This window comes from Tamandua tetradactyla, chromosome 13, assembly GCF_023851605.1.
Source record: "Tamandua tetradactyla isolate mTamTet1 chromosome 13, mTamTet1.pri, whole genome shotgun sequence".
Taxonomy (NCBI): domain Eukaryota; kingdom Metazoa; phylum Chordata; class Mammalia; order Pilosa; family Myrmecophagidae; genus Tamandua; species Tamandua tetradactyla.
The window spans coordinates 12,533,466-12,605,554 of record NC_135339.1 but is presented as its reverse complement, the minus strand read 5'-3'; the positions used below and the strand labels follow the sequence as shown (position 1 = coordinate 12,605,554).

The window sequence follows — 72,089 nt, the reverse complement described above, 5'->3', positions numbered from 1 at the left end:
TTATGGTCTGCCTTGCTGCTCCAAGAGTTCTTAGAGTAGAAATTAGTGATGGGAATGGAAGGCTTACTGAAATCCACTGTGGGGTTGGCAAAGATGCTTTTCTGTACCTTGTGGGTTGGGGAAGGGGTTTTACTATTGGCTAGATCAGCTGAGGCTAAAGTTTCAGGAAGGTGATGGAGCCTTTCAGTTCAGATCTCTTATAGCCCAGGAGCAGACAGGTGCCCATCTCCTTTTTGTACCAGAGCCCATCAATGAATACTGGATGTGTGTAACCCATGAACACCATTGACGCAGACCTTGTGGTGAGCAAGTGTTCCATGTAAGCCTTCAGTTTATCATCTTCATGACCCAAGTTCATCCGTTGATTGCCCTCCCACTCTGTTTCAGTGGATAAGACCCTGTAGTCAAGCAATTCTCCTTATCAAGGAGACCAGATGCAGTGCCTGCTCATCTCTTAAGCAGCAGGTCTCAGGTCCCTGCCAGCCTTCCAAATTATTCAAAAAAGTTAATCACATCCTTCTTTTGGAACCAGCAGGCACCTCATCTTCTTGCTTTCCACAGGCCCCAATTGTTCACTTTGATCCCAAGTGTAAGCACTATGCAGTACTGTATTGTGTGTTGTGTCCTCTTCCCTTGGCTATCAGTGTATATGACTAATACACTGCTGCCAATCTCATCTGTCCAAGGTCAAGTGCCATGTGTTTGGTCATACCCATACCTCCAGAGTGAGTATCCATCCATCACCAACGGGGTGAGACAAAGGCAATTAGAACAACTGTAATCACATATAAGATGGCCCAACCATGACTGAGGCTACTGGCCAGCTGTAAGTAACTGTTCTTGCCTAACTAACTGGTTCCATGATATGGCAAAAGCCCCTAGGCAGAGAACTTTCAATTAGGTGGGTTTGAACTTTGGTCTATCTTTTCTGGATATTGCTATCTCTTTCCACCCTAACACACTCTTAACCCTCAAATGGGAATTGTTTCTAGTCAACTATATCCCCCCATGACTTACCATCGAGTTTGGCCTATGGTTGGCAGGTGTTGTCTAAGGCTCTGCTAATATGGGTAGAGCTAACTCTCTATTTTAACCAGTTCATGCTTGAATTTTGCTTACCAAAGGGTCAGTCAAGAGTGTTCTGGTTACTGTGTCTAGCCTGGTGTCGCTGACTGCTTGAGGTAACAAGACACACATTTGTGACTGTGTACCCCTGGAATGAGCCCAGGATGGTCCTTTGTGAGATTTGTGGATAGGGCAGATACCACCTGGCTGCCTAATAAAAGTCATTGTCAGGCAAGGGTAGTGGCCTTGCCAGTCTCCTGTGCTGCTCCTCTTTTTTTATTTTTTTTAAATATTTTTATTGACACATCTTCACACACATACATTCCATACAGGGTATACAATCAATGGCTCACAATACCATCACATACTTGTGTATTCATCACCATGATCATTTTTTAGAACATTTTTATCACTCCAGAAAAGGAACTAATAAGAAAAACTCATACATACCATATCCCTAACCCCTCCCTCTCATTGACCACTAATATTTCAATCTACCTAATTTATTTTACCCCTATTATTTATTTATTTTTTATCCATATTTTTAACTCATCTGCCTATATCCTGGGTATAAGGAGCATTAGACACAAGGTTTTCACAATCACACAATGACATTGTAAAAGCTGTATCGTTATACAATCATCTTCAAGAATTAAGGCTACTGGAACACAACTCAACAGTTTCAAGTATTTCCCTACAGACACTCCAATACACCAAAAACTAAAAAAGAATATCTATATAATGCATAAGAATAACCTCCAGGATAACCTCTCAACTCTGTTTGAAATCTCTCAGCCACTGAAATTTTATTTTCTCTCATTTCTCACTTCCCCATTTTAGTCAAGAAGGCTTTCTCAATCCCTTGATGCTAACTCCAGGCTCATCCCAGAGGTTCTGTCCCATGTTTGTGCTACTCTTCTTGATGCTGCCAAACATACTGCCCTGATTCTCAAGGGTAAGGCAATGCACAGCCACAGCAGCTGGTGGCCCAGGCAGTCAATAAGAAAAAAAAAAAAAAAGGAAGGAATATTTGGTATCAGCCCTTCCCAAAACACAGCAGGAGACAATTCAACTGGTCTTCCAATTGGAAATCCCTTGCTGTGTGCCTGGTCTTTACTTGGCACCACTGTTTAGCGGCACACCAAAGGACTAATATTGCAGTCATGGTTCTTGATGGTCCCAACCAGACCATGGGCAAAATGATCTTTGCTGGATGTGGACCCTGGGAGGATTGTCTGGCATTCCTGGAGGCAGCTGCTGCTTACAAGCCTTGCCATCAGACATGTGGACTTTTACCTTTAACCTCCCAAAAGGTCTTCACCATGGATGATCAGAGAGAGACAAAAATGGAGAGCTGCCATTTTATTGGGCTAGAAATCCAAAATATTCTGAGGGAATTTGTACAAAGATAATAAAAAGGCAGAGGCATCGCGGAGGGAGTTTTGACCCACTAACCTCTGGGTTGTGGGCCCATTACTCTGCTATCTATTACTATATTACAACAAAGGTCCTGATCATTTGGCTTGTAGAGAAAAGCACCTATGGCCTCTCTGTGGCATAGCAAAAGGGTTAATTCAAACCCAAGTACAGGGTGTTATAAACCTTTCCTTAACGATTTCCATGGAGGAAGTCCTTAATCCTGAAGATACTGATTTAAGAGTCTCTGGAGGAAGAAGTTTATAAACATGGACAGGATAGAGAGGGCCATGTACCTCCTAAAGTATATCTAGTGAGCAACAAAAAATAAAGAAAGAAGAAAAGTAAGCAAGCAAGAGAATGAATGAACCCTAGATAAAGAAAGAGACAACAACAACAAAATAATCTGAAACAAAGGTTCACAAAATTTGACCTAGTTGGAAATCCAAAATTTACTAAAACAACTCACACAGCCTAAAAAAGTTACTGATTAGCTTGAACCTCTACAGCAGATGCACTGAATTAACTTCAACATCTGCTGAAATGCCACCAGTCTGTGTACCTGCACTGACTTATTCAATGCTATGGCTCAAATTAGTTATATTTGAGGATCCAACTACATTTAAACCCAGTACTCCCTATAATCTTAAGGGAATTATTGAATATAAAGCAGAGGACAAATAGGTATGCTTCACCTTAACCATCAGGATTACTATCTTGCTTAAATTCCCCCTGTTCATAGCACTCATTGCCCTAAAATATCCCATAATGAGCATGGATGTTCAGACAAAATGATTAACAAATTACAATTAAAATTATATCAAGTCTCTGGCACTTACAAATTGGCTTGACAAAATGGGAACCCACTGAAACCCCAGTTTAAAGGAATTAATATGGTCCAGTGTTAATTAGTACATTCCCTCCGAGGATTGAAACTTATAACAAGACCTAATGACTGAAGGGAATAGTATCTCAACTGCTTCTCTACTTAACAGTTGCATCTGGCCTGTCCTTCAAACTGGAAAGAATGAATGGTGTCTCCTGGTGGATTACTGTAATCTAATACTGTGCTCTCATCCATTAAGGTCTGATGCCCCGTAACTTTGCTATCACTGACGATTCAATCAACCAATACGTGTTTTGTATTATAGATTTACTAATATATTCTGTTCAGTGCCTATTTCAACAAGTTCTCAGCCCCAGTGTGTGCTCATTTCTGAAGGGACGTATTACACCCAGGGGTGTCTGGCAGCCTTGCCACCACACACAATCTCTGCAGCAAGATCTTAACTGCATGCCTTTCTCCAGGAGCACAAGTATAGCATTACAATGATGATATCCTTTTATTTGACACATTCACTAAGGACAAAAAAACACTCACAATGGAGTGCACTAAGAATTCAGCAGTGAGACCATATGAATCTGGGTTTTTCTTTGTAGGTAATTTCTTTTTAATTTTTAATTACTAATTCAATCTCTTAATTTGTTATGGGTTCATTTAGATTGTCTGTTTCTTCTGACTCAGTTCTAGTATTTTGTGTCTTTCTAGGAATTTGAGTTGTGCCTCAGTTATCTAATTTGTTGTGTTCATTGCATCCTATATATATTTAATTCTGTAAGGCTGGTAGTAATGACTATTTCTTTATTTTTAATCCTAGTAATTCAAGTCTTCTCTCTTTTTCTTTTGATCATCTAACTAAAGATTTGAAAACTGTATTGATCTACTTAAAGAACAGGTATTTGTTTTCATTGGTTTTCTCTGTTTTTTTTTTTTTTTCTATTCCCTGAAATAAGGATGGGGATAACAGCTAGCTTATATCTGAGTGACATCTCTACTCTAGGAGCTGAACACTTAGTGAAGGAGTGGAGATACAGTGTGAGGTCCTCTCAGCCTGCTTCCCTGGACATGGATCCATGGCCTCGTGGACTAGGACAAAGGTGACCAAAGCTCCAATGTCTCATTATGCCTCACCCGAGGTACAACCTCTGTTTCCTAAGTGGGATCAGAGTGGAAGAAAGGAGTTCCACTTCTCAACTGCACTGACTCAGGGCTTAGTCTCAGCAATAGGTAGCTAGGGATGGGATTAGAAACACTGACATCCTTTTCCTTCTGGGAAGAACACTGGGCCTGGGGAGAGAGAGTCTGAAAGTTCTTGGCTCTAAGCAGTCAAGAGCAGAGTCTCTGCCTTCATGAGCTGGGAGGTAGGAGGGTCGTGCCAGAGGCCTTAGATCAAATACCACACTCTTACCTTCTTTATCAAATTTTCATAGAATTTCTTGATTATATGTGTCTTCATTTGCTATTTTTCCTCAGGCCCATTTCCAGAGAGTTTGAAGAATGGTTATTTGTTTTTGTTTTGTTTTAATAGTTTTCATCTCTTACACTTGGGAGCAGGTCAGCAGAACATATGTTGTCATGCCTGAATGTCCCACAAGCATATATATTTTTTTTTTGCGGGGGTGCATGGTCCAGGAATCGAACCCTGGTCTCCCGCACAGAAGGTAAGCATTCTACCACCGAACCACCTGTGCACCCCCACCAGCATATTTTTAACACAATATCTTATGATCTATGGTTTCTCATGTACACTAAAGATGCACAGATATATTTTTCCTCACGGGGAGAAAAGATCCCTACTATTGTCTTTAAAGTGTTAATCTCTTGTCAACCCTATTAGAGCAATCAGGCTGTGTATTATTCAAGTCTGAAACCAGAGAGATGGTCATTGGCCTTCACTTCCTTAAAATATCGTGCAGTGCTTCTCCCCACCTCCATGGACTCTCAACAACTTCAGAATCTACCTCCATTGCATCTACAATGGTGCCAGCCTCCTAATTGCTTTGCCTTCCTCCATTTTCTTTAAACTTTGACAATGATATTATTTCAAAATCCCAAATGACTTCACATCACTGATTTATAAAATCCTTCATTAGTTCCCTTTACTAACAGAATAAATTGCAAACTCCTTGGTTCATCATTCAAGGATCTTTTTTTTTTTTTTTTTTTTAAAGAGGGAGGAAGGGAAGGAAAGACAGAGAGAAGGAAGGAAGGAAGGAAGAAAGGGAAACATCTTTTAAACATTTTCTTGCTTTATTGTATTTTGTTTGTTTGTTTGTTTTTTACATGGGCTGGGGCCGGGAATCGAACCGAGGTCCTCCGGCATGGCAGGCAAGCACTTTGCCCGCTGAGCCACCGTGGCCCGCCCTCAAGGATCTTTTTATTGCAAACTCCTTGGTTTGTCATTCAAGGATTTTTTTAATAAACCACATTCCAGCTGTATTGTCTCTCAGCCTACTTTCACACCCTATATTCAAGCCATGATAAACTACACACAATCTCTAAAGTATTGAAAATTTTTCATTCTTCAGGACTTTGTGTATGCTATTCTTTTTTTTCCCATAGAATGTCCCACTCATGCCTTCTGCCTTTCTTGCATCTATTCATTTGTCATTACCTAACACATCTACTCGTGATTTCTGACCAGCTATACATCAAGACCCTACTAGGTCTCAGATACTATGCTTGGCATTGGGTATACTGTGGTGAATCAAACAATTTGTAGCCCCTTTATTATTGCAGACTTTTAAGAAATAATAACATAAATAATACTAGAAAGTGAATGGAGGGGATTGAATTTGAGTGGATTGAAGAAGTTTTCCCTGAGGTAGCAAATATCATATGGATAGATGACAGATGCATACATCTATAGGTACATAGATATAAAGATGATATAGATATACTTAAATTAAGGTATGCATAGATATAGATGATATATAGATATGGATATGGATATAGATATAGATATATATATGGAAATGTTAGCTGAAGAATGAAAGACAGGAAACAAGCTTTGAAGACATTGGCAACAGATAATACCAAAAAAACACAATACCACAATGAATTGTGAGGTGAATGAAGGAAAAGTAATATAGTTAGAGTAAAGAGAGCAAAGTGAGAAAAGTGAAGTAAGATGGCCAGATCCTGGAGGACTACATAAACCAATTTGTCTTAAGGGCATTAAAAGGTTTAAAGGAACTGAATGCATGATTAGGATACAAATTTTTAAAAGAACACACTGGCAGGCTTCCTCAAACAGAGGGGAATATTAGCTCTTTTGTGATCCCCCAAGCCTCTTGCATCTCTCTACTGCAGCTTCATTATGGCGTGTTGACTTGTTTCCATCTGAGTCTACTCAACTAACTTGTGAGCTCCTGGGAAGAAAGACCCATTTTATTTTTCTTTCTACATTTCCACACTTAGGAAAGAAACTAGTATCAAAAGAGTTTTAAAATATGTCTGGTTTTAAAGTAAATGAATAAGCAAATGGAAATAATTACAAAAAATAAAGCCTCATGATCTTCTTCCCTTGACAGTGAGAGCTGAAAAGAGCTGCTTATAATAAATAAATAAATCTCCAATATAATGAATTTTCTTGGACAATTCATAACTTGAACAAAGAAGTAATGCCTCTCTTCTGAATTGACAAGAAAGGAGAAAAGGAAACCTTGCAGCTCACCCTTTCTATGTCATTTATTTGGTTCTTAATTGAATTCACAAAGAAACGAGCTAATAAAATAAATTAATTAGCAATTTATTTAACAATTTCTTATTGCCATTATTTTTGGAGGCAGGGTTCAGAGGTGAGGAACACACATACAAGATAATTAATGAAGAAATACAAAACACAAGATAATTACATACTTCATTATTTTGCAATGGTTATTTAGTGCCAGAAAGGAGATAGATAGTCATAAGGACTCTAGAAAGACATCTCTAAGCAGAACAGGTTGGTAGAAACTGAGCATGACCTGTAGGTAAAACAGCCAGCCTCAGGGTTCTGTAAGAGTAGAAACTACCTTTTAGTATAGCAAACTATTTCTGCAATATTCTAATATAAATCTATGTTTGAGTAGGAAAAAAATGACTGAGAAATATATAAATGTTGTTTGTAATAATCATTTATATATTGAGATTACAGGTAATTTTTTCATTTTTGTATTTTTCAAATTGCATTCAACACATATGTATCTTATATTCAGAAAAATAGTAACTGTTATTAAAAATAAAATTCCTAAAAATCATGGTTATCATTTGCAAGTATGCACTGCAGAACTTATTGCATTATATATGATTTTCTGTGTTCCCACAGCTTGACATCACGTCTTTCAGAGCAAGTCCCTAAAAGACCATATCTCTACATCCATGGGCCTAATAGATGTTGGTTAGTAATGATTTTAATCTTGTCATATGCTTATGTCAAGTGGCTCCTATAAGTGCGTGATTCTCCTTAAGTTGGCTCCTTCCTACTTTCCAAACTCTCAGATTCTGAGCATGGGACTTGGAAATCAGTCGTGGTTAAGAAAAAAATGTAAATTTTTACTTAAGTAGACCTGTGTTTCAGTCCTGGCTTCAAAATTTAAGATTATGTGACCTTGGGCAAACAGTTTATCTGTACTTTGATATCCTCATCTGCAAAATTAATCTAATGATGCTAGATGTCAAGTGACTCTCTGTTTTGGCTTGCTAATACTATTGGAATGCAATTTACCAAAAATGGATTGGCTTTTACAAGGATATTTATTAAGTTACAAATTTATAGTTCTAAGGCCATGAAAATGTCCAAATTAAGGGATGAGCAAGAGAATACTTTTATTCAAGAAAGGATGATTGCATCTGGTGTTTCTCTGTCATATGGGAAGGCACATGGTGATGTCTGCTCCTGAGGGTCCTTCTGCCTTCTTCTGGGGCATTTAATTCTCTATGGGTCCTTGCTTAGCTTCTCCAGGACAAAACTCTGGATTTCATCTCTTAACTTAGCATCTTTCCGCTCACTGTGTCAGCTCTGAGAACTCTGTTTTCTTTCATTCTCTTCATAGAGGACACCAGTAAGTGGATTAAGACCCACCTTGAATGGGTGGGGTCTCTTCATTAAAACAATTTAATCAGAAGGTCCCACCCAAACAAAAGATCTTCCCCCACAAGATTTGAGTTAAATAACATGGCTTACCTAGGGTACACAACAACTTCAAACCAACATATTCCACTGTCTCAACTGCCAAAAAGTCATGTTCTTTCCATATACAAAATATACTTCTTCCATCACACTATCACAAAAGTGTTAATCCATTTTAGTGACAATACAAACCCAATACCAAGTTACAAACAGTAGAAAGTCTCATAAAAATCAGCTGCAGGCACGATCTGTTCTAAGGCAAAGTTTCCCTCTGGCTTTGGACCTGTAAAACTCAGAACAAGTTATCTGCTTTCCATATGCAAAAGAGGTACAGTCATAGGATAAATATTCCCATTGCCATAAGGAGAAATTGGAAAGAATAAAACTATCACTGGACTCAAATAATTCCAAACCATTCCCTACTTTCTGCAAACACTAGGGTGAGAGTAGCAACATTGAGGAGGATTGGGGTGACCACCTTATTCTCAGCCCACCCTTCTTAAGCTCCTGACTGACACCTGGACTCTCTGCCATCTCCAGAGCACACACTCAATCCCTTCAAAGCAGTGGTGCGGTGGCCAGGCTCTGCCCTATCCCTGGGAAATGGGCTCCACTCTCTCTTCTACCTGGGACATCTTCCTGAACATTGAGGTGGATGGCCCACCCTCTGCCCCTGGGAGAAACTCACCCTCTCCAAATTCATGAGCAGATCCACTCCTTTAGTCTGCGATTTCTTGGCTCCAGACCTTAGTTTCTATGGTTCTGCCTTTGGAGTCATTTTTCCTTCAATCTGTTCCTTTTCTGTCCCTTTTAGTTCAGACAGAAATGGTTCTGTTTATAGAGATCTTGCAAAAATAAAGTGTTTGGCATCCTGGCTTGTGCTGAAATGGCTGAATGGTTCCATGTTTGGTTAAATCCTCTCATGGGGCACTATTCTCTAGGATCTTACTTTTTGGAAGCAAACAATTTTCCAAACCATCAATTTCTGGTTTCTTTTTACCCAAGAGTTCAGTTCTCAGTTATGCCTTTCCTGTCACATTTTGCTATAAACTACAAGGAGAAACCATGCTTCATTTTCCACATTTAGTTTGGAAGTCTTCAGTTGAGTATCCCAGCTCCTCACTTTCAAATTCCACCTTCCATCCAACACCAGGACTCAATTTTATCAAATTCTCTGCCACTTTAAAATAAGGGTCACTGTTCTTCTAGTTTTTAATGACACATTCATCATTTCTGTCTAGGGCTTCATTGGAAGTTTCTGTAGAGTCCATATTTCTACCAACCATCTCTTCAAAGCAGACTAGGACTTTCCGATTGAACTCCTCACAATTCTTTCAGAATCTTTCCCCATCCATTTAAAAATATTTTCCAGCATTTTGGGTTTTTGCAATCACAGCACCCCATTACTTTGCTACCAAAATCTGTTTTGGCTTGCTAATCTGCTGGAAAGCAATATGCCAGAAATGGATTGGCTTTTACAAAGGGGATTTATTAGGTATGAATTTACAGTTCTAAGTCCATGAAAACTTCCAAATTAAGGCATCAACAAGAGGATGCTGTTCTAGTTTGCTAGCTCCCAGAATGCGATATATCAAAACTGGAATATATAATTTTCCTTATTCTTCTCCAAAGGTCTCTGGCTGCATAGGCTCTGTGGTTCTCATGGCTCTCTCCCCAAATTTCCCCTCTTTTAGAGTACTCCAGTAAACTAATAAAAACCTATCCAGAATGGGTGGAGTCACATCTCCCTCTAATCTAAGTTTAATACCCACAATTGGTGAGTCACATCTCCATGGAGAAAATCTAGTCAAAATATTTCAACCTAAATTACTGAAAAAGGATTAAAAGTAAAGGTTGCTCCCACAAGATTGGATCAGAATTAAAACATGGATTTTCTATGGCACATAATCTTTTCAAACTAGCACAGATGACTTCACTCAAGAAGGGCTAATTGCATCTGGGGTTTCTCTGTCACATGGGAAGGCAGATGGCACTGTCTGCTGGCCCTTTGCTCCTGGGTTTGTTTCCAAAATGACTCTCTCAGTTCCTGTGGGTCCTTCTGCCTTCTTGTGGGCAGTGCCTTCTCTAAGCATCTGAGGGTTCTCTCTTAGCTTCTCCAGAACAAAACTCTGGATTTCGTCTCTTAGTTTAGCATCTCCCAGGGCATTTCTGTCTCCAAACATCTCTGCTATTTGTATGAGCACTGAGGTATGTCCATTTTCTGTCTTTTATTTTCTTCATAGAGATCTCCAATAAATTGAATAAAACTCACATTGGATGATCATGGTAACACACCTATGGAAACAATCTAATCAAAAGGTCCCATCCAACAGTAGGTCTGTCCCTACAAGATTGGATCAGAAGAACATGTCTTTTCTAGAGTATGTAATAGTTTCAAACCAGAACACTCTCCTTCCCCACTTCTATGTGTAAACTGGCTTCTTGCAACTTTAAGCCACAAACCAACAACCTCAGCATTACCTGTGTGCTTGTTAGCAAGGCAGGATCTTGAACCTACCCCAAACTAATTAATTAAATTTGCATTTTAACAAGAACCTCAGGTTAGGCCTTGCATATTTTAGTTTTTGAAAATTGTATACTAGAGCATGTTTATATAAAACAACATAAATGACTTGTTTAAGAAGTTGAACACTCACATATATCTTCATTCTCTGTGTGAATGAAGAATTTCTTTTTGTTATACATTTTTTTAACTTTTTAATTGTATAACATAACATATGCATGAAGTAAAGAAAGAAAAAACTGTAATTTCAAAAGCACTCTTCAACAAGTAAGTACAGGAGAGATCCCAGAGTTTGTCAAAGGCTGCCTTTCCATTATCTTAGATTTTTCCTTCTAGCAGTTCCAGAACAATGGAGGCTAGATGGAATAAATGTTGTTTTACCATCACAATAGACTTTTTTTTTCTTTTTTCAGAAAAAACATATATACAGAAAAAGCAATAAATTTCAAAGCACATTGCAACAATTAGTTGTAGAACAGATTTCAGAGTTTGGATGGGTTACAATTCTACAGTTTTAAGTTTTTACCTAAAGATGTTGGAGACTAAATGAAATATTAATATAATGATTCAGCAATCATACTCATTTTTTAAACCCTACCTTCTCTGTATAACACCACTATCACCTTTTCTCCCTCTCCAAGTCTTTAAGGGTATTTGGGTTATGCCCATTCTTTTTTTTTTTTATATTAATTAAAAAAAATTAACTAACACAACATTTAGAAATCATTCCATTCTACATATGCAATCAGTAATTCTTAATATCATCACATAGATGTATGATCATCATTTCTTAGTACATTTGCATCGATTTAGGAAAAGAACTAGCAAAACAACAGAAAAAGATATAGAATGATAATAAAGAGAAAAAAATAAAAATAATGATAAAAATAAAAAATAGAAAAAATATATAAAAAGGAAAAAGAAAAAACAAAAAACACAAACAAACAAAAACTATAGCTCAGATGCAGCTTCATTCAGTGTTTTAACATAACTACATTACAATTAGGTATTATTGTGCTGTCCATTTTTGAGTTTTTGTATCTAGTCCTGTTGCACAGTCTGTATCCCTTCAGCTCCAATTACCCATTATCTTACCCTGTTTCTAACTCCTGCTGGACTCTGTTACCAATGACATATTCCAAGTTTATTCTCGAATGTCGATTCACATCATTGGGACCATACATTATTTGTCTTTTAGTTTTTGGCTAGACTCACTCAGCATAATGTTCTCTAGGTCCATCCATGTTATTACATGCTTCATAAGTTTATCCTGCCTTAAAGCTGCATAATATTTCAACGTATGTATATACCACAGTTTGTTTAGCCACTCGTCTGTTGATGGACATTTTGGCTGTTTCCATCTCTTTGCAATTGTAAATAATGCTGCTATAAACATTGGTGTGCAAATGTCCGTTAGTGTCTTTTCCCTTAAGTCCTTTGAGTAGATACCTAGCAATGGTATTGCTGGGTCATATGGCAATTTTATATTCAGTTTTTTGAGGAACCGCCAAACTGCCTTCCACAGTGGTTGCACCATTTGACATTCCCACCAACAGTGGATAAGTGTGCCTCTTTCTCCGCATCCTCTCCAGCACTTGTCATTTTCTGTTTTGTTGATAATGGCCATTCTGGTGGGTGTGAGATGATATCTCATTGTGGTTTTGATTTGCATTTCTCTAATGGCCAGGGACATTGAGCATCTCTTCATGTGCCTCTTGGCCATCCGTATTTCTTCTTCTGGTAGGTGTCTGTTTAAGTCTTTTTCCCATTTTGTAATTGGATTGGCTGTCTTTTTGTTGTTGAGTTGAACAATCTCTTTATAAATTCTGGATACTAGACGTTTATCTAATATGTCGTTTCCAAATATTGTCTCCCATTGTGTAGGCTGTCTTTCTACTTTCTTGATGAAGCTCTTTGATGCACAAAAGTGTTTAATTTTGAGGAGCTCCCATTTATTTATTTCCTTCTTCAGTGTTCTTGCTTTAGGTTTAAGGTCCAGTAAGTAAGTTTCATAAGATATCTCCCTACATTTTCCTCTAACTGTTTTATGGTCTTAGACCTAATGTTTAGATCTTTGATCCATTTTGAGTTAACTTTTGTATAGGGTGTGAGATACGGGTCCTCTTTCATTCTTTTGCATATGGATATCCAGTTCTCTAGGCACCATTTATTGAAGAGACTGTTCTGTCCCAGGTGAGTTGGCTTGACTGCCTTATCAAAGATCAAATGTCCATAGATGAGAGGGTCTATCTGAGCACTCTATTCGATTCCATTGGTCGATATATCTATCTTTATGCCAATACCATGCTGTTTTGAGCACTGTGGCTTCATAATATGCCTTAAAGTCTGGCAGCGTGAGACCTCCAGCTTTGTTTTTTTTCCTCAAGATACTTTTAGCAATTCGGGGCACCCTGCCCTTCCAGATAAATTTGCTTATTGGTTTTTCTATTTCTGAAAAATAAGTTGTTGGAATTTTGATTGGTATTGCATTGAATCTGTAAATCAATTTAGGTAGGATTGACATCTTAACTATATTTAGTCTTCCAATCCATGAACATGGTATGCCCTTCCATCTATTTAGGTTTTCTGTGATTTCTTTTAGCAGTTTTTTGTAGTTTTCTTTGTATAGGTTTTTTGTCTCTTTAGTTAAATTTGTTCCTAGGTATTTTATTCTTTTAGTTGCAATTGTAAATGGAATTCGTTTCTTGATTTCCCCCTCAGCTTGTTCATTGCTAATGTATAGAAATGTTACAGATTTTTGAATGTTGATCTTGTAACCTGCTACATTGCTGTACTCATTTATTAGCTCTAGTAGTTTTGTTGTGGATTTTTCCGGGTTTTCGACGTATAGTATCATATCATCTGCAAACAGTGATAGTTTTACTTCTTCCTTTCCAATTTTGATGCCTTGTATTTCATTTTCTTGTCTAATTGCTCTGGCTAGAACCTCCAACACGATGTTGAATAATAGTGGTGATAATGGACATCCTTGTCTTGTTCCTGATCTTAGGGGGAAAGTTTTCAATTTTTCCCCATTGAGGATGATATTAGCTGTGGGTTTTTCATATATTCCCTCTATCATTTTAAGGAAGTTCCCTTGTATTCCTATCTTTTGAAGTGTTTTCAACAGGAAAGGATGTTGAATCTTGTCAAATGCCTTCTCTGCATCAATTGAGATGATCATGTGATTTTTCTGCTTTGATTTGTTGATATGGTGTATTACATTAATTGATTTTCTTATGTTGAACCATCCTGGGATGAATCCTACTTGGTCACAATGTATAATTCTTTTAATGTGTTGTTGGATTCGATTTGCTAGAATTTTGTTGAGGATTTTTGCATCTATATTCATTAGAGAGATTGGCCTGTAGTTTTCTTTTTTGTAATATCTTTGCCTGGTTTTGGTATGAGGGTGATGTTGGCTTCATAGAATGAATTAGGTAGCTTTCCCTCCACTTCAATTTTTTTGAACATTTTGAGGAGAGTTGGTACTAATTCTTTCTGGAATGTTTGGTAGAATTCACATGTGAAGCCATCTGGTCCTGGACTTTTCTTTTTGGAAAGCTTTTGAATGACTGATTCAATTTCTTTACTTGTGATTGGTTTGTTGAGGTCATCTATTTCTTCTTGAGTTAAAGTTGGTTGTTCATGCCTTTCCAGGAACCCGTCCATTTCATCTAAATTGTTGTATTTATTTGCGTAAAGTTGTTCATAGTGTCCTGTTATTACCTCCTTTATTTCTGTGAGGTCAGTGGTTATGTATCCTCTTCCATTTCTGATCTTATTTATTTGCATCCTCTCTCTTCTTCTTTTTGTCAATCTTGCTAAGGGCCCATCAATCTTATTGATTTTCTCATAGAACCAACTTCTGGTCTTATTGATTTTCTCTATTGTTTTCATGTTTTCCATTTCATTTATTTCTGCTCTGATCTTTGTTATTTCTTTCCTTTTGCTTGCTTTGGGGTTAGTTTGCTGTTCTTTCTCCAGTTCTTCCAAGTGGACAGTTAATTCCTGCATTTTTGCCTTTTCTTCTTTTCTGATATAGGCATTTAGGGCAATAAATTTCCCTCTTAGCACTGCCTTTGCTGCGTCCAATAGGTTTTGATATGTTGTGTTTTCGTTTTCATTCGCCTCGAGATATTTACTAATTTCTCTTGCAATTTCTTCCTTGACCCACTCGCTGTTTAAGAGTGTGTTGTTGGGCTTCCACGTATTTGTGAATTTTCTGGCACTCTGCCTATTATTGATTTCCAACTTCATTCCTTTATGATCCGAGAAAGTGTTGTGTATGATTTCAATCATTTTGAATTTGTTAAGACTTGCTTTGTGACCCAGCATATGATCTATCTTTGAGAATGATCCATGAGCACTTGAGAAAAAGGTGTATCCTGCTGTTGTGGGATGTAATGTTCTATAATTGTCTGTTAAGTCTAGCTCATTTATTGTAATATTCAAATTCTCTATATCTTTATTGATCCTCTGTGTAGATGTTCTGTCCATTGAAGAGAGTGGGGAATTGAAGTCTCCAACTATTATGGTATATGTGTCTATTTCCCTTTTCAGTGATTACAGTGTATTCCTCATGTATTTTGGGGCATTCTGGTTTGGTGCATAAATATTTATGATTGTTATGTTTTCTTGCTTAATTGTTCCTTTCATTAGTAGATAATGTCCTTCTTTGTCTCTTTTAACTGTTTTACATTTGAAGTCTAATTTGTTGGATATTAGTGTAGCTACTCCTGCTCTTTTCTGGTTGTTATTTGCATGAAATATCTTTTCCCAACCTTTCACTTTCAACCTATATTTATCTTTGTGTCTAAGATGTGTTTCCTGTAGACAGCATATAGAAGGATTCTGTTTTTTAATCCATTCTGCCAGTCTGTGTCTTTTGATTGGGGAATTCAGTCCATTGACATTTAGTGTTATTACTGTTTGGATAATATTTTCCTCTACCATTTTGCCTTTTGTATTATATATATATCATATCTGATTTTCCTTCTTTCTACACTCTTCTCCATACCTCTCTCTTCTGTCTTTTTGTATCTGACTCTAGTGCTCCCTTTAGTATTTCTTGCAGAGCTGGTCTCTTGGTCACAAATTCTCTCAGTGACTTTTTGTCTGAAAATGTTTTAATTTCTCCCTCATTTGTCAAGGACAATTTTGCTGGATATAGAAGTCTTGGTTGGCAGTTTTTCTCTTTTAGTAATTTACATATATCATTCCACTGTCTTCTAGCTTCCATGGTTTCTGCTGAGAAATCTACACATAGTCTTATTAGGTTTCGCTTGTATGTGATGGATTGTTTTTCTCTTGCTGCTAGCAAGATCCTCACTTTCTCTTTGACCTCTGACATTCTAACTAGTAAGTGTCTTGGAGAATGCCTATTTGGGTGTATTTTCTTTGGGGTGCACTGCACTTCTTGAATCTGTGGTTTTAGGTCTTTCATAAGAGTTGGGAAATTTTCAGTGATAATTTCTTCCATTAGTTTTTCTCCTCCTTTTCCCTTCTTTTCTCCTTCAGGGACACCCACAACACGTATATTTGTGCGCTTCATATTATCATTCAGTTCCCTGATCCCCTGCTCACATTTTCCCATTATATAGTACTTTTCCCTATAGTTTCTGTTTCTTTTTGGAATTCAGATGTTCCATCCTCCAGTTCACTAATTCTAGCCTCTGTCTCTTTAAATCTACCATTGTAGGTATCCATTGTTTTTTCCATCTTTTCTACTTTGTCCTTCAATCCCATAATTTCTGTGATTTGTTTTTTCAGACTTTCTATTTCTTCTTTTTGTTCAGCCCATGTCTTCTTCATGTCCTCCCTCAATTTATTGATTTGGTTTTTGAAGAGCTTTTCCATTTCTGTTCGTATATTCAGAATTAGTTGTCTTAGCTCCTGTATCTCATTTGAACTATTGGTTTGTTCCTTTGACTGAGCCATATCTTCAATTTTCCTGGCGTGATCTGTTATTTTTTCCTGGCATCTGCACATTTAATCAGATTTCCCTGGGTGTGGGACCCAGCAGGTTGAAAGATTTTCCTGTGAAATCTCTGGGCTCTGTTTTTCTTATCCTGCCCAGTATGTGGTGCTCGTCTGTCTGTGGGTCCCACCAGTAAAAGGTGCTGTGGCTCCTTTAACTTTGGAAGACTCTTGCTCTGGGGGAGGGTCGCCAGCCGAAGCGGCTTGGGGTAGTGCCACTCCAAATCTCCCAGCCGGTCCGGGAATCCACGCGTGGGGGGGTGCCAGCCACCGCGGCTTGAGGGGAGTGCCGCTCCAAATCTCCCAGCCGGCCCAGGAATCCACGCATCGGGGTGGGCGCCGGCCACCGCGGCTTGAGGGGACCACCTGTCCAAATCTCCCAGCTGGCCCAGGAAGGAGGGAGGGAAGGGCTCTGGCCACCAGCTGCCATGGCCCGGGGAAGTGCGCGCCCCTCAGGGATCTCACCGCAGTGGATTCTCCCAGCCGGTTCCGCTGTTCCAGAATGGGGTACGCTGTCTTTTTGGTCTCTGTCATGGCTCTGGGAGCTGTTCTGTACTCTTTCTGTTTCTTTAGTAGCTGTTCTGGAGGAGGAACTAAGACCCACATTCTTACTAAGCCGCCATCTTCTCCGGAAGTCCTCGGGGTTATGCCCATTCTAATTTTTTCATGTTGGAAGGGGCTGTTGATAATATGGGGTAGGGAGATGGAAGTAGCTGGTGTCCTGGAGAGGCTGTGCTCTCTAGATTTCAGGACTTATCTGATCCAGTGAACTAGCTGGAGATTGTAGGATTCTGGAAAGTGATCTAATGCATGGAAACTTTGTTGAATCTTATATACTGCCCTAGGTGTTCTTTAGGATTGGCTGGAATGGTTTTGCCTGGAGTGGTTTTCACAAGTTATATTATGTAGCAATATCTAACTGAAGCTTACATTAAAATGATCTCCAGAGTCACTCATTTGACTCTATCTGAACTCTCCCAGTCACTGACACTTCATTCGTTACACTTCTTTTCCCTCTTTTGGTCAGGATGGTATTGTTGAATGCACAGTGCCAGGGCCAGACTCATCCCTGGGAGTCATCTCCCACATTGCCAGGGAGACTTATACCCTGGTTATCATGTCCCATGTAGGACAAAAGGCAATGATTTCACTTGCAGAATTGGATTTAAAGAGAGACCACATCTGAGCAACATAGGAGGTCTTCCAGAAGTAACTTTTAGGCATATCTATAGGTAGTCTGTGCTTCTCCACTACACACATAAGCTTCACAAGAGCAAGCCTCAAGATCAAGGTCATGATCTATTGATTCGGGTGTCCCTAATGTTTGACACAGTATCAGGGATTCCCCTGGTGGTAAGGTTTAATAGTTCCATGTTCTTTCTCTCATCCCTCACAGGACTTTGCCAATCCCTCACAGGACTTTGCCAATACTTTTTGATCATCTGCTTAATATATTCTGGGATGTACCCAGGCATTACATTAAGCTATATAAGATTAAAGACCCACATTCTTCTTCTGGGCTCCCTGTCTTTGGATTGTTTAAGTGATCTATCCAGACAGGTTGAGTTAGATTATGTGCTACAGAAAATTGAATCTCTGAACAAAATAAACTTCCTCTTCCTTTGGTCTCAAAAAGTATGTGTGGTTCTAAAATATAGATAATGTTTTCCTTATCCCTGTGTTCTGAATTACCTTAATCTTGACCGGATTGGCTTCATTCCTATCTCTAAATATTCAGGATATACATATATATAAAACAGCCTCTTAAAATCCAGAAATAATAACTACCACTCCAGACTAAATGCAACTACTATAAGAGCTTACAATCTAGGCCCATTTTCTTATAAGCATTTTCTAAAGGAGACCATACAATAATTGTTCTTTTGTTTCTGGCTTATTTTGCCAAGCCAAATGTCCCTCAAGTTCATTCACAATGTTTCATGCCTCATAACTTCATTCCTTTTTGTAGCAGCACAATATTTGATCAAATGTATACATCATCGTTTGCCAATCTACTTCTCAGTCAGGGTCCTTCAGCACCTCCATTCATTAGGCATCACACCTACTGATCAAAGTTAACAATCTATCCACACTCTCAATCTTAGATAATTTCATTGTTCCCAAGAGAATGAACCAATAAACACTACCTCACCAAATAGGAAATCTGAATATCCTCTTAACTCTTGTCCCTCTTCCCATTATTTACCCCTTGTGTTGCCATGGTACTGTTGATGTTTTCCTGTCAAAACTAGCCCATGGAACACAACAGAAGTTTTCCCCCTTTACCCCAAACTTATACACTCTTTGTACAAGAATCATACCTTTGAAGTAGTTCATGCAAGAACTTATTTATATTTATAGTGTTAATAAGTGGGACACATGATCTATGCAACCCCTTTCAATAATGTCCACCATCAATATGGTAATATTACTTATAGACCCACTAGTGAACTGTCTTCACTTCTATCTATTCCCTTACATTTGGATTCAACCTCAGCTAACCATTCACCCATCTCCAGCTTCTATGTATCTCTAAGTCCCCTATATGCTGTATTAAAAGCCTCTAATTTTACTTTTACCATGGTCATAAAAGTAGAGTCATAAAGTATCTACTCTTTTGTGTCAGCCTTATTTCACTCAGCATTATGTCCTCTACGCTCATCCATTTTGTCATGTGCTTCAGGACCTCATTTTGTCTGCTGCATAAATATATATATATATATACCACATTTTGTTAATCCACTCATCTGTTGATGGAAGTTTGGATTGTTTCTATCTTTTGGCAATTGTGAATAATGCTGCTAACATAATAATGTTTTCATGACATCAGTGTGCAAATGTCTGCTTGTATCACTGCTTTAAGCTCTTCTGGGTATATAACAAGTAGTGCTATTGCCAGGTCATAGGGCAACTCAATACTTAGTTTCTTAAGGATCCACCAAACTGTCTTCCATAGTGGCTTTATTATTATACATTCCCACCATAAGCGTCCAACTTCTCCACATCTTCTCCAACGTTTGTATTTTCCTGTTTAATAGCAACCACTCTTATCAGTGTGAGGTGGTATCTCATTATAGTCTTGATCTTCATTTCCCTTATAGCTAATCAAAATGAGCATCTCTTCATGTGCTTTTGAGCCAACCGTATTTGTTCTTCAGAAAAATGTCTATTCATATATTTGGTTCATTTTATAATTGAGTTGTTTGTTCTTTTGTTAAGCTGTATGATTTCTTTATGTATACAGGATATCAAATCTTTGTCTGATATGTGATTTCCAAATATTTTCCCCCACTGAATCAGCTGCCTCTTCAACTTTTTGACAAAGTCTTTTGAGGCACAAAAGCAGTTTATTTTGAGGAGTTCCTGTTTATCTTATTTTCATTTGTTCCTTATGCCTTGGGTATAAAGTTTAGGAAACTATCTCCTGTCACTAGGTCTTGAAGATGTTTCCCTTCATTTTCTTCTAGGAGCTTTATGGTACTAAGTTCTTATATTTTAGGTGCTTGATCCACTTTGAGTTAATCTTTGAATAGTGTGTAAGGTAACAGTCCTCTTTCATTCTTTTGGCTACTGATATGCAGTCCCTCCCCATGCCCATTTATTGAAAAGCCTATTTTGTTCCAGTTCAAAGGACTTGTAGGCTTTGTCAAAAATCAGGGGACCATAGATTTGGTGGTCTATTTCTGCACTCTCAATTGGATTCCTTTGGACAGCATTTCTATCTTTGTGCCAGTACCATGCTGTGTTGACCACCATGGCTTTATAATAAGTTTTAAAGTCAGGAAGTATTAATCCTCCCACTTCATTCTTCTTTTCTAGGATGGTTTTAGCTATTTGGGGCCTCCTTCCCTTCCAAATGAATGTGGTAACTAACTTTTCCAGGTCCTCAAAGTAGGTCATTAGAATTTTGATTGGTACTACATTGAATTTCTAGATCAGTTTGTGTAGAAGTGGCATCTTAATTATGTTAAACCTTTCTATCTAAAGCAGGGAATTTCTTTCCACTTATTTAGGTCTTTGATTTCTTTTAACAGTGTTATGTAGTTTTCTGTGTACAAGTCCTTTACATCCATAGTTCAGTTCATTCCTAGGTACCTGATTCTTTAACTTGCTATTTTGAATGGAATTTTTTCCTTAACTGACTCCTCAGTTAGGTCATTGCTTGTGGACAGAAATTTTACTGATTTTTGCACATTAATTTTATATCCCTCCACCTTGCTAAATTCATTTATTAGCTCAAGTAACTTTGTTGTAGATTTCTCAGGATTTTCCAAGCATAGTATCATGTCATCTGAAATAATGAAAGTCTTACTTCTTCCTTTACAAATTGGATGCCTTTTATTTCCTTTTCCTGTCTGATTAGTAGACCTGGAACTTATAGTACAATGTTGAATAACAGTGGTGACAGAAAGCATCCTTGTCTCATTCCTGGTCCTAAAAGAAAGCTTTCAGTCTCTCTCCATTGAGTGTGATCTGCCTATCAGTTTTTCATATATGCCCTTTATCATATTGAAGAAGTTACCTTTGATTCCTATCTTTTGAAGTGTTTTTATCAGAAAAGGATGTTGAAGTTTGTTGAATGCTTTTTCAGCATCAATCAAGATGACCTTGCAATTTTTCCCTTTCGACTTATTAATGTACTGTATTACATTAATTGATTTTTTTGTGTGTTGAAACAATCTTGCATTCCTGGTATAAACCCATTTGGTTGTGGTGTATAATTATTTTAAATGTGTTGTTGGATTTGATTTGTTAGTATTTTGTTGAGAATTTTCACGTCTATGTTCATTAGGGAGATTGGCCTGTTGTTTTCCTTTCTTGTAGCATCTTTACCCAGTTTTGTTATTAACTCACAAAATGAGTTCAGCAGTGTTATTTTCTCCTCAATTTTTTGGAAAAGTTTCAGCAGGATTGGCGTTAGTTCTTTTTGGAACTTTTTGGAATGTTTGATAACATTTCCCTGTGAAGCCATCTGGCCCTGGGCTTTTCTTTGTAAAAAGGTTTTTGATGAATGACTGAATCTCTTTTACTTGTAATTGGTTTGTTGAGAACTTCTATTTCTTCCTGAGTCAATGTAGCTTGCTCATGTGTTCCAGGAATTTGATCATTTCATCTAAGTTGACTTGTGTGTTAGCTTATAGTTGTTCATGGTATCTTCTTATGATGTCTTTTATTTCTTCAGGGCCTGTAGTGATGAGCACCCTCTCATTTCTGATTTTGTTTATTTTCATCCTCTCTCTTTTTTTCTTTGTCAGCCTTGAGAATGGTGCATTGATTTTACTGATTTTCTTAAAGAACCAACTATTGATTTTATCGATTCTTTCTATTGTTCTTTTGTTCTCCCACTCACTTAACTCTGCTTTAATCTTTGTTATTTCTCTTCTATTCACTTTGGGATTAGTTTGCTGTTCTTTCTCGAGTTCCTCCAGATGTGCTGTTAAATCCTCAATTTTTGCTCCTTCTTGTTTTTTAATATAGGCATTTAGGGCAATAAATTTCACTCTAAGTATAACCTTTGCTACATCCCATAAGTTCTGATATGTTGTTTTCTCATTCATCATCAGATAGCTACCAATTTCTCTAGCAATTTCTTCTTTGACCCTCTGGTTTGTTTAAGTGTGTGTTATTTATTTATTCTCCATATATTTGTGAAAGCTTTCATTCTTTGGTGGTTATTGATATCCAACTTCCTTTCATTGTGATCAGACAAAGTGCTTTGAATAATTTTAATGTTTTTAAATTTATAAAGACCAGTTTTGTGCCCCAGCATATGATCTATCCTGTAGAATGTTCCATGAGCACTAAAGAAGAATGTAGAACCTGGTGTTTGTGGATGTAATGACATATATATATCTGTTAGATCTAATTCATTTATCAAGTTGTTTAACTTCTCTATTTTCTTGCTGATTCTCTCCCTGGTGGGTTTATTTGTAGAGTATTGTGGTGTATTGAAGTCTCCTACTAGTATTGTTGAAATATCTATTGATCCCTTCAGTTTTGCCCATGTTTGTCTCATATATTTGCAGCTCCTTTACTGGGAACATAAACATTTATGATTGCTATTTCTTTTTGGTGCACTGTCTTTTTTATTAATATAAAGTGTCCTTCTTTGTCTTTTATGATGTGTTTGCATTTAAAGTGATTTTGTCTGATATCAGTATAGCTACTCCTGCTTTCTTTTGGTTACAGCTTGTGTGGAACATCTTTATCCATCTTTCTTTTCCAATTTATATGTACCCTTGTTTCTAAAATGAATCTCTTGTAACCAGCATAAGGCTAGATTATAATTCTTAATCCATTCTGCCAATCTGCATCTTTGAATTGGTAAATTTAGTCTATTAACAATCAAAGTTATTACTGAAAAGATATTTCTTGAATCCGCCATCTTATCCTTTGGATTTTATTTGTAAGATCTCTATATTATTTTCTTTCTTTCTTTTTCTATCCTTTAAATTTTAGATATTGGTATTTTTCAATTTGGTGCCCTCCTCCAGACATCCCTCTTCATCTTTTTTTTTTTTTTTTCTTGAAGCTGGCAGAACTCCCTTTAGTATTTCTTATAGGGCCATTCTCTTGCTGACAAAATCTTTTGGGATTTGTTTGTCTGTGAAAATTTTAATCTTCTCCCTCAATTTTGAAGGATAATTTGGCTGGATACAGACTTCTTGGCAGGAAGTCTTTCTCTTTCATGATCTTAAATATATCATACCACTGCCTTCTCACCTCCATAGATGCCAGTTGAGTTATCTGAACTCACTCTTATAGTATCTAGTAGTACGTAGCAGATTGTTTTTCTCTTGTTGCTTTTAGGATTCTCTGCTTCTCTCCAACATTTGACAGACTGATTAGTATGTGTCTTGGGGAAGGCCTATTTAGATTTATTCTATTTGGAGTTTATTTGGCTTCTTTGATTTGCATATTTATGTCCTTTATAAGGGTTGGGGCATTTTCCCTCATTATATCCCCAGCTAATCTTCCTAGTCCATTAATGTTCTCTTCTTCTTCTGGGACACCAGTGGTTCTTATATTTGTCTATTTTGTTTTGTCCATCATTCCCCTGAGACCTAATTACAATTTTTCCATTCCTTTTGCCATTTGCTGCTTTGGGTGTTCAAAATCAGTCGTACTGTCCTCCAGTTCATTTATTCTTTCTTCCATCTCTTTAGATCTGTTGTTGCATGTCTCTAGTATATTTTTTATTTGGTCTACAGCATCTTTAATTTCTGTGATATCTGCTATTTTTCTATTTTTTCTTTCAAACTCCTCTTTATGTTCTTCTAGTATATTCTTGATCTCCTTTATGTCATTAACCATCCCATTGTTTTTATTTAGTAGAGTTATATGAACATCTTTGATTAGTTCTTCCGAAGTCTGCATCTCCTCTGGTGTTTTAATTTGGTCATTATGCTGGGTTATATTTGTCTGCATCTTGTTATGCTTAGTGATATTCTTTTGTCTTTGAAGCATGTAAATGTCTTGATAGGTTTACTTTGGAAGTTGATTTCCTTCAGTAGACTAAGCTTTGTATTTATGGGGTGGGTGTGGAGCAGGATGTGCAGAGCGGGGTGGGTCACAACAGTGCCATGCTGGGTTGCAGCACAGGTGTAGGTACAGTTTGGGGATGCTATGCTGGTGCCTGTGAGCATGGGGTGTGGGGTGCAGGGTTGTGGAGGTGTAGTGTGGGGGCCTGGGGGCGGGGTGCAGCTCAGGTAGGCTGTGAAGTACAGGAGCAGGGTATGGCATGGAGGACACAGACTTAGGGTGCAGTGGGAGGCAGATGAGGGGGCTGTGTGGATGCATGGGGGGTGGTGTGCAGGTAGGATATGGGTATCAGGGTGTAGGGTGGGTGGCACAGAGGTCAGGACAGGGGGCGTGGGTAGGGCATGATGTGTTCTTGTGCTGTGGGAGTGGTCCAGGGGACCCCAGATGTAGATGAGGGAGTGTGTAAGGGCAGACACAGGTCACGGGGGTTGTGGGCTGTGGTGGGGGGAGGTGTTGCCGGGTAAGTGGGGCTCTGGCATGGGTGCATATGTGCAGTGGGGGCTGGAGCAAGTGTGCATGTGTTCAGAGTGGGGGCTATGTAGCAGAGATGCGCATATGAGCACCTGCCAGGTGTGGGATCAGCGCTCCTGTGCCAGGGATTGGGACAAGGGACAGCGTGCGCGGCAGGGGGTTGGGGTGCAGGGGTCAAGAAGTCAGTGCAGGAATGTGTGGGCACATGGCGGGAGGATGTGGCTGTGCAGGTGTGCAAGTCTGGGGAGGGGGCTCTGGTATGCACTGGTCAGGGGGCAGGGCCCTGGTGTGCCTGTGCCCAGAGCTCAGGAGCAGCAGCTGGGGTGGTACCTGCATGAGCTGGGTCAGGTATGGCCGAGATGTGCTGGTCAGCATTTTTCCAGAGCTGCAGGTTGTGACAAGAGCCATGTGTATGCATGGATCTGGGAGAGCCATAAACTGATGTACACGTGAGCAGAGCACAGGGGAGCAGGGTGGGGTTGTGTGACTGTATGGGCTGGGGGTGGGTGTATTTTGTGTATAAAAGTGAGCACCTGCAGCCTTTATGTACTAACAACCACCAGCAGGGGGCAGGGAGGGGGAGGTGGGTGTTGAGGGGCTGGGCGAGGGTGGGTGGGTCTCGGGAGGGGTGGGGGTAGACTGTGTGATTGTGCAAGGGACGTGGGTTGGCCTGGGCCAGGCATGCCTGTGCTTATGTGGAGGTGTGTGGGGTGGGTAGTACAAGGTGGGGTCAGGGCAGGGTGCACTTGGAGCGGGGGCTGGGTAGAGGGGTGGTGGTGACAGTGTTCAGGTGCATAGAGTTTGCCCTGAGTCGTGGGTCACAGGGCTGCATATGTGAGGGTAGCATGTTCAAGGAAGGTGGCTTGGCTTATTTCCTGTTACCCAGCTCCTTATTCGTGGACTCCTGAGGGCTTCCGTATGGAAACGGGTGTGTTAGGCTGTTTGCACTAGCTGGATAGTCACCGGTTCTCTGCTTCTCAGTTCCTCAGCTTTTGCAACCAGAGCCACCCAATGTGGTATAGAAGATCCTCCCAGGTTACTTACACCCTGGAACTGCCATCTCAGTCACCTTCCCATCCCTTCTCTAGCTGTTCCTTGGAAAAAGTTGAACTCTCTTTGGCATAATTTTGACTTCCACTTTTCACTGTCCTCACTGCATGTGATGATTCTGATGTAAAAGTGCTGATGAATGGAGCAAGAGGCCAGACCAAATCAGTGTTGAACTTGGCCCTCAATAGTCTAAGCCATAGAAGCCATATTTCAAGAGATCCTTATGAGTCTTCTGTCTCCCAAGTAAGAACCTGTTCTAGTTTGCTAGCTGCCAGAATGCAACACACCTGAGATGGCTTGGCTTCTAATGAAAGGGGATTTATTTCATTAGTTCTTCAGAAAAAAGGCAGCTAACTTTCAACTGAGGTTCTTTTTTACATGGGAAGGCACAGGGTGATCTCTGCTGGCCTTCTCTCCAGGCCTCTGGGTTCCAACAACTTTCCCACGGGTGATTCCTTTCTGCATCTCCAAAGGCCTGGGCTGCTGCGAGTGCTGAGATGAGGAATGCTGAGCTGCTTGGGTTGTGCCACGTTGTGCTGTCTGATTTAAGCACCAGCCAATTAAATCAAACATCATTCATTGCAGCAGGCACACTTAGCTGACTGCAAATGTAATGAGCAACAGATGAGGTTAACATGCCATTGGCTTATGTCCACAGCAATAGAATGAAGCACCTTCACGTAGTCAACTTGACACCTGAATCTAACTACCACAGAACCTAAGGCATCTCTTTCTGAATAAATTGCTTTTCCTTCCTTGATGAAAAAAATCCCTGAATTTTCTGAGGTTTAATATCATACTTAATGTATTTTCATGCCGCATGACTTCAAGTAATGTAGAAAAAGACTCTAGAAATTTTAATGATTATTTTGAAGTGGTGAATTTGTAACATGTTTCTGAAAGTACTGAATTTCCTTCCAATTAATAATGTTCAATATTTTTAAAAGAACTTTGAGAGGGTCATCAAAATTCACCACTGGTGGTAATATAAACTGGAACAAATGCTTTTATGGTGGCGATTTTATAGTACCTGCCATTGTTTTTATCATTATAAAAATATTTTCTTTATTAGAAATAGTGCTCCTATGATCAACTGTGCACATACATCTTTATGTCCACATAAGCATTTCTGCAGAATAGATTTGTACAAATGGAACTGCAAGCTAAAAGCATATCCATGTTTTAATTTGGTAGATACCTTCATCCCCTAGATATAGGTCATTGATCCAAAGATGGATATCTAAACCAAGTGGAAATCATCTGAGACGCTGAAATGAATTTTTGAAGTGGATATGAGAAAGAGGGCCTGTTGCTCTCCAGAGTCCCGCCTGGGAATTGTTGGTAAACATACTTCCATTCTTTTGAAATAATTTTCCCTGCAATGGAGAGATAATCAAACTGACAGTCCACAAGGAGCTGAGATACTAGAAGGAATTTCCAGCCCTTGGTTCCAGCAAACACTGAAGCCCAACCCCAATGCTTCTCTTCTTATAGTTCAATCATTCTATTCTCCCTTGGAATGCATAAGCCAATAATTTCCCCTTTTCACTGAAAAGATCAAATTGAGTTTTTGTTTTGATGGCATATTATTCTGTAAAAAGACAAGTTTCATAATAATTTGAATAGTTTGATAAAATTTTTATAAAATTGAAACTTACATGTACATTCATGTAAAAGTGTCATAGAGGCCACGCATCAAAGATAAACACCTTTGGAGTAGTGGTTCCGGTGAGAAGGATAAATCTTTTTTGTTTATACTTTATACTTCTATGATGCCTAAAATTTCAATAATGAAATATATTAATTTGTAATCAAAAAATAATTTTAAAGCCCATAAATGCTAAAAAAAAAAATGGCTATGAAAAAAAATGTATAAAGGAAAGAAAACTAGTGCTTTGTAACCACTCACAAGCATTCAGACACCAAATGCACCTGCACTGACTGGTTGGTTCCACAATGAAGCCAGGAGAGAGTTGTGGCTATTGCTTCTGACCCAGTGTCAGAGTCATGGAGCTACTTTCTAACTCACAAATGCCTCCTTTACCAACACCTGGTGTATAAAGATAAAGGCCATTGCCCCAAGCTAACTTGCCAGGAGACAGCAGAGCTGAGCAGAAAATACTTGCACGTCGCAGTGAGACTGCTTGACGTTGAATTCAGCTTTGCTATTTACAAGCTGTGGAACTGTAGGCAAGTTACTTTACCTTCCTGTGCCACAATTCCTCATCGATAATATGGGCTAACAATAGATTTAACTCATAAGATTGCCATGAAGTTTAATAGAAATAATACATGAAAAAGCTTGGTCCAGACAATGCACTAAATAAGCAAGTGTGAGCTACCAGAGTTATCAGAAAGCAGTTGGTCCTCTAAATGTTCAAAATTTCACTATTTCATATTTTTCCTGAAAGGGCAAGCTTGGTATCTGTTACCCAGTCCAGACAGCAAATCCCTTGGGTGAATGAGTCTCCTGTCATGGTGACGAATTCTAAAATATTAGAATTAGATTTCTCATAATTAATTCTCATTCACATATCTGCACATAGCTTGACTAAAGCAAAGCTACCCTTAAATTTACGAAGCCAGACTTCCGGAGAAGATGGCGGCTTAGTAAGACGCGCGAGTCTTAGTTCCTCCTCCAGAAAAGCAACTAAAGAAACAGAAACAATACGAAACAGCTCCCGGAGTCACGACAGAGACCAAAAAGACAGCGTACCCCATTCTGGAACAGCTGAACGGGCAGGGAGAATCTGCTGCGGTGAGCTACCCGAGGGGCGCGCGTTTTCCCGGCCGGGGCGGCTGGCGACTGGGGTCCCCTCCACGCACGTGGCTCCCCGGTCTGACTGGGAACGTTGGATAGCGGGGCCCTCCCGTCACGCTTGGCGTTTCAGGCCAGCTGGGCAATTAGGACCGGCACTCTCCCAAGCTGTGGCGGCCAACGACCCCCGCCTTCACGCGCGGTTTCCCAGGCGGACTGCTGTACAGACAGACAAGCGCCACAAGCGCCACCTACTGGGCAGGAAAAGAAAAACAGAGCCCAGAGATTTCACAGAAAAAGCTTTCAACCAGCTGGGTCCCACACCCAGGGAAATCTGATCAAATGCCCAGACACCAGCAGAAAATAATGGATGACGCTCGGAAAATTGAAGATATGGCCCAGTCAAAGGAACAAACCAATAGTTCAAATGAGATATAGGAGCTGAGACAACTAATGCTGAATATACGAACAGAAATGGAAGAAGTCTTCAAAAACCAAATCAATAAATTGAGGGAGGACATGAAGAAGACATGGGCTGAACAAAAAGAAGGAATAGAAAATCTGAAAAAACAAATCACAGAACTTATGGGAGTGAAGGACAAAGAAGAAAAAATGGAAAAAACAATGGATACCTACAATGGTAGATCTAAAGAGACAGAAGCTACAATTAGTGAACTGGAGGATGGAACATCTGAATTCCAAAAAGAAACAGAAACTATAGGGAAAAGAATGGAAAAACTTGAGCAGGGGATCAGGGAACTGAATGACAATATGAAGCGCACAAATATACGTGTTGTGGGTGTCCCAGAAGGAGAAGAGAAGGGAAAAGGAGGAGAAAAACTAATGGAAGAAATTATCACTGAAAATTTCCCAACTCTTATGAAAGACCTAAATTTACAGATCCAAGAAGTGCAGCGCACCCCAAAGAGAATAGACCCAAATAGGCGTTCTCCAAGACACTTACTAGTTAGAATGTCAGAGGTCAAAGAGAAAGAGAGGATCTTGAAAGCAGCAAGAGAAAAACAATCTGTCACATACAAGGGAAACCCAATAAGACTATGTGTAGATTTCTCAGCAGAAACCATGGAAGCTAGAAGACAGTGGGATGATATATTTAAATTACTAAAAGAGAAAAACTGCCAACCAAGACTCCTATATCCAGCAAAATTGTCCTTCAAAAATGAAGGAGAAATTAAAACATTTATAGACAAAAAGTCACTGAGAGAATTTGTGACCAAGAGACCAGCTCTGCAAGAAATACTCAAGTGAGCACTAGAGTCAGATACGAAAAGACAGAAGAGAGAGGTATGGAGTAAAGTGTAGAAAGAAGGAAAATCAGATATGATATATATAATACAAAAGCCAAAATGGTAGAGGAAAATATTATCCAAACAGTAATAATACTAAAAGTTAATGGACTGAATTTCCCAATCAAAAGACATAGAATGGCAGAATGGATTACGACCCAGCAATACCACTGCTAGGTATCTACTCAAAGGACTTAAGGGCAAAGACACAGACGGACATTTGCACACCAGTGTTTATAGCAGCATTATCTACAATTGCAAAGAGATGGAAACAGCCAAAATGTTCATCAATAGACGAGTGGCTAAACAAACTGTGGCGTATACCTACGATGGAATATTATGCAGCTTTAAGACAGACTAAACTTATGAAGCATGTAATAACATGGATGGACCTAGAGAACATTATGCTGAGTGAGTCTAGCCCAAAAACTAAAGGACAAATACTGTAAGGTCCCACTGATGTGAACCGACATTCGAGAATCAGCTTGGAATATATCATTGGTAACAGAGACCAGCAGGAGTTAGAAACAGGGTAAGATAATGGGTAATTGGAGCTGAAGGGATACAGACTGTGCAACAGGACTAGATACAAAAACTCAAAAATGGACAGCACAATAATACCTAAGTGTAATGTAACTAGGTTGGAACACTGAATGAAGCTGCACCTGAAATATGGTTTTTTGTTTGTTTGTTTGTGTGTTTGTATCTTTTGTTTTTGTTTTTTTCTTTTTCCTTTTTATATATATATATATTAGTAGTAGTAGTAGTATTTTAATTCTCTTCCCTATATTAACATTCTATATCTTTTTCTGCTGTTTTGCTAGTTCTTTTCCTAAATCGATGCAAATGTACTAAGAAATGATGATCATGCATCTATGTGATGATACTAAGAATTACTGAGTGCATTTGTAGAATGGAATGATTTCTAAATGTTGTGTTAATTTCTTTTCTTTTTTTTGATTAATAAAAAAATTAAAAAAAAAAATTTACGAAGCCATCATGATTAAAGCAGTGAGCTTGTTGTATTTCATCTATTCTGGTTCAAAACTTCTAAGACGCATACTTTTTTCACACTGTACCAATTTCATAAATCTGATGTCAGAGTCAGTGAAGTACCTCAATAGGCAACAGCCAGCTGAGGTCAGGAGGCTCTTATGCCGTTATTGTAGGTTATTGTTGCCTCATATATGCAAGTTTACACATAGCCGCTGATGGTATTGTCACTTTGATTGTGTTATGTGCATTATTGGCATTAGATGTATTGAGTTTAATTGCCAACTAAAATATTCTCAAAAAGAATGCACTATGACTGATCATGTTCACTGAAATGAAAAGATACTGTGCATTCTGAAAGTTACAGAAGCAGAGCAGTGAGACATATATTTAAAATCTTTATCTAAATCCATCTAAAATAACATTTCTAAGTAGGAAAGCATTGTCAGGATATGAATGCTTTTTCTTCCTATGTAGTACATAAAATAATGGCATGTAATGGTAACTTAGACGTAAATATAATAATCTGCAGCAAGAATGTGGTTTCTTTGCCTTGGGAGTTTCCCACTTCAGTCCACTAATGACCCTCCTGTGTACTCCACTATCTTAAACCAACCAGAAAAAGTCATTCAGCATCTTCTAACCACATACCATATGCCAAACAAGCACTGTTTTTCTACCGTTAGAGATCAAAGTCTTTCTGACTTCACTTTATTCAAAGCAAAGACTCCTCTCCCATCATCATTTGCAGTGACCCATTTCATTTGAGGTCCTTGAACATGTTTTTTTATAAGCATTAGGGCAAAGTGACTAAACTGGAGTCTGTCTGGGATGCAGAGGGCCTTTACAAGTGGACCCTGCCACTGATGTACAAGAGTTGATTCTGGGATAGGATACATTTTCTCATAGAAAGGATGTGAAATATTATGAGTTATAAAACACATCAGAGTCCACGTATTTCTATCACACTTATAATGAAGGTGCTGTGCTAATATCAAATCTCTAGTATTGAAATAATATCCATGTGGGCATATATGGTAAAAGACAGCCCAGGGGAAGCAAAGGGACAGCCCTGGCATTTATCACAGAGCAGGTAGAATATGGAAGGACCACCCAGCAAGCTACCATAGAATTCTCATTGCACCAAGAATTCAGAGATAGGTGTGAGGAAATTTGGGTTATTCAGGAGGTGTACTTAGGAGGTATCTGTATATGACAAGGAGATACCTGTAAATATTATGAGATTTTATAAAACTGTCTCATGCAACTGTGGAGATGAACAAGTCCAATCCCATAGGGTAGGTTGCAATCTGGGAACGTCGAAGAAGATTTTCGATGAATTCCCCAGGAGAGCCAGCTGAAGTCAAGGTGAAAATTGTCTCTTCTGGCTTCTGAAGTCATCACTTCTCCTTTTAAAACCTTCCTCTCGTTGGATTAAATGTCTCTCCTTGATGAACACACTCTCCTTAGTTGACTGTAGATGTCATCAGCCATAAATACAATCAATTTACTGATGATTTAAATCCACGAAATGTCCTTACAGTAACAGTTAGGCCAGTGATTGCTTGGCCAGCAACTGGGCACCATCAGCTGGCCAAATTGACACATGTGCCTAATCACCACAGGAAGGAAGTGAGGATTCTCAGGAAGAAGCAGAGACGTGTTCTCATTGGAGAGTCCATTATAACTTGAGAGGAAGTCAACAGTATCCAAAGAATAAGCCTTCAGGACAAGGACAGGCCATAGGGGATGCAGCAATGACCCTCAATTCCACACACTAGAGAAGTGCCCTCACCCCTCATCCCAAAAAGCCCTCCCCCCACCCCATGGTTTTAACTCAAGAATGACCTTCAACAGTGAGAAACACAAACTGAGACCCAGTGAAGGCATCACAGGCCCATGTCCCGATCTATTGGTCACTCTTGGGCATACCCTCCTCGGGTGATACATCAGATAGGATCAATCTTTGCTATTTAAAATATTTCTCTTTCCTTCTGTCCCATTCTTGAACTTTTCTACTAGCACTGTTTAACTGAATTTCTAAATTTCAATGCAACTCTGATGTAATCCAGTAAAGGATATTTAAAACATGACTTGCACCTTTCCCTGAAAAAGAAATGCCTAACTAAATCAATCTTTCCCTCTCTCTTATGCTCATCTCTCTTTCTCTTAATTCCTGGATATGATGCTTGATTCCTCCTTTAACTCTTCAACCAGACTCATTACCACACTGAGTCTTCATCAGCTTCTCCCTAAATGCTGTGGATGTCTTCTAGGTCCTCCTACATCCTTTTATTACATTTGTAATTCTATTTACAAAACACCCTTTGTTAAAAATAAACTTGCTTCTCTGCCATTAGAGCACTGTCTTCCTTTGTCATTCATTTGACTGCTTTCTGTCATTCAACAGTTTCACTCCCCTGGTGAGATGCCCAGCTCCCCATGGTCCTGTCTCCAGCGGCAGACACTGCCAGGGGATAGCTGCTTGAGAGGCAGTGTCCAACACGCTCTGACTCCCCTTTAGGCTTCAGGGGCAGAGACCAGTAGGTGGAAATAGACACATTTCAAGTATCTGTTTTGACATGCACCGTTGTAAATAGCATATATATTATTTGATATAAAATCACAACAACCCAAAACTTTTGATACTGCTATTGTCACTATTACTTTACCAATGATGAAATTAAGCCTCTAGAGATGTCTCACAAAAAGGATAAGATTCCACACTTGGAAAAGCAGGACTAGACCCCAAGTCTCTTTGATTTCTATTTTCTTCCTACTATACCTGTTCCTTTCCAAGACAAACCTTCACCTAAAAAACACAGACACCACTATCTACTTCCAGAACTTTGGAAGCCCAATAGCTTTAAGCTGCCTCTCCTCATAGTGTTGATGGTAACACAATAGATTGTGAAGGTACTTAAAGCCACTGAATTGTTCACTTTAAAATGGTTGTTATAGTAAATGTTATGTCACGTGTATTTTACCATAATAAAACACACACACACATGTACAAGTTAAACAGTCTTCCACTCCTTACAATCCTCCTTTTCCTTAAAGATTATATCAATTATTATAGAGAACAGGATGAAATGCCCATGCTGGTTTTATTAACAAACTACTGTACACTGTTTTCCTCTTGTTATCTCCTTTATGACTTTACTTGGTTCAATATAGATTTTAAGGCACAGGGACAGAGATAGAATTACCACTTATCAAAAACTACACCTCACAGGGGACTACAATGAGTTTTAAAACCCTAATGTTTCCCACTCTAGAAATGCCATTCCTCAGAGAGAAATGCAATGGTTGCACAAGGAATTTACTGATATTTTATTTGGTCTGTTGGATATAAAATGAATTGTGGGGCCTTCACTTGAATTTCCACTTGACAGGCCCTTGACATAAATGCTGATGACTTCCAAATCTCTTTTCCAGCTCAGACTTCCCTCCTGAGCACCAGACCATATATCCTACTGCCTATTGGACATCACCTTGCTATCCCTCAGACACCTGAAACTTAGCTTGTCCAGAGCTGTACTCATTTTTATTTTTTTGTATTCCCAAACTCACCACTACTGTAAACTTCACTGAAAGATGTAACTATCCACTCAGCTGTTCAAACAAGAAATCTAGACATTATTTCCAAGTCTTCTGTCAGCCATCCACATCTTATCAATCACCATATTCTTTAGAGTCTATCATGCTATCCCCCAAGGCCTAGTACAAGGGATCAGCCTCCATGCACTCACACATGCATGTGTAAACAAACCTTCCATTTTGATTGCCGCGTATGACACATTCAGCAATCCATTTCCTCAGGTAAAGTGATTTCTGTAATAATGAAAGTGGCCTTGAATCCCTGTCTTAAGAAAACCTAGGAAGATAAAGCAACAGAAGATAAAGAAGAATGCATTCTTTGCCTAGGGCCTTTACATAAATTTTAATACTCAGATGCTTTTTGCTCTTGTGATGTCCTTCAACGTTTAAGTGGCAGCAGGCAATCTGAATCTTTCTCCACATGAGCTCAGGCCTAGGTATATAACTTTCCCATACCTTCTGTTTTAGTTTGTAGGCTTCCAGAACATGCTATACTTGAAATGGAATGGCTTTTTAAAAGGGGGAATTCATTGAATGGATGAAGGCACATCTCCATAGAAACCATCTAATCAAAAGTTAAAACCCACAACTGGGTGGGCCACATCTCCATGGATAATGGAAAAGCCCCCACCCAGCAATATTTAATGAGGATAAAAAACTTGGGTTTTCTGGGGTACACAACAGATACAAACCAGCGTGCCTTCCTTGCTCATTGAAGAAACAATTGTAAAACATGACCATGGCTATTTAAAGGTTTAAAGATATGTGTTTACCTGATATCACACTTGCCTTTGGTCATAGTCCAGAAGGGCATTCTTCACATTCTCTTAGGTAGGATACTCAGAAAATCACAATATCATATTGCAAAACCTGTGGTTTAGGGCTATGAAAAGCATAAGCAAAATAAAAGGCAAATGAAACACACTTACTACTAAAAAAAAAAAAAAAAAAAAAAACAGAACAAAAAAGTCATAAACAAGTATTTCACCATGAATTTTAAAATTCAATGAAACAATAAATAAAAGGAGAGGATATAAGCAAAGATGCATGAACTAAGGGCAAGACTTTAAGATTAGAATAAGATGAGGTGTAACTAGAAAGAGCCTTGGAAACAAAAGGAAAGACAAGAGAAATCACAGAAATGAAAGCAAAATTTTTATGATAATAGTGTGCCGTTATCATAATAGCACCTTGTTAAACACATTGTAAGAGTTATAAAGGACAAAGATAAGAAAGGCAAGGAAAAATATGAGTGAAATGTACAAATTTAAATATATAAATTGAAAAATATAAATAAAAAATGAATATAAATAATTGCTTTTATGAGGGTTATGAGAAAATAATACACAGGCAAAACAGGTGAAAAAATGCAGAAATTTGGTAACTAAAACAAACAAAAAAATAGAAAAGAATCTATCTTCAAAGATATTGTGCAAGAAAACTTTCCAGAAACAAATGATGCCTTAGTATACAGACTGAAAGATATTCTTTGTCCTAGGAAAACATGACATTAAATGGTCAGCACAAATAACATCTTGCATTCAATTTACTGGCCATCGTTTGAATGAAAGTCACTTTTGGACAGCCAGATAAAGATCATGTCACTTAAAAAACAACATTGACCTCAGACTTCTCCACAGCCATATTCAGGGGATAGTTGAACAATTACAAAGTCTCAAGGAAGAAAAATCTGACTCAAGAATTTTATGTATAGTCATTCCAACGTAAGGGCAACAGATAAACATTTTTTAAATGCACAAAACAGAAAATTGTTACATTAAGCCCTCATTTAATAATTCACCAGAAGATGCATTTCTGCTGAGGAAAAGAATAATGGGGGAAAATGGCAAAAATGTAATTGGTGAGCATTAAATATATTTCACTATAGAATTAATAGTTTTTAAATGTGGAGATAATGTTTACAGAACAGAATGGAATGTTATAAATAAAGACAACATAATATAATAAAACTAACATTAGTTTGTAAATATCCAAGCCATTATTTCATCACATCCCTCTCCTCTTTCTTTCATAAGTTCCTATTATACATATATTAGGCCACTTGAAGTTATTCCATAACTAACTGATTTTCTATTAATTTTTGATGCAATTTTATTGAGATACATTCACACACCAAATAATCCATCCAAACTATACAATCACTGGTTCACAGTATCGTCATGTAGTTGTGCCTTCATCACCACAATCAATTTTAGAACATTTTCATTACTCCAAGAATAAAAATAGAAATAAAAGAGAAAGCAAAATATTCCATGCTCTTTATCCCCCTATTATTTATTTATTTACTTGCTTTTTGTCTTTATTTTATTATCATCTGCCAAAATTTACATTTTGGACAAAATAGACATCTCTTCTTTTGGTCTCACATAGAAGTTGCAGCTTTAAAATACAAATAATATCATCCTTTACCCTGTATTGTGATTTACCTTAATCCTAGCGAGATCCACTTCATTCATATCTCTAATTGAAGTCTAATCTCTTTTTCGACTAGATAAAGGCAGTGTCAGTTACAAGGTTTTCACAATCACATGGTCACACCATAAAAGCTGTATAGTTTATACAATCATCATTAAGAATCTAGTGTTCTGGACTACAATTCAACAGTTTCAGGTATTTCCTTCTAGCCTTTCAAATACACTAGAAACTAAAAAGGGATATCTGTATAATACATAAAAATAATCTCCAGAATAAACTTTCAATTCTGTTTGGGATCTCCCCACCACTGAAACATTGTTTTGTTTCATTTATCTTCCCCCTTATGGTCAAGATGTCATTCTTATTCACACGATGCCAGAGCCAGGCTCATCCATGGAATTTATGTCCCACATCTCCAGGGAGACATACACCCTTGGGAGTCATGTCCCAGATAGGGGAAGGGAAGTGAGTTTATTTGCAGAGTTGGCTGAGGGAGACCACCTCTGAGCAACAAAGGAGGTTCACTGAGGGTGACTCTCAGGTATAGTTATAAGTAGGCTTGGCTTCTCCTTTGCAGAAATAAATTTTCATAAGGGCAAACCTCAAGATCAAGTCCCTGACTTATTAAATAGAGAGTCCCTAGTGCTTATGAGAATATCAGAAATTCCTAAGGTGGGGAAGTTTAATATTTCCACATTTTCCTCTGTCCCTCAAGGGGGGCTTTTTGTAATTTTTATTTTCTACCCAAAATACTCTGGGATGTATTACAGTATTAAATTAACCTATACAGAATAACAGAATCTCATTCCCTAGTCTAGGTTCAACATAATTATATTGTTAAAATAAACTGATCATGTAGGTTAAATTAGATAGTGTACTACAGAAAATTTACATTTTGGACAAAATAGACATCTCTTCTTTTGGTCTCACATAGAAGTTGCAGCTTTAAAATACAAATAATATCATCCTTTACCCTGTATTGTGATTTACCTTAATCCTAGCGAGATCCACTTCATTCATATCTCTAATTGAAGTCTAATCTCTTTTTCGACTTCTTTCACAGTGGCTATATGTGGTAATGCTGACTTTCAGAGCAGCAGAACTCTGAGTCCCAGATGCCATACAGATACCCAAAGTTCCAAGGAACCACCAGGCTATACACAAAGAGCTCATCACCTCAGAATTTAGAAATAACAGTTAAAAACCATGTGACTGTTGTAAAAGTTTACAATCTAGGAACCTTTACAAGAAGCCTCATTGAGCATACTATATTCCTTAATCATCCATTGCCCATTCTCTGCCACTTTCTATCCCCCTGAAAACCTATGCCCTTGAATTCTCAGCATTTGCTCATTATAGTCAGTTTATGATAATGGGACCTTACAATATTTGTCCTTTTGTTTCTGGCTTATTTTTCTCGACATAACGTCCTCAAGGATCATTCACCTTGTTGTGTGCCTCACAATTTCGTTCCTTCTTGCAGCCACTCAGTATTTCACTGCATGTATTCACCACAGCTACCCCTTTCCTTCATCTGTCAAGGTACCCTTAGGCCACCTCCATCCATTGCAAATCATGAATAATATCACCATAAACACCAGTGTCCAGATGTGCATTCTCGTCCCTGCTTTCAGTTTTGCCATGTATATGCCAAATAACAGGGTTGCGGGATTCCATTCATTTTAAAAATTCATTTTTTCATCTTGTGTCTCATTTTTGCTTCTATTGTCACTTATTCTATTGCTGTTGCTTCTGTTTTTAATCCCATCTATTGTACTTTTCATCTCAGACATTGTAGTTCTCATCTCTAGAACTTCTATTTGAGTCTATATATCTTTATTTAATTCCTTGAACATATGTATACAGTTTTAATAACTGTTTGAATATGTTTGACTTGAAACATTTTGGTCAGTACTGGATTGGATTTAATTAATTGATCTTTATGCTCATTAGGAAACATATTTTCCTGATCCTTTTCATATCAGGTAATGTTTACTTATCTATTTAAGTTAAATTTATTTATATCTTCAAGTCATACAAGTGCATAAAAGTAATCAATATGATTTGTGGAAAATAGTATTTGAGAAAAGCCATGAAGAATATCAGATTTATGACAATGCCAGAAAGTTATGTTTACTTGCTTTAGAACAGCATAAATATTCCAACATCAAACCTGAAGACAAGCTGATAATTGATGAATAATCTTTATAAAATTAAAAGTAATATAGTCCTAAATCAATTAAGCATATTGCTGATACCTAAGCCATATTCTTAGGATGCACACAATTTAACTTTTGGCCTTTGTCATAATTTAATCTCAAAATAACTCTTCGGTTTTTGGAATAGACATTGAGCTCATGAATTACAGAATCCTAAAGTGACAAGGTAATACTTAGTGTTTTTATATTGCTGAATTTCATGTTACCTTACATGGATCTCTAGTTCACAAATGAACAAAATCAGAAAAATATTAGAAGGGAACTGCACTTGTGAAAAGGGAATGGCAAAGGATAAGATTTTATTACTTTTTGTGTCATTTAGCCTAAGGGGTAGGCACTATCAATGCTATGATGAGTGATTAAAATTATGATAAAAAAAAGTGTAGTCTTACTGACTTGAACAAACAAGATTTGAAGTAAACACTGATGTAGGAAATGAAGAGTAATTCTCAGAAAACAAAGAGTAAGAGTTGAGCCCTACATTCTGCTCTGAAATATCTGGTTGTTTCCCAAAAATATACATGAGCAGGACACACCTCAATCTGCCCAGATAAAATAAAAAGAAATGAATTAATAATTTTACCTGCTATCCGTCTTCAGTTTAATTTCAGGTAGTTAAATATCTACTAAAAAAACAAACATTGAAACAAAACTATTTGAGGGAGCATGACAGAATCCAGGGTCTTCTAATTATTCACAATTACCAAGAAACAACCCCAAAAATACTCCCCACAAAAATCCAGGAAAAAAATGGTCTCTTCTTAATGAACAAAATGATAATTAACAGAGACAAACTTTATGAATATCCAGGTATTGTAATTATCTAATAAGTAGGCAACCATTATAACTCTTTTCAAGGCTGGAAAAGAGAGTATTCACATTATAAATGATTAGGTAAGAAATATCAACAGCAAAATAGATATGATATAGAAAAATCAAATCAAAATTCAGAACAGAAAAAATCTAATATTTAAAATAAAACATAAAAGAAAACTGCATTGGGTTAATATCAGAATGGTAATGAAAGAAGAAGTGGTCAGAGAATTTCATGAATGATTAATAGAAATTATACACCTTGAAGAACAAAAAGAAACAGATGAAGTATTGAATACAAATAATATATCTTATTGAACCGTGAGACAATATAAAAATGTCAACATTCTTGCAATTGGAGTCTTGGCAAAAGAAGAAAGAAAATGGGGCAGAAAAATATCAGAAAATCTATAAAAGCGGAAATTACATAAATTTACAAACTTAAAAATTTCAGTGAACACAACGCAGAAATAATAAAAAGAAAACTATATCTATGTACATTAGATTCAAACTGATTTCAAAACTATATACAGAGAAAATTTTGGAGGGAGAGAAATGACATGTGGCATGTAGAGGAGGCCAGGGATGAGTGCAACAGCATCTTTAAAGTGAATAAAGAAAAAAACACAAATTCTCAATCCAGAATTTTATATCCAGTGAAAATATCCTTCAACAATACAAGTAGGGAAAAAGGGGTAGGGGATGTTTTAGTGTTCATTCATTTTTATTTTTATTGTTTTGAAGTAATGAAAATGTTCTAAAATTGATTGTGGTGATGAATGCATAACTATATGATACTGCTAGCTATTGACTGTATATTCTGGGTGAGCTATATGGTATATGAGCATTAAAAGAGAGGGTGGTGCAACGGTAGCTCAGTGGCAGAATTGTTGCCTGCCATGCCGGGGACCCAGGTTCAATTCCTGGAGACTGCCCATGCCAAAAAATAAAAATAAAAATGCATTAAAAAAAAAAAAATAAAGGTAAGGTAAATAAATCTTCAGATAAAGAAAATCGGTCATCAACAAGGTTATACCACAAGAAATCCTAAAGGAAGTTCTTGTGGCTGAAAAGAAGCAACATCTAACTTCAGGAAAGAAGAATTGGATAAATATAAAATGTTAGTATTCCTCTAAATTTCTTTAAAATGTATGACTATTAAAATAATAATATTTCAATGTGAGTATTTTGCTTATTTAAATATAATATATATGACAAATCCAGCACAAAAAATTGGGAGAGGGATAAATGGCCAAGCATGCTTACATGATTTCTCTAGTTAATTTGAAGTGATTCAACATTAAATTCAAATAAAGTTTGAAAAGTTGACATATATTGATGCTTATACCAACTACTAAAAAACTAATGCAAATATATATAGCTAAAAAACCAACAGTTTAAAATTAAATTCTGAAGACAAGATTCAATTAATACAAAAGAAACTAGGCAAGGATAAAAACTGAAAGAAAAATCTGAGGGACAAAGAGAAGAAAAAGATAAAATGGTACAATTAAACCCAATCATATCTGCAGAAATTTTACATGTTACTGGACTAAACACACAATATAAAATGAGATTGGCAAATTGATCATGTTTTATATGTATCTTATATGTTACATATCTTACATATAAAAGCAAATTTAGGCTGAAAATAATGATGAAAAGATGAGAGAACTGAAAGTGAGTTTAATAAATAGAAAATTGTAGTGTAAATTTGAGTGGACTCAGCATTATATAGCTGGTTCTCTCTAAATTTCTCTACATGTTGAATGTGTTCCAAATACTTAGTATGTTCCAAAGTATAGTACGTATATACATTAAAATGCAATATTATATGCAAACTTATATACAAGATAATACTATACACACAAACATACATATATTTGAATCATATTTACTCTTTGGAACTAGAAAAAAACAATTTTAAAGTCCACATGGAAAAGTCAAAATTCAAGAATAAAGCTGAAAATTCTGAAAATTAAATCAGTAGGAATAAACTCAACCAGATACTGAAACTTATTCTAAAGCTTAATAACAAAACAATGTATCATTGACACATGGACAGATGAGTAGAAATACACTAGAGTATTTAGCATACATAGAAGTTGTATTTAAAATCAGTGAGGAAAATAGATTCAATAAATCATGTTGGTAAAACTACATAGCTACCTGGAAAAGACAGATTGAATTCATATCTCATAGTGTGCAAGAAAATAAATAAATTTCAGTTAGATGAAATATTTAAAAGGAAAAAAGACTCATAAAAGGAGTGGGTGAAAAAAATGGGGACTTTAAGAAAATATCGTCAAGTTGAAAAGTCTTTGAAAGGATAATACAAAATATAGAAGCTATAATACGTCAATAATCTAAAAACAAGAAGATTAAAAATATCTGTAGGAGATAAAGCACAGTATACAAAATCAAAAGATGAATGAAAAAAACTGTGCAATGTATTTGCAGTAGAGGTCACAAACTTCTATAAAATTAGCAAAGGATATGAGTAAGGAATCAAATGTTTAATGGCTCTCAGCCTATAAAATAGTGTTCAGTCTCACTAATAATAAGAGAAATCCAAATTAAAAAGACTACCTAAAATACCACATTTCAATTGTCAGATTATCAGAGACTGAAGCACCTGAAAGCCAACTCTGTGAAGTTTATTGGAAATGAGCATGCCCGCAAATAAAGAGGTACAAATATTACATCCTTTTTGCAATAGTTTGCTAATATCAAATTAGCAGCAATGTAAATATATATCACTACGTTCCTTGCTAAATGTCTCATTGTGAAACACTATACAGCTCTAAAGCCAAAACATGATACACTGGTATAAGATGTTCCTTCAAGATATATTTACATTAATAAAAAAATAGTGAAGAACTACATGTGTCTACAACATGGAGGAAAAAAGGGCGCATGTGTCATGTAAAAGATCTGCTTTTACACACATAACAGATGAGAGGGACGCTTTACTGGAAACTGATGTTTTCATTTGTCTCTGAGATTCCGCCCTCTCATATCACACATTCAAACGGAAAGCATACATTGCTCAGTTTGGGCATACACTTCGGCTGTCATTCTGGTTGCTGTTAGAGCTGTTAGAGGTGGATTCCCAGTACTCAAACAGCTATCATACTGCCTTTAGATTCTCCAGAAGCATTGTAGCTTAAAGGCATTTCATCATTGTTCACCTCCCTTCTGACCCACACTCTATGGACCAACCATCCTTTAACAACCCAGGGCATCATCAGCCATCATGGCACGGGTTTCAGCAGTAGGTATGGAAGGAATACTCCCTGACCATGATTAAGTTGAGTCTGGAGGGAGCCAATTTCTGATTCAAGTAAGCAAGAATTATGGAGAAGAAGCCACACCCCTTGCTCAGAATCATGAGTGAGCAGTCAAGGGTTATCTTGGTGAAAGCCTTCCAGTGCCATGGGAAGTGAAATACTGACCCAAATAAGCACATTCCTGGAGATACCAGGGTCGGGGACAGTGAATCTGTACACCTCCTCATCAGATTCTCAGTTCCCTTTTGTGGCTGTGGTCTGGTGGCTAGGCATAGCTGATGGACAGCCAAAGCACAATAAGAGTGGTTCTTGACAATTCCTGAGACTCTTCTGAGGCCATTGCATTCAGGAGCTCATTTCTGTTTAATGCTGTAGGGTATCTATTAGTTGAACATAGAACATCTTTTCCCCCCTTTCAGTAACAAATATTTATTTTTGTTCTATTGTGTTTGGCAAATACACAAAGAGAAGAAGTTAAGCTACATAACATGGAAATGAGACAATGGTCTCATACAAAGAACTAGATTGAAATTATCACAGACAGTGAAGCCTGGACAGTAACAAGGCTCTGAACAAGGACACACATAGGACTATTATTCCATGACTCCTTCTCTTCTCCATAGTAAAGATTTATTTATGCCCTTATCATTTTCTGCCTGGAATATTGCTAACATCCTTCAGTTCTCCCTACCAATTGTCTCACCTCTCTCCGTTCTATCCTTAATACTGCATCTTTTTGAAAAACAAGTCTGATCATGCCACTTCTCTGCTTAATAACTGTTGTAGTTTGTAGCTGCTGGAATGCAATATACTAGAAACAGAATGCCTTTTAAAAAGGAGAATTTAATAAGCTGCTAGTTTACAGTTCTAAGGCTGAGAAAATGTCCCAATTAAAGCAAGTTTATAGAAATTTCCAATCTAAGGCATCCAGAGAAAGATACCTTGGTTCAAGGAGGTCGATGAAGTTCAGGGTTTCTTTCTCAAGTGAGAAGGTGCATAGCAAACACAGTCAGGGTTCCTCTCTCATCTGGAAAGGCACATGGCAAACATGGTGTCATCTGCTAGCTTCTTCTCTTGGTTTCCTGTTTCATGAAGCTCCCCAGGAGGCATTTTTCCTTCTTTAGCTCCCAAAGTCATTGGCTGGTGGACTCTGCTTCTCGTGGCTATTTCATTCTGCACTGCTCTCTCTGAATCTCCCATCTTCCAAAATGTTTCCTCTTTTATAGGACTTTAAAAACGAATCAAGACCCACCCAGATGGGTGGAGACACAATTCTATCTAATCCAGTTTAACAACCACTCTTGATTAAATCGCATCTCCAGGGAGATGATCTAATTACAGTTTCAAACATATGGCTGCCTTTACAAAACAGGGTTAGGATTAAAACATGGCTTTTCTAGGGGACACACATCCTTTCAAACAGCACAATGACCATCCATATCTCTCCTGAAACAACCTGTTGATTTAGCATGATACAAAAGGCCTTGCATGAACAGACCTGACATAAAGTCATCCACAGTGTTGGTATTTAATGCACTGTTGTTACGGGTCAAGCAGGACCTTGCCAATGGTGTCCCTTAGCTGGTGGCCGAGCCAAGTGGGGACCAGGGTTTACTGAACACAATTTTTAGCAGCTGGGCAAAAACAGATATCAGAAAACACCTGGCATTTATTTATAACCTAAGCAGCATTTCTATATACTTCTACATCCCAGCATTTAACCCGTTTGGTGCAAATGCCAAAGTTGTGCATTTCCTGAGATGAATCAAACTGTGGAATTATACTTATGATCCCAAAACAAAAAGGGGTTAAAAGTGATACCCTTGATCCCACAATGATACATCCAGAGTTTCTCAACCTGTCGTGAGACATTTTTACCAACAATGTTTTACCCCTGCTTCAACAATTTGACCGTCTCAAAGTCATCTTTTCATACCTTAATGTGGAAAATGCCTCAGGAGCCATATCACATCTGTCCCTTGGGGAGCTCCCAGCTGCAGCACAGCCTTTTGTATCCTCAGAAGAACAGAAGGATCGGTGGGAACAGGGCCAGGTTGATTACATGGGAGCATATTCCTTTGATAGAATCAAGAGGAAATCTGACACTGACCTCCAGTAGAAACACTGTCGTTTTCCTGTGAACACATCTATTTCACAAGCACTTGTTCCTATACTTAGTATCTAGAACTGGGTTGAGAAAGATCTGTTACAGCTGCTAGAGGCTTTCACTAAATTGCATCAGATGATGAGTTTTTGCGGGACAACAGGTGAGAACTGGGCAAAAGTTGTAAAGTAGCACTTCTGCTACATACACCATGTTCTGCTTCTTAATCCTACACTTATTTAGTTACTGTTTTCAGAAATTCTTAATTAATGCTGATTGCCATTATATGTGGTAAGGGAAACTCAACATTAAGCTATAGTGATGACTTTATCAGTTCTAAAATGTGTGGAGCCAGGCTCCATCTCCCTTTCAAATGGGAACATGGCACCTGTCATGTTTGCTGGTTGCACCCTTCACTAGAACTGCATTTTAGAATTGCCCAGAGGCTACCAGAGTAATTCTGCTTTCAGGTAAACAAAGCTCATAACATGTCGAGTAACTCATAAATACTATCAACAAGGGGAGTTAACCAATTTCACTTCCTAGTCTTAGCATCTGAAGATGTTCACCAGTTTTCTTTGTACACTAAAATATTTTTGTTCAGTTCTGTATATCTGAAAATAGCAGTGTGTTCTATTAATGATTATCTGCAGTGGCACTGTATGAAAAATAAAGACATCACCATAAAAAGAAAAAAAAACCCTTATTCAATGGATGAGCAGCGGTTTCTAACAAAGAAAAGAAAATGGAAGGTATGTATCATGGTGGAGGTCAATCTCCTTATGTTTTTACACATTTTCTTAGCATTGCCTCTCTGTAGGAGATTGAGAGGGGGAAGAGGGAGATTTTCAAATGTGTGCTTTCTCTGCCATATCTCTAGCCCCAATCTTTAAGGACCTGAGAATCTAGCAGGGAAGACAAGGGTTGTCCCGAAAAGCAGGTGGCTAGGATCTGATGATGTTGTAAGGAAGGTTATGAGAAGTTTGACCCAGTTTGTGCACTCCGAGAAGGCTGTAGAGGTGCTGGGTGTTGATGGAGTAAGGCAAGGGAGAGACAGCGAGCTGCAGAGCCTAGGGGAAGTGCCTGAAGTGAGGGTAGTTCAGGGAAGAGGCGTGTGTTCGTGTCCTAGGTGGTAAAAGGCAGGGCAAGTGAGAGGGAACAGCGAGCACCTAGGTTAGGGCACCCAGGGAGCCGGCTTGGGAGGATCTCAGTTGCCAGTGGGAGAAATTGTGAGTTCAGTCTTCTTTATGAAGACCCTCAAGGCCCCAGCTAATCATCTCTGCAAAGCCTGTGAGTCCTTCAGACTCACACTCACTGCTTCTTTTCTATGCTCCTGCCTCCATCCCTGTGACAACAGGCTGCAGTTAGCTTCTTGCTCCCAGAGGAAACCGATCTGCATAGCCAGTTTTCATGTTGTTTTATACTTCTGCAAGCTTCAACTTTTCACTCCAGTGGTTTGAAAATAGACAGGAAAAGAGTCCAGGTCTGCAGACAGATCTGCATTCTAATCCTGGCTCTTCCATTTGTAGATTTATAACCTTGGGTAAATTATTTAACCTTTCTGAGCCCTCTGTAAAATGGTGATAATAAGTCTCATCTCAGAGACATGCCATGAGGGTGAAATGAAATGTTTGAGCATCTAGCTCTCAGATGCTTCACAGCATGTTAGTTGTCTTCCCACCATGCTCTCCAGGGCCAATCAGGTCAAAACTTGGGTCCTAACTCCCATCTCTCTCCAGCCCTAAATTAGGGCAGCTCCATCACTTCTTCTACAATCATTAGGAACCCTTCTGCCAAGAGGCCAGGAGATGTCTTTATGGAGCAAGGCTTAAAGACTTCTTTTTAAATTTAAGCTGGGCTCACTGGGGAGACTAATAACTAAGGACTTGACCTGTTCTGGCATTTGAGCTGATCCACGTTGGAACTGCCTTTGTAGCAACTGGAGGGGAACAAAAAGAAGCTCTAATTAGTCTAAGCCTGGAGGGAGAGCGATTTCAAATTTAAAGAGACAAAAACAGGTGGGTGAAATGGTGTGTAGCAGAGCTTGCCACAGTCTCCCAGGACATAGTTCCTGGTTGGGAGGCTTCATGCTGGAAAAGAACCAGGGGTACCTAGGCAAGCTTAAAAGTGCAGTGTCTATTCAGCATGCAGATAGTCGGTGGATGTACCAAGTTTTCTGCGCTGACTTTGGCTGGAGTGTTTGACACTTGATTGCATACTGTCCAGTGGTACCATGTACCCATATGGATTTGAATGTATCTTTACTCCAGGTCTTTTCAAGATATGACTGTTGAGGGTGGCTGATCAGAATATGTGCACACCTGGAAAACTACTTTGAATCAGGAAAAAGTTGCCAGCTCCTTGCTCCTGTGATCCATACAAGGTTGGGGACTTCCCTGCCTCCAGGCACAGAAAAGAGCTGCTGGACCCAGGATGTCTCCTCATCCTTTGTGGCAACTGGGCATGGATCTGTTGGAGCCAAAGAAGACATTGCTTTCTCCTGCCAAGGTTTGCAAATCCACATTATTGCATATACTTACAGAACATGAGGGATGAAGGAATGGGAAATTGAGGCCAAAAGAGGGTGTAGCTTATCAAGGTCACTGAAATAGTTCTAAAAGACACCTGAGTGAGAACATAGATCTCCTGATTCCCCCATGTTACTCTTGCTATGATATCCGACAAAGCAGAAAGCAATGATTCTTAATTGATTTTTCTGCCATCAAAACATCTGTGGGACTATCTGTCTATTTCCCTTAAAGTGTCAAGCTGTGATATATAAAGGCATATTGCCATTTTCTAAAATTTTCCTGCACCTTACAATTTCAATTTCTTAATGGTCAACTGGTATCGTATTCTCTGTAGCTTAACTTGAAGAATAAATAAAGGCTAAGAGAGAGCTTTGGGAAATAAGCATAGGACACTGGCACAGATATACCTTAATACAGAAAATTGTTAAGAGGTGGCCAGAAATAGTACTAGAGTCCAAGCACAATGAAATATCTTATTAAAAAATCAATTTTAATTATTTTCAAGTACTTGGAATTCAAAGTCTTTGGTTCAATCCCAAATCTGCTACTTCCATGTGATATGCAAAGTTTCAAAAATTGAGGGACACTTATGGGTCTATCTTGATGAAAAGAAAATTGTTTTTAATGATTCTTTGGCCAGATAGTGCTGAAATCCTTCCCTTTACATGCATCAAGTTGTTTATGGCTTGCTCAAGCTTATTTCTGTTCAAATTACTTTTTAGTATGTTCAACGAAAACTCTGATAGCCTTGACTATGTTTATGTATAGGGAGCTTCAGGTAGCGAAATCTGAAGATAGCATTAGAGTTGCATAGAATTTTGTGGGCAAAGTAAAAGGCAGTGGCATAATTTTAACTCAACTTGCTCCTTCATTCCTCCACATTAGGCTATGCCTGTGTGCCTGCCTGTCTGTTTTGTCACCTGTCTACCTATTGTCTACTTACTTAGCTATTCATCTCTCTATCTAAAAAAGAAACTGGAAAGAGAAGGAAGCAGTGTCCAAACTCCTGTAGTTATATGTCCTGCCATGCTCCCAACAGAAAATACAGTCAAATTCCAACTCCTGGTGGGAATGTGATATAGGGGCTAGTTTTAGGATGCTGCTTGGCTGCTGAAGTGCCCCTGCGTGGTTCAACTCCTTTCACAAGACAATCTGGGTAGCTAAGGAAGATCTTAATACTCATTTCAAACATGCTGGATAGACAAAGCAAGATCTCTGTCTTATAAACAGGCTTAGACTCATTATAATGTCTTTGCCCTTCTTTCTGTGCCCTACCCATTATTAAAAGCAAAGATTTGATCCAGACAGAGTCAGCTTTTCAAAGAGAGAAAGTTCATACTTGTTTACTTATTCCTTCTTAATGTTGCTACATCATAACTGGAAGCTTATTTCTCCTGGCTTTAGCACGTGGCAATTGGAAATCAACACACTCCGGAGTTGAGTAAAGCTTAATTTTGCTTTAAAAATAACATATAAGTTTTGTATAAATGTGCCCTGTGCCTTTCTTGGTGCCTGGCAAGTGACCAATCCTTATTCATTGAATGAAGGTCTGATATGTGCTCACCTTTTCCCTTTTGCTGGGGAAAGTTGAAGCTCTTGCAGCAGACATAAATATCTTCTTAAACAAATTACATCATTTTGTAGCTTCTGGTTCAACAACTCACTTTCTTTTGCCAATCTAAATGTTCTCCCTGCACTTTCTCACCCAGTAGTCTTCTGTCATGCCCATCTGGAAGACTCTTCAGTCATTATCTCCAGGTAAACTTAGCATGCATCTCCATGACTATGTATAAAGTTGCCTGCAGTACAACTCTACGTAGAGGACCTAAAGATAACTCAAAATTAACATGTCGAAAGGTAGCCCATCCCCTTATATCATCATCTCATTCTTTTCCTTTCTAACACACACCCACATACCCCCAGACACACACAGGCACAAAGACAAATACACCCACACACTCATCCATGCACACACATGCACAGAAACACAGACAGTATGCAGATACACACAAACAGGGACACACACTCAACTGACCCATTTCCAGTGCTTCCCATCTCAGGGCATGTCACTATAATCCATCTGCAGAACCAAGTTAGGAACAAAGCTTCTTCTCTCTCTCAAAATCCAATTAAGCTCTTTCAGTAACCCCAGCATTAGGTCAACATCTCAGCATCTTTTGCTGCATAGTTGCAAATATTCTCCTAACTGTAACTTGACCCCATCAAAGGTCCCTGCTCCCCACTACTCCAAAAAACAATCTCTAATCAAAGAGAAGTTCCTTAACCAAATTGCATCAAGTTACTCATATGCTTAAAACCTCTGTTTCTTATTCCTCCAAATCAGAGTTTCGATGTCTAAATACATCTTCTCTTTAAACTGATGCCTCTCTCTTTAGGCAGTTTTCCACATAAACAATTTTCTTTAGCATATGATGTTCTAGAGCACCTCTCTTTCTCTTCCATAAATGTTTTCCTTTCACCTCCCAAGTAAACTTACCTTGTAAGATTGAACTTAAATGTCATTTTCTCTATGAGAGCCTCCCTGTTTCTTGTGCATCTCTCTTGAAGTGTTCCATACATGTTGTCATCACTTATTGAAATTTCTTTCACACATTACAAAACCTGAAACTGTGTCCCTTTCTTTTCTACATTCTCCAGCACCTATCATATTTGTATTCAATAAACACTGATGGATAAGCAAATGAATAAATAATGTAAGAGCAAAACAAAGCCTTTGGTGAGCAAGTCTGGTGGGTCTTCTTTGGGGTGGAGAGTAGTGAGCCATCTTTCTGGCATGACAGCTTGGATATACAGATGGGTAGAGTTAGTTAGAAAGGAATGCACTCCAGAGAATCGCTCAGTCCTGCAGTCATTAAATAAATAGTTAGACTGCTCTACTTGACTGAAAGGTGGCTCCATGAATCTAATAAAACAAAAAGCGGTTAACTGCACGATGTAGATGAAAACACTGTACACTATAAGTAATCAGTCAATGCAGTTCATCTAATATGTAATACTTCAAACTGTGATAAGAACAGATGGTTTGAAAACAAGCATGCCTTTACGTTTGATTACAAAGCTAAATGAAAGATCCTCAATGACCTTGTTCCTCTTAATAGACCATTATACTGATATCCATGAATTCATACAAAATGTCTAAAATCTGTCACTATTTTTAACTGTTAATTTATTTATCTTGAATGTGATGTGCAATTATTGCAAATTTCAAAGCTTTGGGTGAAGGAGGCTGCCTATTAGTTTTATAATCCTAGGATTGGGTGAACTAGTTCACTTTTTACATCATCCATAAAATTATGATTTGATGATCCACATGATATGATATTCCAGATATATCATGGGCCAAGTAGTTTCTCAATTTCATCCATAATAACTTCCTAACTCTTCAATGGATGCTAGCTCATTTCCCCTGGAATTTTTTTTAATAATTTAATTATTATTTGGATACAGAATACCCAGAATGCTAACAAGAAGTGTACTAATATTATTTAAAATAAAATAAGGGTGAAAATCTTACATGATAAAGGTGGTAGTCACATAGTTCCCACATATGATTTTATTATCCTTGAGCAGATTTAGTTGTTGTTGCCTGTTTTTGTTTAATTTATGACTTTGTGTGTTCTTTTGATTTCACTGTGGTCTAAGGAATAGATTGTTTAAATGTTTTGCCATTTTTGGATGAAGAAGAGGAGAAAGGAATGAAGATGTTGTTTAATAAGGATGAAAAATCTCTGCAAAGGACTGTGCAGAATTCTAGTGTAGAGTGGTAAGCAACCACAATAGACCTTCTTGACATGATAATAATAATAAACATGCACATAAGTGTTACAACTACTAACTGTATTAAGTACAACGAAAAATGAAAGCAGAGAGTATTGAGGCAATGAACTGAGTGGAGTCTGCTTGAGACTGGGTAGTCTGGGAAAGCACCTCTGAAAAAATGACACCAATTCAGAGGCGTGCATTTGAATAATGAAGAGAAAAATAGGAGAGAAAGCACTTTAGCCATGAAACAACATGAGAAAGACCCTAGACTAGGAAAATGCTTGGTCCAATCAAGTTACAAAGAGAATTTCAATGTGGTTATAGCATCATGATAGAAGAAGGAAGAGGCATGAGATGACATTAGATTACAAAAGTAAGTCATGGCGGTGTATGTGTTTCAGGCATGGAAAGAAGTTTAGCTTTCATTCTAAGTGCAGTAGAAATCTCACACAGCATTTAACAAGACAGCAGCATGATTAAGTCATGTGTAAAAGATCAATCCGGATGCTTTGTGGAGAACTGACTGTTGGTAAGGAACGGTGAGAAAAGGAAGCCCAGTGAGGAAACTATTGCAGAAACTAGGAAACAAACCATGGTAGCCTGGATTAGAGCAGCTCCAGGAGAGATGAAGATGAAGCTTTAGTAAACTGTTCAGCTAAATAACATGGGTGAGAGAAATACCCACCTTATAAAGGGAAAGTCATTACATGAAACTATGTCTAATTTAAAGCATTATGGATGATTCTGGTACATCAAAGCATATCAATGATTGCTATTTCTATCACTACTGTGTATGACTACTACTATTGTTTAGAATTATGCGGCTTGACTTTTTAGGGGTGGTGTTTGGATGGAAGTAAGGAAGAGTAGGTTCGCTTTGGTGTTGTAATTTTTTGGTTTTGCAACGAGTCTGATAGATTTGTATAATGATCCATTGCCTTAGAGTGTGATGTTAAGAATGATGGAAGGATTCATGTATGTGGAAACAGAAGGATTGGAAGTTGATTTTTTAAAGTCTAATGATTAACCTTCCCAGGAACCATCAGACTTCCCCATCTTTTCCCTTGCTACTCTTCCTTCCTTAGACATTTCTTCAATCTTTTAATCATATGAAGCCTCCTTCTCTAACAATGATACAAACGTTGTGGCAATTCTCTGCCAAAGTTAGATCCATCTCTTTCATGGCAATTGTCCTAGGGCCTCTTAGAATATCAGAGCAGGAAGGGACCTTGGACGTCCCTTGTAATTCCCTTAATTACAAATTTGGAGGTTGAGATTGAAAGATGAAAATGTTATGACTCTTCAGAAATACCAAATGATGTCTTGAAAAACCCTGGGCTTGGGATCAGACTGAATTAAGTTCAAGTTCTGCCTATATCATTTGCTCAACATGGAACATTGGACAAATTGCTTAACCTCTCTGAGGCTCGATTACCTCAAGATTGTAATATCTTCCCTGCCTAGATGAAGAGTTGCTGTGAAGAATAAATGAAATAATGTCCATAAAAGCCCTTCATGAACTATAAAGTATATTTGCTATCATTCTTTTGCCGAGTTTACAGGCACTAAAGCAACAGATGGGAATATTGATTCAATTATATGCATAAAGATAGTTTGTGCAACTCATGGTTATAGCACTCAAAAGTTCTTGATGTAAATTTATTGGGAGGCTATGCTTCAAGTATAGTGCAGCTTATGGAGGTAAGCTGACATTCTTCAAATACATATTTCATGAATTCTTATAATGTGTAAACCTCATGCAACCCTGGAATATGGTATCATTATTTATATTTTGTTATAAGAAAACAGATACAGTAACCAGAGTAGTTAAAAAAAACAAACAATGTAAGATCATATAGCCACTTGGCAGCAGAGCCTGTTTTCAACTCTTGATCTTCCTTGTTCAAAAGGCCATAAAATGTTAACTGTGAATCGGGAAGCTGTATACCACAATCACAGAGAATATTTAATGTAGTTTCTGCAAAAAAAAAGAAAGAAAAAGAAAAGGCCGTTTAATTGAGCAAAGTCAGTCAAGAAACCAAACGTGCATTTTTGTTCTTGAGAATTCGTCGAAATATGATACTGTAATTGAGCAATTGGGTGTAAAAAGTCACTGGTAGAAATGCACTGCAGATGGCAATTAATTACCACACAAGTCCTGCTCCATTATGCAGTGAAAGATTGACAAAGAGACTGCAGCAAGACTGAACCCGGAAATGACAACATGAACAAGAACCTGCCCTCTAACGGTCAGCCCAGTGCCCTGTCCTTGTTAAACAGGGATGCTATTCAAAAATGCAAATGAGATATTTTGAGCACTTTTATATTTATGACTTTATTACTCTGAAGCGGTTGGGAGTTTTAATTTTGTGGTTAGCCCACCTGCTGTTTCTTTATTAAAATCTTAGTTCTGATTAATCAAAAATGCTCTTTGTAGTCAGATCACATAGATTCTATAAAACAGGATGCACTAGTTTGCTCTGGATTTGGTATGAGATTTATCTTTTAAAGATGCACACAGATTTATATGGGTGCTCACAAGTGTGGTGTTGAATTAAAATATGATACAAGTGGGAAAAGTTCATGGCTTTCTGAATGTGATCATAAATAAAGAATTTCATGACCAAGTTACTCTGTATAATATCCATGTCTCTTGTCACCCAATGGGCATATCGAGTTACTCTGTTGGTGGCAGCCATGAAATGTTTGCAATGGTTTTACATAGCCTTATAAAATGGGCATTGAAAACTCACAATTCAAACAGCAACCACCGTGTCTTACACAAATGGCACTAAAGCATGCAAATTCTTTGAAAGCAACTGAAATAATTCTTTGCATCAGCACCTAGATTTTAGTCCACTGACGCTGAGACAAGAGAGAGCCTTGTTTGGGTTTTCTTTATGTAGCTTCAACTAAACAGCAGGGAGTGGCCTGGCTGTAAGATTCAGAAAAATAAGAGTGGTATAACAGAAGCTGTTCAACAGAGGGAGTAGAGAGAATATCAAAAGGAGATGTAAACTGTGCTCTGGTATTTTTTTTTAGAATTTTTTCATAAACATCCAAAGCATACTTTAGATTCTATTTTATCCTCAAATATTATCTCTTAAATGCTCATGTGACAATGATACTCTCTTAAAGATTCAACATACCAATTTAATATGCAAGTCTCTCATAGCAACTCCTAATACTCCTCCCAAAAGACTATATTATTTCAGACTACACATAATGAAATATAATTTAATATTTAGAACTATGAAACAGACGAGACAGCTGAGGTCAAAGAAGAGATGCTATTTACATTGAGTACAAGAATTTCCTTAGGAGATAACCTTTACTGCCAAGGAGCCAGGAGACACTTTTCTTAAGAATGTGACTTCAGTAATTACAGACAGAAATAAGATAGAAGAGACTAGTATTATTCTTGACCCACATCTCTGTCTACCATGTAGCTTTGGGCAAGTTTCTTGACCTCCATGAAACTTGGATCTAATATGGGAAGACACCTGTTCTAGTTTGCAAGCTGCCCAGATGTGATATACCAGAACTGGAATGGCACTTTACATATGTAGTTTACTTTTAAAAAAGGCAATTTATTGAGTGGCAAATTTACAGTTCCAAGGCCGTGAAAAATATTCACATTAAGGCTTCAGGGGGAAAATACTTTAACTCCAAAGAAAGGCTGATGAAGTTTGGAGTTTCTCTCTCAGCTGGGAGGGCACATGACGACCACTACTAGTTTTCTCTCCTCGTTTCACAAGGCTTCCCCAGAGACATTTTCCTTCTGCTCCAAAGGCTGTGTGGGCTCTGTTGGTTCTGGTGGCTCTAAAGTTTTTTCCTAAATTGTTCTCTTTAAAGGGTTCCAGTAAGCAACCTCACCTTGAATGGGTGGAGACACATCTCCATGTTAATCAAAAGTTAACACCCAGGCGGTACAAAGGTGGTACAAAGGTGGTGCAAAAACCAACATTGTCTTTGTTTACTGTGGCCTCTTATTGAACCCCACTGCTGCTATCTTTCTCTGTATATTTTCATAGACTGGAGCCTTTACTTAACGAAGATGCATGATATTCTGTAGTTGAAGAGACTGGGAAGATCAGATGACATCCCAAACCATGGCTTCAGGTGTCTTTATCTTTCATAGAGGTTCCTAACAATCTCAGTTCAAGCTTAAAACCTTCTCTGTTCTCTGGACTAAATGAGAACTGGGTTTGAGTATCAGCCTTCACACTGCTTTTAGAATCAATAATCTTTCCATATCAGAGGATTTCTTAGTGGTTCCCCTCAATGTGCCTTTCTGATGAACTCTTTCCTTAGAGATTTCTCAAGCCAGTATTGCCTTTATATCCTGAAAAGATGGACCCCTATCCCCAACCCTAAGGTTTGTGGGATCCCTCTCTTGCCTTCTGCAGGACAGCCATAATCCTTGGTCATGGGCTGAGGGGATGTGCCTACCCAGAGTCCACCTTTGCTCTCAGGACAAGGTTTTGGTAGCCAGCATCAGCAGTGAGAGATTCAGATGCCCAAATGGCCCAAGCTGATTCCTGAGTCTCTTTGTGACTATTTTTCCTCTCTGTCCTGAGATCAGAGCAAGCTAATTGTGCACACCTTCAGGCTCTGGGAGAAAATCAAAGGGCAGTGGCTATGAACAGGATGGATGCACATGCTGGCTAGCTTGTCCACATGCTCGGTGCCCTCATGGGATGGTGCTGGATTTGGGAATAAGAGTGGCAGACCATGGGCCACTCTGTTTTATTCTTTCACTTTTCATCTCCTACAGAATTCTGAAGTGTCTAAGGACACTAAGTGGGAATCAGGCCTTCCAGGTCATTATGAAGGTATATTTGTCAAGACATGAAGAGTAGAACATATTTCATTTCCCAACTCATTAGTTGGATTTATGCCTCTAGATATATAGACCCTGTGGACCTCTATTGTCCTCTAGTGCTCAAGACCTGAACACCTAACGGACAGGCAGTCCTCCACTAGGAGATTTAGCTCTAGCTTTTCCCCACAATGTTCCAGGCATAGCAAATCAGGTGGGTGTGAATTTCTGGTGATTAAGAATCTATTTGTTGGGTGTTTTTGTTTGTTTTGTTTTTACTTCGGCTATGTTGACCTGCTTTGTATACAAGGTCTGTGGGCACTAAGCAAGGACCGATATTCCTCCAGAAGAAGACAAGTAAAGGAATGATGCAGGGCAAGCAAGAGAACGATTGTGGTGCTGGATCATGGAATCCCAACCTGTATGACTGGACCCGAGAACAGTCTGGTGGAAAGTGGAGCTGGGAAAGAAGTGGTGGACAAAAGCTAAAGAGCTGCTCCACCGGTGGCACCTCAGCAAGACAGCTGGAGAGTGAGGACTTTGACCTAAAAGTTGGTGTTCTAGTTTGCTAGCTGCCAGAATGCAGTACACCAGAAACGGAATGGCTTTTAAAAGAGGAATTTAATAAGTTGCTAGTTTACAGTTCTAAGGCCAAGAAAATGTCCCAATTAAAACAAGTCTATAGAAATGTCCAGTCCAAGGCATCCAGGGAAAGATACCTTGGTTCAAGAAGGCCGACGACGTTCAATGTTTCTCTCTCAGCTGGAAGGACACATGGCGAACATGGTGGTGTTCGCTGGCTTTACTCGTGGCTCTACCAAAAAAGGGACTCTCTCCAACATGTTTCCTCTTTTAAAGGATTCCAGCAAGCAACTCCACCTTCAGTGGTTGGTGACACACCTCCATGGAAATCATCTGATCAAAAGTTACCACCCACAATTGGGTGGGTCACATCTTCATGAAAACAATCAAAATGCTCCCACCCAGCAATATTTAATGAGGATCAAAGGCATGGCTTTTCTGGGGTCCACCACAGCTTCAGATTGGCACAGTTGGGGAGGTTGTGACCACTGGAGAGGGTTCCTGAGAGTGGGTGAAAGAGGAGGATATTGCTCATAGTTCTGCAACAAAGACTTTGTTTTAGGGATCAACCATGCACTTGTGTGTTGAATTCACCCTGAATGAAGATAAGGTTAAGGTCAAGAGGAAGGTGATGAGTCAGGTAAAATGAGAAATTAAGGCATTGACAAATGACAGTTATCCGGAAAGGAAGAGAGTAACATGAATAGAGTTAGCGCCTCAATGAGAAAGGTATTTATGAGACAGGAAGAAGAATGCTTTGGAAGCAGCATAGGAAAGTCAAAACTTATTTTTATATTGCCTTTTACTCAAATGCTTTTCTTTTTTATATTGCCTTTTACTCAAATGCTTTTCTTTTTAGGGATTCTATTTTCTATTTTTGTCCTTTCTCATTCCACTAACAATTAGATCATAAAACAGATATAATTATGTACTAAAATGTTTTTTTATTTTTATTGTAGTAATATATACAAATTAAAATTCCCCATTTGAATGACTTTCAGGTGTATAATTCAATGATATTAGTTTCATTCACAATATCATGCAACCATCACCAACATCTGTAACCCAAATTTTTATCATCTCAGACATAAACTCTGCATCTCTTAAGCAATAGCTTCCCATTATCTTCACTGCCTGCCCCTGGTAACCTGTAATCTATTATCTGTCTCTATGAATTTATTTATTCTATGTATTTTATATGTAAGATCATGCAATATGCCTACCCGAAACTTTTCCCTTCCTTCAACCCAGTTCACATCTCCATTTCTCTAGATTCTTTCTGCTCTTCTTCATCCTACTCTGATTCCCTTTCCTGACCCCTAAAGATATTTATTTTTTTTTAACACCAAGTTCAGCACTTGATGGTATGAAGCTCATCTCTTGCCTTAGTTTCATGTTCTTTTATATTCTACCACTGTTAGAGCAACGGAAAGCATATTAGTGAATGTGGTCTCAAACACAATAAAATTACATTATTGAGTTGTCTTTTTTTGGGAAAGCACACCCTTCACTTTGAAAATAGCCTGCATGATTGTCACCAGCATTTAGTGTAGAAACATTGTCATGTAACTTTTAAGCCTCTGGTTAACCATTTTAGGCCCTTTTGCCTAAGGTAGTAGGCAATGCAAGAACTGCTCTTGTGGCTTTTCTGCCTTCAAAACCTATATGGCCCATCCCAAACTGCCTTAAAATCTTAAAAGCAAAATCTTAGTTGGTAAAGTTTGAAGAAATTGGGAGCTTTTGTCATGTTTCAATTTTTGTTTTTATTTTCCAAGTTTGTAAACTCTAGAAATCTGGGAATACACATTGAAATTCTGATTCCCAAGAAGGGGAGGTTAAAAGCTTACTAGACCAAATGATATCACCTAGGGCCTTTCTTCTACTCTTTCTTTTTTTCAGGGTAATGCTAGAGGACTAAAGACAACTACATTGGCAGTTTTAAAGCAAGTCAAAATTTCCTTGACATACAGCAAGGAACACTTCCAAAAGAACCTTCAGTGGGAGCTGAACCTAGCTTCTTCTGGCTTTCTTTCCCTCCCAAGTCTCCTTCTCATGTCTCCTCATATGTAGTAAGTTTTAGTTCAGGAGAATGTCGCCTAACAATGTCTTGCTTTAAGTGGTGCATTTGCTTTGTAAAACTACATTAAAAATCATGTCTTATCTCAAATCAACCTCAGAAAATTTTTCATTCCAGATGGCAGAAGTAAACCGCAGCTCATATATTGTTTAGTCAGTAAAAGAAGGAAAACGTGAATTTCTGATTTATCCAGAAGCACTCATCTGAAATAAATGCCTTAGAGAAGCTCATGCAGTAAAGGATAAATTTCTAGTGATACATGGGCAAGCATTTGTCCAGAGACTCTTTAGCTGTGCCCATCCAATACAGTAGCTACTAGCCACACCTTTATGATCTGTCCTCAGTTGTTATCAGAATTTGGAGGTTAGAGAGCTCCCTCAGGGACATGGCTGTGCCAGTTTGAATCTGTTGTGGACCCCAGAAAAGCTATGTCCTTTAAATGTCATTCAATATTGCTGGGTGGAAGCTTTTTGACTGTTCCCATGGAGATATGACCCACCCAATTGTGGGTGGTAACTTTTGATTAGATGGGTTCCATTGAGATGTGTCTCCACCCATTCAAGGTGGGGTTTGTTTACTGAAACCCTTTAAGAGGGAGCTGTTTTTTGGAAAGAGCTACCAGAGCCCACACAGCAAGAGACCTTTGAAGATGAAGAAGGAAAACACCCTCTGGGGGCTTCATGAAACAAGAAGCCTGGAGAGAAAGCTAGCAGACGTTGCTATGTGCCCTTCCAGCTGAGACAGAAACCCTGAACTTCTCCGGCCTTTCTTGAGTGAAGGTAACCTGTCAGTGTCTTAATTTGTACATTTTCATGGACTTAGAACTATAAACTTGCAACTTAATAAACTCCGCTTTTTAAAAGCTGTTGTGTTTCTGGTATATCACATTCCGGCAGCTAGCAAAGTAGAACAGGAAGTGACCAGAACACCAAGGGAAATAGTAAGTTGATGATGGCATCATTAATGGGAAGGAAATGTCCTGGGTCCTCGGCCTTGTTGTAATGGAAAGGAGATTTCCTTCGCATGGTTGTAGAGATAAGTTTAGCATGGATTGATGAATTAAAGATATACAAAGGGTCTAGAAGGTCTTGGAGCTATGTTCTAAGCACTCTATTGGGCTATAACATTTATTTACATATGCTATTTTTTACATTGACCTCTAGCTCATCATAATGTATAGAGGAAATAGAAAAAAAACAGAAAGAGTTTTTTGAATTACTGGTTTACCTCTTCCAAGTAAGGTGATGGCCCATTCACTTGACTTCACTTCCTAAAAGTGAATTTCCTCATATGTAAATTGTGTTTGCCATGAGCTCCCCTACCTCACCCGGTTAGATTGCTGTCAAGTATGCATGAGGTATTGGTACAATACCATTTTAAGGAGTATAAAGGGATACATGAATACATGCTATCAAGATCATGCCAATGCTGAAATGAAGTCTTGGGTTAGGAAATGGCAACAATAGCAGGATTTGGAAGAGGAGGAGAGAAAAAGTTGTCTTCCCCTCCATCCTTCCATCCTAATATCTCTGGCTTTGTTGATGACTTTTTACTTAATAGCCATATTACAGGGAATCAAATTATGTCTCTAATTACTTCATACTTAATAATGCAATTAAATCATCCGCCTCCATTCCTCATTACCATCTGTTTCCAAGAGAATGACGTGAACGTGTCACTGTGCCGTCAGTACAGTGGGGTGAATGAAGCCTGGAGAAGGCACTACCCAAAGCAGTTTTTCTTTCCATACTTTCTGGGGATCTAAAGCTTTGAGAGAAGAATTACACAGAGAGGATCCGTCCAGCACTTCTCAGTCACAAAAATGCGGATTTCATCTCAATGGCCCATGAACCTGTTTCAAATTAAATGCTCTCTTGTTTGGAATCTTTGTTGAAGACACATTATGGGACCATTTACACAGCAATTATATCTAGTCAGGTGTAAACAGTGACCTCTTGCCCACTTCAGGGAACTATTATAAAGTTCACTTAATGCCTCACCACACTCAAATGACCCCTCCACCCTTCAACACATATGTTACCTACAAGAGGTAATTCCTTGATGACACCTGGACACACCCTGTCAATAAATACTTGAAGGACCACAACTGTTTTTGGAGGAATGGGAGGGTCTTCCCAGAGAAGGAGACTGCTAGAATTTCCTTGTTTATTCAGGATCAGCTAGATTTCTCAAATGCTTTGCATGTGCACTAGGATGCACCACCCTGGGGCTCATGACAGATAGTGGATTCTCCATGGCTCTCTTTCTCACTGGGATAGAACCTTTCCTCAAGGCCTCAAGACTCTGCCCTAGTCAGCCACCAACTGTCAGTCAGAGGTGGCACAAGTGGTGAAACCAACTTTACATTTTGGGTTGTGGAAATCTCACAGCCTTTAGAATCAGGCAAATTTCATTGTAATTAACGATTTTGAATAGTTACTATTCTCATTTCTAAGATGCAATAATGCCCACAACATAGTTTTTTTTGTGTGAGGAGTTGAGTTCACCCATACTCACACACACACATGTAAACACATAAACAGACTAACACACTTTCAACAAAAAGCAATATTAGGCACTAAGGCAGAATGACCTTTTGCTGGTATGGTCATTGGGGAAGAAGAGGCCAGGCCAATGGGTTGGCTTGTCATCTAAGAGTTCCCAGTACAATAATATCAGGCCCTATGTCAGTCACTGTGATAGCTACCAAAGGCAATCTCATATGCTAAGATAGCGTCCACTCCTTTTAATAATAAAGAGGTAGCAATGTTTTTAAAATGAATATTTCTTTGCTAAGTTAGTAAAGAAGAGGAAAAACAACATGGTAGATAAAACCCAGGCTTTATAGAAGAACCACATACACAATATTATGAGAAAATGAAATCAATCCAGAATGTGGGAAATTCAATAAAACAACTGTCTTCAGTGCTTCAAAAAGTCAATATCATAAGAAAAGGACAAAGGTGGGGAAACTGTACTATTTCAAAAGAGATTAAAGAGATATAAAGATAGAATGCAGTGTTTGAACTGGCTGAATCTTAATTTAATAAAAAGTAGCTATTAAAAGGTATTTGAGAGAAACTGGGAAAATTTGAATATAGAATGTATATTACCTGATTATTATATAGTAAGTCTTAATTTTCCTAGGTATGATACTTGTATCATCAGCATGGGTGGAATATTCTAATATTTATAGGAGACATATCATTATGCAATGAAAATTATTTTCAAATTATTCATCAAAAATATACAAAATAACTGTCCCTCAATACAAAACAATCAGGCACACAGAAGAACTGGACATACATTTATATAAAAGAAGGAAATATAGAATATTAATGGCAGTTGATTGTAAGTAGTAGGTATATGGATGCTTATCATACTATTCTCTCAATCATTCTATGTGTTTTAAATTTCTCATTGTAACAGATCAAAAAAATATTAGGGTCATCATACTCCAGTTTGAACAATGGCTTTACAACTTCTTATGTGCATGGCTTGGGCAGGAGACTACCATTTTGTGCCTCGGACTCTTTTGCTGTAAAGGAGAAATGATAAACAGTGCCTTCCTCCCAGGCTTACTGTAAACGCCAATGTTGCAGTATATGTGCACTTCTTAGAACAAGGCCTGACACAAAGTGAGTGCTCAACAAATGTCACTTCCTATAGGAGCATGGACAGTGAAAAGCTGCAGGATGCTCTGGGCTAGAATGGAGGCATGGACATGGTATGTTATGAATACCACATCTCTCCACCCTGTCCATTAAAACCCCAAGTGATTAAGACATCCACCACACACCTTCTACATCCACCAAAGTTTATCAGTGAGTGATACCTTAGTTAAATTACATACCAGTGTTCCTCTTTAGGAAGGGCTCTCCCTTAGATACTTGAGGCTGTTGGAATAACAGCAGCTTCATTACTGAGATGGGCACCAGATCCCTAGACTCACACTGCCAGTTGTATTATCTATTTCTGTAACTCTACTTTTCTATGTCCTCTTTGCTCTTGACCATGGAAGTTTTCCCTTACTTTATGTGGAGTTCAACTATGCATTTAAAAATAGAAATGTTTTCATTTCTGTGGTCTTCAACATCTTTGTAGAGGAAGCATTTCCAAACTATCTCATCTGCTGCACTGCCAAAGAAATGGTATCTAGCAAGCATTAAATGGCAGGGAGCTCTTCATTTCTCATTGTCAGGACCTGGAAGGTAAAAGCAGGGACTCATTGCATATATAACTATAATCATATTAAACCTCCAAACAAGATAAACAAAAGACCTTTGGCTCCCCAAGGAATAAGAACATTAAGGAAAATGTTCCTGACATTCAGAAAATATCAATAAATTTCAAGGAACTTGAGATAAAGATTTTTTGATAAAAGCAGATAACAAAAAAATTTACAAAGACATGGAGGTGAGTAAAATTAGCCTGGGGAAATTATCTAGAGTAAGAAAAGAAGATAGTATGGGCAGAGCTTTGGAAAACCTCAAATTTAAGTTTCAGGAAGGACAGCTACTACAGAAATTGGAAAAGAATATTAGATACGTGTATATATGCATGCTCATATATACACTATACCTACACAATGCACCTTAATATGAAACGGGGCATGTACTATTAAAGCCAAAAGATCCATGCGTTTCATAAGGGAGAGAGAACTAGATATGTTTAAATGCAAAAGAAAAATCTAGATAAAGATTGAGAAGCAGTCATTGTATTTAATCAGAAAAGACTAATGGATAACATTGACACAATGGATTTCAGTAGAGTGTTGGAGAGAATTTAGACTATAGTGGACTGAGATGATAACATGTAGAAATTGTGGACTTCATATTCGCTACCTTCTAAAATCCAGAAACAAGTACACACATTTTATTGTATAAATAAAGTTGAATTTATTTGTATAAATTACTTGAATTTCACTTAAATACTTTAGAAGTCATTATATCCAAAATGAACTCACTATGCCTCTGCCTTTCTCCTCTCCTCCCCTAAAAGTTTGCTCATCCAACACTCCATATGTCAGTTAATGTCATTACTACATATTCCATTTTTCGTATCAAAACTTCTAATTTTGAGGTAGGAGTAGATGAAGTTTTGACAACCTCAAAACCATCACTCATGAAGAAAGGAATGACTATTCCCTTTCCTATTTGATAAAACTTTCAATTTCTGAGAACGAAAAAAAAAACCTGTGAAATAGATAGGAGGGATACAAACATTTTGTTGCATGTTTCAGACTGACAGCATTGCCAGACGAGACTAGTGTGGGGGAATGATAGCAATTCTCATTTCAGTTTCAGAACTCACAGAGTCAATACTCTTTCAAAATTGAAGCAAGCGGTTGGTCTCAGTCTTACTCTTGTTTTGTTTGTATCTTTCTCTAACATGCCATAACCATTGGATTAGAAAGCGCATCGTGGTTTGGTTGCTAATTGTCATTTTAAACCAGAAACCATAGCTCTGATTTATTTTTTCTCCAAATGGAGTTTACAAATGTTTTAGGTTGTCAAATAAATTCATTAGGATATTGACTGGGATCACACTATACTGACATTTAATATAAGAATGGGTGGTTATCAAAATGGACTGATGATATCACTGAAGAAATGATGTCAAAATCCAGATATAATGTAATGTGTAACATATGTAGCATAAGAAATATATGGAGTCAGTTGCACCAGGAAGAGAAAACTACCGTGGAGTCTAAAAAGAGCAACAACTTTTCCAAGTCATTACTCAACTTCCCCATGTGTATTAGGGCTGCCCAGCAATAATTTGGTCAATATTCCTATCATAACCTGCCCAATGAAACCACTTAGCAACCCACTGTCCCCTGCAGTCAAAATCTTCACTGTAACTGCTTTTAGTGTCCTTTCTCCCATTGCTGGAGGTAAGGTGGAAAATAGAATAAGCAATAAAAATAAGACATATTTTTTTATTAAAAATGGGACCCAGGTGGCTTAAATAAATGGATGTCAGTGGTAATGAGGCATTCAGAGGGGTGAAAAAAAAAAGAGGAGAAAGTTTGGGTACTGTTTGAATTTCTAGTTTATTTTTCTAAAAATTAAATTTGGTTTTATATTCGTCATGTAGAGGTATACAGATTGATTTTTTACAACAGATGATATCAGACTTTCGGAAGCATCTTAAATGCTATGGGATCTGTCACATAAATTGTGCCTTCCCACCTATACACAATAATTTCATTCTGGACACGGTTCAGAAGTATGCCTCAACCCATATGAAGAGTACTGTTTAAAGGCTTTGCCTTCTCTTTACCCTGTCACCTTTATCTTCCAATCAGTATTCCCAGTTCTGCCATCTCAAGCTGTAACAGAAGTATCATTTATTTCTCAGTATATTGTATATTCAGAGGCAATAATCAGAGCCTCTGAGATTTCAGACCACCCAGTGATACCTTTGCGGTCTTCATTAAATGCCTTGATTTTCTTCTGGTGAGTAAATTTGAATGTTAAATGGATGTTACAGAAGGTGAGAGCTAAAGAGTCAGCTTTAGGTGATTGTATAATAACAGATCAGATTCTGAAATACCTGCTGGACCTTAGAAATCATGACTAGATTCTAATATTTAATAATGAACATATGTTTTAAGAAGAGAAAAAAAATTGTGAAATGGAAAATTAGAAAAACTAAAATTTACTTCAAGAAGGAAGAGGTTTCTAAGTTTAGATAATTTGCTTGATAGGTGATAGAAAATGTGGCGCTCATAAAATTAGCGTGGAAATACTAAGGTCAATCCAAATACCACCTACTTATTGAGAAATACCATTGTTAAAAGATTATAGCCTTTGGAGTCAGACTAAACTAAGCTTTATACTTTTCAATTATAGCTATGTGGATTTGGAAATATTATTTACTCTTTCTGAATCTTAGTTTCCTTTTCTGATAAATGACAATAATTGCACATACTCCATAGAGTCCATAAGTTGATGAAGTAATGCCTACAAGCTGCCTAAAACAGTGCCTGGTGAAGAAGAGAGGTACGATATGTGTTAGCATCACTTTTGAGTATTTTACTATATATTAATTCTCAGAAACATTGTAGGGTAATGGTTAAGAATATGGGCTCTGTGGTCAAACTTTCAGGTGCAAATCCTAGCTTCATGACTTTGTCTCTATGTAACCATGTGCAAATTAAATATTCTATGCCTCTGGTTGCTCATTTCTAAAATGGATGCTGGTATTAATTTTTATCTCATAAGACTGCTGTTAGGATTATTTGGTTATATTGCCTATAATATAAATTTGCAATTAATGTTAGTTATTATTATTGTGCCAATAGTACATATGAATCAGATGCTATTTTTTCCCACTAATCTCCGTTAGTGGAAACCGTGGAAAGAATGATGTTCAGTACAGACCAAATGAAAACATCCACAGGAGAAACTATTTCTAATTTTGAACTTGCTCCTTAAAAAGCTATGAGGTGTTATTCAATTTACATTTCATCCTTGGACCAGTTTCCTTACCTGTAAAATGAAATGTTTAAAATACTTTATCTGTGGGATCTCTTACAGAACCAATTACATACGATTTTGCAAAATTTCCAAATTGTAGTTGCTTGACAAATGTTCAATTGTATTTGAAAATAGTAAATGAAATAGGGGAAAGGTTAGGCAAAGATAACAGACTTTTTCCAAATACCCGATTTGGGTCAGACAGCATAATAGGCATTTTGCATGTTATTTAAATTTAATCCACAAAATTACAATATTACTGAATTACAAAAAGAAACAGAAACTATAGGGAAAAGAATGGAAAAATTTGAACAGGGTATCAGGGAACTCAAGGACAATATGAACCGCACAAATATACGTGTTGTGGGTGTCCCAGAAGGAGAAGAGAAGGGAAAAGGAGGAGAAAAACTAATGGAAGAAATTATCACTGAAAATTTCCCAACTCTTATGAAAGACCTAAAATTACAGATCCAAGAAGTGCAGCGCACCCCAAAGAGATTAGACCCAGATAGGCGTTCTCCAAGACACTTACTAGTTAGAATGTCAGAGGTCAAAGAGAAAGAGAAGATCTTGAAAGCAGCAAGAGAAAAACAATCCATTACATACAAGGGAAACCCAATAAGACTTTGTGTAGATTTCTCAGCAGAAACCATGGAAGCTAGAAGACAGTGGGATGATATATTTAAAATACTAAAAGAGAAAAACTGCCAACCAAGACTCCTATATCCAGCAAAATTATCCTTCAAAAATGAGAGAGAAATTAAAACATTCTCAGACAAAAAGTCACTGAAAGAATTTGTGACCAAGAGACCAGCTCTGCAAGAAATACTAAAGGGAGCACTAGAGTCAGATACAAAAAGACAGAAGAGAGAGATATGGAAAAGAGTGTAGAAAGAAGGAAAATCAGATATGATATATATAATACAAAAGGCAAAATGTTAGAGGAAAATATTATCCAAACAGTAATAACACTAAATGTCAATGGACTGAATTCCCCAATCAAAAGACATAGATTGACAGAATGGATTAAAAAACAGGATCCTTCGATATGCTGTCTACAGGAAACACATCTTAGACCCAAAGATAAACATAGGTTGAAAGTGAAAGGTTGGGAAAAGATATTTCATGCAAATAACAACCAGAAAAGAGCAGGAGTGGCTATACTAATATCCAACAAATTAGACTTCAAATGTAAAACAGTTAAAAGAGACAAAGAAGGACACTATATATTAATAAAAGGAACAATTAAACAAGAAGACATAACAATCATAAATATTTACGCACCGAATCAGAATGCCCCAAAATACGTGAGGAATATACTGCAAACACTGAAAAGGGAAATAGACTCATATACCATAATAGTTGGAGACTTCAACTCACCACTCTCATCAAGGGACAGAACATCTAGACAGAGGATCAAAAAGAAATAGAGAATCTGAATATTACTATAAATGAACTAGACTTAATAGACATTTATAGGACATTACATCCCACAACAGCAGGATACACCTTTTTCTCAAGTGCTCATGGATCATTCTCAAAGATAGACCATATGCTGGGTCACAAAGCAAGTCTCAACAAATTTAAAAAGATTGAAATCTTACACAACACTTTCTCGGACCATAAAGGAATGATGTTGGAAATCAATAATAGGCAGAGTGCCAGAAAATTCACAAATACGTGGAGGCTCAACAACACACTCCTAAACAACGACTGGGTCAAAGAAGAAATTGCAAGAGAAATTAGCAAATACCTCGAGGCGAATGAAAATGAAAACACAACATATCAAAACTTATGGGACGCAGCAAAGGCAGTGCTAAGAGGGAAATTTATTGCTCTAAATGCCTATATCAGAAAAGAAGAAAAGGCAAAAATTCAGGAATTAACTATCCATTTGGAAGAACTGGAGAAAGAACAGCAAGCTAACCCCAAAGCAAGCAAAAGGAAAGAAATAACAAAGATTAGAGCACAAATAAATGAAATTGAAAACATGAAAACAATAGAGAAAATCAATAAGGCCAGAAGTTGGTTCTATGAGAAAATCAATAAGATTGATGGGCCCTTAGCAAGACTGACAAAAAGAAGAAGAGAGAGGATGCAAATAAATAAGATCAGAAATGGAAGAGGAGACATAACTACTGACCTCACAGAAATAAAGGAGGTAATAACAGGATACTATGAACAACTTTACGCTAATAAATACAACAATTTAGAGGAAATGGACGGGTTCCTGGAAAGACATGAACAACCAACTTTGACTCAAGAAGACATAGATGACCTCAACAAACCAATCACAAGTAAAGAAATTGAATTAGTCATTCAAAAGCTTCCTAAAAAGAAAAGTCCAGGACCAGATGGCTTCATATGTGAATTCTACCAAACGTTCCAGAAAGAATTAGTACCAATTCTCTTCAAACTCTTCAAAAAAATCGAAGTGGAGGGAAAACTACCTAATTCATTCTATGAAGCCAACATCACCCTCATACCAAAACCAGGCAAAGATATTACAAAAAAAGAAAACTACAGACCAATCTCTCTAATGAATACAGATGCAAAAATCCTCAATAAAATGCTAGCAAATCGTATCCAACAACACATTAAAAGAATTATACATCATGACCAAGTAGGATTCATCCCAGGTATGCAAGGATGGTTCAACATAAGAAAATCAATTAATGTAATACACCATATCAACAAATCAAAGCAGAAAAATCACATGATCATCTCAATTGATGCAGAGAAGGCATTCGACAAGATTCAACATCCTTTCCTGTTGAAAACACTTCAAAAGATAGGAATACAAGGGAACTTCCTTAAAATGATAGAGGGAATATATGAAAAACCCACAGCTAATATCATCCTCAATGGGGAAAAATTGAAAACTTTCCCCCTAAGATCAGGAACAAGACAAGGATGTCCACTATCACCACTATTATTCAACATTGTGTTGGAGGTTCTAGCCAGAGCAATTAGACAAGAAAAAGAAATACAAGGCATCAAAATTGGAAAGGAAGAAGTAAAACTATCACTGTTTGCAGACGATATGATACTATACGTCGAAAACCCAGAAAAATCCACAACAAAACTACTAGAGCTAATAAATGAGTACAGCAAAGTAGCAGGTTACAAGATCAACATTCAAAAATCTGTAGCATTTCTATACACTAGTAATGAACAAGCTGAGGGGGAAATCAAGAAACGAATCCCATTTACAATTGCAACTAAAAGAATAAAATACCTAGGAATAAATTTAACTAAAGAGACAAAAAACCTATATAAAGAAAACTACAAAAAACTGCTAAAAGAAATCACAGAAGACCTAAATAGATGGAAGGGCATACCGTGTTCATGGATTGGAAGACTAAATATAGTTAAGATGTCAATCCTACCTAAATTGATTTACAGATTCAATGCAATACCAATCAAAATCCCAACAACTTATTTTTCAGAAATAGAAAAACCAATAAGCAAATTTATCTGGAAGGGCAGGGTGCCCCGAATTGCTAAAAGCATCTTGAGGAAAAAAAACGAAGCTGGAGGTCTCGCGCTGCCTGACTTTAAGGCATATTATGAAGCCACAGTGGTCAAAACAGCATGGTATTGGCATAAAGATAGATATATCGACCAATGGAATCGAATAGAGTGCTCAGATATAGACCCTCTCATCTATGGACATTTGATCTTTGATAAGGCAGTCAAGCCAACTCGCCTGGGACAGAGCAGTCTCTTCAATAAATGGTGCCTAGAGAACTGGATATCCATATGCAAAAGAATGAAAGAAGACCCATCTCTCACACCCTATACAAAAGTTAACTCAAAATGGATCAAAGATCTAAACATTAGGTCTAAGACCATAAAACAGTTAGAGGAAAATGTTGGGAGATATCTTATGGATCTTACAACTGGAGGCGGTTTTATGGACCTTAAACCTAAAGCAAGAGCACTCAAGAAGGAAATAAATAAATGGGAACTCCTCAAAATTAAACACTTTTGTGCATCAAAGAACTTCATCAAGAAAGTAGAAAGACAGCCTTCACAATGGGAGACAATATTTGGAAATGATATATCAGATAAAGGTCTAGTATCCAGAATTTATAAAGAGATTGTTCATCTCAACAACAAAAAGACAGCCAACCCAATTACAAAATGGGAAAAAGACTTGAACAGACACCTCTCAGAAGAGGAAATACAGATGGCCAAGAGGCACATGAAGAGATGCTCAATGTCCCTGGCCATTAGAGAAATGCAAATCAAAACCACAATGAGATATCACCTCACACCCACCAGAATGGCCATTATCAACAAAACAGAAAATGACAAGTGCTGGAGAGGATGCAGAGAAAGAGGCACACTTATCCACTGTTGGTGGGAATGTCAAAGGGTGCAACCACTGTGGAAGGCAGTTTGGCGGTTCCTCAAAAAGCTGAATATAGAATTGCCATACGACCCAGCAATACCATTGCTAGGTATCTACTCAAAGGACTTAAGGGCAAAGACACAAACGGACATTTGCACACCAATGTTTATAGCAGCGTTATTTACAATTGCAAAGAGATGGAAACAGCCAAAATCTCCATCAACAGAAGAGTGGCTAAACAAACTGTGGTATATACATACGATGGAATATTATGCAGCTTTAAGACAAGATAAACTTATGAACCATGTAATAACATGGATGGACCTAGAGAATATTATGCTGAGTGAATCCAGCCAAAAACTAAAGGACAAATACTGTATGGTCCCACTGATGTGAATGGACATTCGAGAATAAACTTGAAATATGTCATTGGTAACAGAGTTCAGCAGGAGTTAGAAACAGGGTAAGACAATGGGTAATTGAAGCTGAAGGGATACAGACTGTGCAACAGGACTAGATACAAAAACTCAAAAATGGACAGCACAATAATACCTAATTGTAAAGTAATCATGTTAAAACACTGAATGAAGCTGCATCTGAGCTATAGGTTTTTGTTTTGTTTTGTTTTGTTTTGTTTTGATTTTACTATTATTACTTTTATTTTTTTCTCTATATTAACATTCTATATCTTTTTCGGTTATGTTGCTAGTTCTTCTAAACCAATGCAAATGTACTAAGAAATGATCTATGTGATGATGTTAAGAATTAATGATTGCATGTGTAGAATGGTATGATCTCTAAATGTTGGGTTAATTTCTTTTTTTCCGTTAATTAAAAAAAAAAAAAAAAAGAGAAGGGATAATTGGAGATGAAGGGATACAGACTGTACAACGGGACTGGATATAAAAACTCAGAAATGGACAGCACAATAC

General features: G+C 37.8%; 1 pseudogene; it reads left to right on the top strand.

The window, feature by feature from the left end:
* Positions 1–25,035: 25,035 nt before the first annotated feature.
* On the top strand, positions 25,036–45,536 carry LOC143653329 (glycogenin-1 pseudogene; annotated as a pseudogene).
* Positions 45,537–72,089: the final 26,553 nt, after the last annotated feature.